Genomic DNA, 72,089 nt, shown 5'->3' on the forward strand with positions numbered 1-72,089 from the left:
GTCTGAGGAAACACATTTTGCAGGAAGGAGCAAAAAGTTACATTTCTATTACCATTTCTTTGTTATCACCATGCCAATGAAAAATTTCTCTGGTAGAAGTGATTTAAACAGCGTTGAACATGGTTTGGACAGTATTTCACCACAACCCGGAGAGCAAAATAGGAACCTGTTTTGTGGCCTTCTTTGTTGGCTGGAGATTCCTTGACAGAGGACATAAGGCACCTGATGGCTGATACTGGGTGTAGAGATGGAGCCTCCACCAGGGAATGGCTGTGATGGGCTGTGAAGGACCAGCAATAGTAAACATGTTGGCTAAATATCACCCTTCTACACCTAGTATCTCTGGGATATGTAAGGAACAGCCCTGCTCAAATGAAGCTGCCCCAAGTGGCCTGCTCCAGGCAGAGTGCAGGGAAAATGAAGGTGGGTAGACGACTAGGTGTGGCCATTCTGAGCATGTGCTCAAGTCTTGGTTTGCACCAACCCCTCACTCCTGTGGAATGGATGGAGACCTTCAGTTGTACCTGTTTTTATGGTATCCTTCCCTGTTTCATCAGAGACATATGTCCAGTCTATGGAAAGGGAGTGAAAAACAGCATATTTACATCCACACTTGTAATCAGTAGCCATTTGATGTCCCCTGATGCAAGGTTTTCACCAACTCTAAATGTTGCAAGCACTCCCAATATACAGCAATAGAAATTTTATCAAACTGCATCAAATGTCTTTGGAACACAAGAATACCCAACTACACTGAAATGTCTGTAATGCTGGCAAAGCCCTCCTGCCAGCAGCATCACTGCCCTTCACCTTGTGTGGTTACACACCTCCTCATGCAGTAAACACCAGGATCTGGTCTATACATAAAGCATTCACAGAGCTGTGCTCCCAGAACAATGAGCACACAGCCCTTCCTTTAAATACTGCTCCCTGACACGGTACAGTACCATGACTGACTCATGGTTGTTGTCATCTCACCATCTGCGATGGCTTAGTTAGATAATGGATACATATGGGTGCAGCTTATGGGAAAAGGGAACACGTCCATAGAAAGGAAATACTACCATCTGTGAAGCTGTCCCCATAAGCTGCCTAATTAGCTGGTAGGGCACTAAGGTTAATCAAGTACACATTTAGCCACTCTTATGAATGAGGTTTGTACAAGTCAGTTCTTAATTTTTAGACAGTGGTGGCATGCAAGGGCCATGGTGATGCACATGCATTTTTCTTTGGACAACAGAACATCTGATTTTTCCCCACTCCACCACAGAGGCCTTACTACTATTACCAGTTCCTACCCATTCAATGCACTATCCATGGAGGAAAACAGCAAGATCTTCCTAACAACCACTTCTGCATATTCTTCCCCACATCTCTTCATTGAAGGTACCTATGGGTACAAACTCAAACACTATTTCCTCTGAAGGCAGTCTTCAGCAGCATGTTCACAATGTTGGAAGGAAGCCTGGACAGACTTCTGTCACTCCCTGATCTTGGTCTCCAGTGCACCCAGAAGCCAAATGAAAAAAAAAAAAAAAAGAAATTTCACTATACAGTGAAATACTATATATGTATACTAGCTTTGGTCTGATCCCCGGCTGTGCTTATTGCTAGGTGTTGATCACTGGGACAGCGGAGCTGACAGATAACCTATCCCATAGCTCACCTCTCTCTCCTGGTCCTTAGTGAGGCCCTGAAAGCTCTTCACAGCAGCCACCAGCAGCAGCTAGCTGGGCTGAGGTGAGATGTCCCCCAGGGAGTGTCTGTGGCCTCTCAGCTGCTGGAGGGCATTGCTGAGATACTTCCTCTCAGATACTCGGTTTGCTGGGTGGTAGAGGGTGAAGAAGCAGGTATTTCCCAAAGGCAGCAAGGGGGGCTGCCAGGGAAGTGCCTGAGAGTGAGGGGCTAGCATGGGACTGCAGCAAGTCACTCCTGGTGCCTGCAGCCATGTGATGGCTGATGATTTGCTGGAGCAGATGGTTTAGGGAAGCCATCACCATTTGACAGGTATTAGACATTAAATGTGTCCTGAAAAAAAAAAAAAAGCAGATTCCATGTTATTCAGGAACACAACTGCCCTGTAACTTCTGTGCACACTTTGTACCCCATAGCACACTTTTCCCCAGAGAATTCCTGGTGTACCATGCAGATTTCACCCCCTCAAAGAGAGCTGCTTGCATCCCCATCTCCAGTAAAAAATGCTTTGCCATCTCTCTCCAGTGCCCCTGCACAGAGTGACGAGCGAGTGCTCAGTCTGTACATGCACACATGTTCACACTCATCCATCATTTCCTCTGCCATAACAGAATCACAGAATGGTGCATGTTGGAAGAAACTTCTAATCAAACAGGGTCATCTACAGCAGGTTGCCCAGGACCATGTCCAGATGACTTTTAATTATTTCCAAGGATGGAGACTGCACCATCTCTCTGGGCAACCTGCCCTAGTGTCTGGTCATCCTCACAATGAAAAAGTACATCCTGAAGTTCAGAGGGAACCTCCCATATTTGTGCCCACTGCCCCTGGCCCTGTCACTGGGCACTACTGGAAGGAGCTCTGCTGTGTCTTCTTTGTGATCTCCCATCACACACTCATAGACATTGAAGAGATCCCTCTGGGCCTTACCCTCTTCAGGCTGAACAGGCCCAGCTCCCTCAGCCATTCCTCATAGCAAAGGTGATCCAGTCCCTCAGTTATCCTAATGACCCTTCCATTGAAGGGTCCACTGAAGAATGGATTCTCTGCAATGTGCTCATGACTGTACCGAGCGAGTGCAGAGCTGGACAAAGTACTCCAGGGATATCCGCACCAGCTCTGAGTGAAGGAGCAGGATCATCTCCCATATGCTGGCAGTACTCCTAATGCAGCCTAGGACATCATTCTCCTTCTTTGCCACAAAGGCACACTGCTGTCTTATGTTCAGCTTGGTGTCCCCCAGGACCCCCAGGTCCTATTCTCTCAGGCTGTTCTCCAGCTGGGCAGTACCTAGCATTTTTCAGTTTTTTTCTCCCCAAGTGCAGGATTTGGCATTTGCCCTTGCTGAATTTCATTAGGTTCCTGTCATCCCATTTCTTAAGGCTGTTGATGTCCCTGTGATGGCAACATGACTCTCTGATATCAGCCTCTCATCCTGGTTTTATATTCTCTGAAAAATTCCTGATTATGCACTCTGCCTCATCATCCAGGTCATTAATGAAGATTGTTGAAGGAGTAAGTGTTGACACCTGGGGTACGCTGCTAGTCACCGGTATCCAGCTAGTTGTGGCACCAATCATCAGCATTTGGGTCTGCCCATTTGAGCAGTTTTCAGTCCAGCTCACTGTCTGCTCACCTAAGCCATACAAATGCCTGTCTTGGAGGATCTTATGTGAGACAGTGTCAAAGGCCTTACTGAAGTCCAAATTGACAGTCTGCACGCTCCCCTCATCCAGCAGGCCAGCTCTTTTACTGTAGGCTATCAGGTTGATCAAGCACGACTTCCTCCTTTGTGAATCCGTGCTGACTGCTTCTGATTATTTTCTCATCATTCATATGCCTGGAAATGTTTTCCTGGATTAGCTGCTACATCTTAACAAAGGTGCAGATGTGGCATGAAGTAATCACGGGTCAGGCAATCAGGACTATTATGACAAAGATTTCATTTCTTCTTTCATATCCACAGCATAGAATGATTTTTTTTAAAGACATATCTGCATTGTTTAAATGAGCTATAGACTTTGATGATATCCATCCCCATATTTGCTTCAAGTTTAATTGGCTTGGGAAGTTCCAATCTTCCAGAGCCTGCAAGGAACACGCATAGCCTTTTGATCAGCTTCCTTAGTTTTCTACTAAATTTTCCTAAACACACAGGAAGGATGTCAGCAAGCTTCACAGAAAGAATTAGTCATTGCAAGTACCCTAATACATGGTCATGATTATGCTTAAAACTGCTTTAAAAGTGTTCCAGCATATCAAAAATTATTAGTTTCTTCTGCAGAGGTAGGTCAAGACAACCTTTTTCCCTTCCTCTTTCTCCACAGACAAGCAACTCAATTAGAGACCCCCTTTAAGAAGTGTTTGCTAAGTTCTCTGGGACAAAGCAAGCTACCCATTATTCACCATTGTGCATAACACACAGTACTTGTGGGTGACTCCCCTGAGTTTATTGCATTTTTTGTGAGCAATTTTTGATAGAAGAAATAAAGTATATTTAATCAGAAGCTTCCCAAAGGGAAAGAGCACATCAGGCAGAGCGATGCAGATAGATAAAGTTCCCAGTGAATTATATTGGCTAATTTATTGCCTGATGCCGTGACTCATACAGCAGCCTGTACCTCTTCCACAGCAATCCTGCTAAGTCCCCGAGGTCACCTCAAGACGGATGCATGACTCACTACCAGGGTTTCTGAATCCCACTCCTGGTGTGATGGCTCAGTGACAAAACACAAGCCCTTCAGGCATCTGTTATTTCTTTTTTGCCCCTTGTTTATTGATCAGATGCTCTCATCAGCAGAGTCCTTCCACATCCGGCCAACTGGCCAGCAAGCAGCGGTCAAGCACAAATGATTGTCTACGAAGAGCAAGACCCAGGGGCTTAAGTGAACAGTCAGAGCCCAAAAATCCTCCCTCAGGTGAACTTCTTGTGCTTGAGGACATGAAGACACACAGCACTGCCTGGGGCTTTGAGAGCAGTCCAGAGGCATGGAAGAGGCATCAGAAGTGGCTACACAGATACCCTAAGAAATATATATATATATATTAGGTAATTATGGTATATGAAGCTGGGTAAATAACAAGCATTTTCAAATAAAGAAAAAAGAAGTCTTTCAGCAGAGGTATATGAGGATCACAGCACATAGTTGCACTTTACAAAGAAATTGTCAAGTATTTCCTTTTGTATATGCTGCCAAGAAAACACAATGTACAAAAAGGCCTGGAGATGGATGTTGCGCATTCAGCATCCACTTTAAGCAAGGAGTACTTGCTGCAGACAGGAAGGACTTTTGTGAAGCAGCTCTTGAGCAGATTTGAAGTGTCTGCCAGTGACCTCAGCAGAATTCCTGACTGTCTCCTCAAGCTAATGGTGTGGCTCAAATATGTGCACAAGTACATTAGTAAAAGCTTGAAACTTGAGTATCCCAATCCACACAGAACTTGCTAGCAAAACAAGTCCCATGTTCCATAACCAAATTATAGATAGGACTTACATGAGCCCATACTCAAAAAGAGTATCAAGTTTTAGCATTGCCACAGAGTTTGGAAGGTGAAAATTAAGAGTCTAATTTTACCTATGATGTTATTATGGGCTTGTGGAGTTCTTGCATGGTATGGCTGAGATCTTATACGTAAAATAGCTGTCAGTTATAATGTATTAATTCAAAACTCCATCTGCCAGATCTTTTAACTTTAGGATAGTTTTTAGTTTTTAACTAAAAAGCATGGCACACACACTTTTCCATAGATTTTGCAGTACTGCCTGATCAGAGAAGATGTTTGCTCTTGCAAAAAAGCAAGAAGACTGAAGCAGACAATCATATCTGCAAAACAGCAGGTTCAGAGAAGGGTTTAAGAAAGAAGCACCAGGAAAAATTACCTGTCATTCTACTGGTACCCTTTTCACCACATCCATCTCGGTCCATCCTTTTCTGATCTCTGTCTTCAAACCTACATAAAAAACCAGAAAGAATGTAGTACATCTAAAGCTGCTTATCCAAATAGCTGTTCTGGTTGCTCCATAGTAATTAAGAAAGGTCAAAGAAAACATACTACTCCAATGACACAACTAGAAAACTGGAAAAAATGGATGAGAGAAGCCCGAGATACTCAGCAACTTTTTTTCATTGTCAATCTCTCTTCCCACACCTGGACGTGGATGGACAGCAAGGTGGGAGCTTTCTTCCTTAGGAGATCAGTTTTCTTATCACCTGAGGAACCAAAATATATATGTCTATGGGATCCACTATGAGATGCATCCCAGAAAATCCTTAGAGAATTAGGTAACGTAGTTGACAAATCACTCTTCACTCTATTTGCAAAGCCATGGCAGTCAGGAGAAATCCCCAGTGAGTGAAAATAGAGAATGAATAGAGTAACTACATCAGTGGGCAAGGGAAGGGTTGTGAATGTCATTTATATTCTGTAAAGCCTTTGACAGTCCCTCACAGCATCCTGCTTTTTACATTGGAGAGAAATGGGTTTGATGAGTGGACTTTTAGATGGATAAGGAATTGGTTGGACCGTCACATCCAGAGGGTAGTGGTCAACAGCTCAGAGTCCCGATGGACATCAGTGACAAGGGATGTCCCTCAGGGGCTGGTTTTGGGATCAATGTTATTTAATATCTCATTAATGACATAGATGAGGGTATTGCATGCACCCTCTGCAAATTTGCAGATGACACCAAGGTAAGTGGGTTGTTTGACACTCCTGAAGGACAGGAAGTCATCCAGAGGGATGTGGGTGAGATGGAGAAGTGGGCCCACAGGAATCTCATGAGGTTCAACAATTCTCTCAGCCTTTCATTGTAGGAAAGATGCTCCATACTTCTAATCATCTTGGTGGCCCTACTCCTTACTCACTCCGACAGATCTTTGTCCTTCCTGTGCTGGGCCCCCAGAGCTGGATGCAGGGTTCCAGGTGGGCTCTCACCAGAGCAGAGCAGAGGGCAGAATCCCCTCCCTCCCCTGCTGCCCACACTGCTTTGGATGCAGCCCAGGACAGTTTGGCTCTCTGGGCTGGGAGCGCCCATGGCTGGGTCATGTCATCTATCAGCAGCCCCCAGTCCTTCTGGGCAGGGCTGCTCTCAATCCATCCCCAGCCTGTGTTGATACTGGGAGTGACCTGATCCAGGTGCAGCACCTTGTTCGTGGTCTTGTTAAACCTCGTGAGATTCCCATGGACTCTCTTCTCAATCTTGTCCAGGTCCCTCTAGATGGCACTCCAACCTACACATGTGTTAGCAGCACCACTCAAACCACTCAGAGCAGGTTGGCTACAAACCTGCCAATGGTTTTCCATCACTGAGGAATACATTAAACCATGCTTGTCCCAGGGCAGATTCCCTACGGGATACCATCTATTACCAAACTTCATGTGAAGATTGAGCTGTTGACCACTATCCTCTGGGTATGACTTTTCAAAGAAGTCCTTATCCACTCAACAGCCCACCAACCAAATCCTTATTTAGACAATTTAGAGAGCTACTGGGTAGCTTTTAACAGGAAAGGTCAATCCAGGGAGGCTGAGAGATCTGTAGTTCTCCAAGTTCTCCTTCCTACCTTTTTTAAAGGTGGGTCCAATATTCCTACTCTTTCAGTCACCTGGGACTTCACCTGACTGCCAGGACTTTTCAAGTACCATGGAGAGAGTGGCTTGTCACCTAATTCCCTTGGGACTCTGGGATGCATCTGTCATGGCTTAACTCCAGCCAACAGCCGAGCCCCAGTGCAGGGCTCACCCCCTCACCACTGGAATTGGAGAGAGAATCAGAAGGGTAAAAGGTAGAAAAGTCACAGGTTGAGATATAGACAGTTCAATAGAGACACTGAAGGCCATGCATGCACACAAATCACAACAAATAATTCATTCACTACTTCCCAAGGGCAGGCAGTTGTTCAGCCATCTCCAGGAGAGCAGGTACTCATCACACCTGACAGAGACCTGGGCAGACAAACACCATCACTCTGAATGTCCCATATTTCCTCCTTCTTCCCCCCACCTTTATGTACTGAGCATGATGTCACATGGTCTGGACTATCCCATTGATCCCTTGGGGTCCCCTGTCCCATCTGTGTCTCCTCCCAGCCTCTCAGGCACCACCAACTTCCTCCCCAGCATGGAAGTACAAACAGCAGAGAAGGCCTTGGCTCTGTGTAAGCCCTGCTCAGCAATAACAAAAAATCTCTGTATTATCAACCCTGTGTTCAGTACAAACCCAAAACACAGCCCCATATCAGACACTGTGAAGAAAATTAAAAATCTCTATCCCAGACAAAAGCAGCACATCATCTCATCAGATCCCATAGACACACATGTTCAGGTTCTTCAGGTCATCACAAACCTGATCTATTACAGTAGAGAGCACTTTTTTCCTTCCGTCTCTATCCTGCTGCCCATCCACTCAAGAGGGGAGAAGAGAGGTTGCCATTGAGAACTGAGGTAAAAAAGTGGTTGAGTACCTAATTTTTGTGTACAGCTCCAGAACAGAAACATACTTCACCTCAAAAGAGTGTTTTTTTCCCCTTTGGTTATGAACAGGACAGAAAATTCAACCATTTGCATTGTTGCTTAGTTGTGTTAAGTGGCACTTGCTGATCTCTTGATTTCTAGCTTGGAAAGACAATTTTAACAATTGTGGCATGCTTTCCTGGAACTGGATGATTGTTTTCCCTTTCTATCCCCTCCTGCTGGAAGCATACAATCTTGTCTTGAAATCACTCACAAAGGTACAAATTGAAGACATTTAGTTCCACCTTTGTCCTGACATTTTCTGTGTTTTTCTGTGCACTAACAGCTTTCTGTTCCACAGTAGATGTTCCCTCTTCCATCTCAGTAAGCCTGTCACTTAAATTTGAAGGGCCTTTTTTAGTCCTGTTAGATATTCTGACATGTACTTCAGCTCTTACAGCAATTTTCCCCTCCACTAATGCCACTAATATTTACATTTCTGTGTCCTTTTTCTATCTCTGAAGGACTGTTGATGAATGTGGCTTTAGGTAATTGCTTTCCCCAGGCATCATAATTTGTTTTTCAACAAAAGAACAATTTCCAATTTTTTGAAAGACTATTCAAATGCACTAGGGAAGGTGAAGGAAGTCAGGGAGCAGGAACAGTGACTTTCATGGCATTAGTTACCAACATACTCATAACTTTATAACTTACACTTTAGAACATTTTAGTTATGTGGGACAGGCTTGCTGAAGGTTAATCACTTCCTTTAATCCAGAATTTAGCTGATGGTTAAAAAAAGTCATTATTCATTCCAACATGAGGACATAAAAACTGTGCATCTGAATAACAGCAGATGGAAAGAAACAGCAAATTTGCACTCTGAAAAATAGGAGCTGAGAACACTACTGTCTCACTTCTCGTACCACTAAATCCTGGACAGTGGCAAAAGTAGAGTTACCTTTTGCTGGCTGCAAGATTTTAGTTTTTTAATCTTTCTGTCAAGAAAGGTATTTCTAACAGAGTCCAAAACATTCCTGTTTCAGCCCAGTCTGCAACAGGTGAGAGGTTAAGTGTGAATTTGACTGGACAATTTTCTGGAGGACAAGTTGAAACAATGATCATGGTCCATTTCAAACTTTTGATGTCTCAAACACATGCCATTGCCATGACTTAGAAACTTTCCCCAGTGTGTACTTCTACTCCCATTTATTCACCCTTCAAATGAAACAGTAAATACTATAGCTTGACACCCCATTTATGAAGTGTCCTGTAAGGCAGGAGTTGTTCCCACTTACAAAATTATATTCTTGTATTTGCTCTCTACAAGGCAAGTTGGAAATCTACAACACAGAGATACTCTGTTGATATTGTACTGTAGGGACAAAACAATAAAAATAAAACCCATGCTTTTCATGACCTGGGAAACATTTGTGTGTTTTCAGAATTGGCTTCTCTGAGCTTTCCAAGTTTGTAGTATGAAGAAAATGAATCATGCTAATGGGAAAACTTAAATAAACTTAAAAAAATATGGTTTCATAATTTTTGTTCAGAGTGTCCTTTCCTGTTACCTTAATTTTCTTGGAAGATTTCTGGTATAATTCCTTTTCATCTCCCAGTATCTCTGCCCCAGGTGAAAGCATTTGGTCTTTTGTATCACTGGCAACCTGCCTGAAGATGCTGCTGCCTTTCCACGTTCCCACCTATTTGAGATCCTTTCCTGTACTCATTCAGCTGGTGGTGCTTACTTCAGATTACCATCACCGAAGTGCATCAAATCACAGGGACAGAACGTCACCATCACAGTCGGCAGGCCATGGATACCAAGGGAACCCCAACATCTGTGTTCATTCTTGAGGAGGGAATAACATCAGGAGAGGCTTTATCCCTAAGGGCCACCTCCAGGATGAAATCCAGCTGCCGCACAGCATCTCCTGAAGCCTTGCTCTCCACTGGCGCCTAACTCGGGAGAAGACTCGGGGCAGGACTGCTGTCTGCCCGGGAGAGGATTTACTTCGCAAGCCCCATCCTCACCGAAGAAGAGGCTTTAAGCGCGGGAGCCCGTGCGGAGGATGCACATGCCGGCTTCCCGAGGAAGGCCGCCCGTCGGGGCTCCGCTCCCCCTCGCCCGAGAGGGAAAGGCTGCCCGCGGTGGTGGCAGCAGTCGGCCAAGCAGCAGTGGCCATCAGGTAGGGGCAACCCCGCCGAGTCCCCGCGCCGGCCCCGCAGCATCCCGCGCCGGGCGCTGCTCGTACTCACGGCTGTGCGGGGCTCCGGTGGGGCCGGGTGAGGACGAGGAAGAGGAAACGGAGAGCGGGCAGGTGAACCCTCGCGGCAGCTGTCTCCCCGGCCGCTGCTGCTGGAAGCCGCCCGGTCAATCTACCTCTGGCCTTTGGCAGGGTCCGAGCCCCCTGCGCCCGCCGCCAGCGCGGGAGGGAGCGGCGGGGCTGCAGGCGGCAGAGCCGCTCCGACCGGCTCCGGGGAGCGAGGGAGCGAGCGAGGGAGGGAGGGAGCGAGGGAGGAGGCAGGAGGCAGGACAGCTCCCGGCCCCGGCCCGCCCTCCGTCTGCGGCTCCACCGAGGGGAAGCCGAGCGGTGCCGGCTGTCGGGGTGCTCCGTGCCTCGCTGCCTGGGAAACTTCGGAAGCTTGCCGGGGGGCGTTCGTCTGCTGCCCCGAAGGGAGCTCCGGTGGAGGGAAGTATCCCCGTGCGCACCCGCTGGATGGCGCGGACCCTGAGACCCGACGACATCAACCCCCGGACGGGGCTGGTGGTGGCTCTGGTCAGCGTCTTTCTGGTATTCGGCTTCATGTTCACCGTGTCTGGCATCAAGGGAGAGACCCTGGGAGACATCCCGCTGCTAGCCATCGGGCCGGCCATCTGCCTGCCGGGCATCGCCGCCATTGCCCTGACCAGAAAGACCGACGGCTGCACCAAATGTCCCGAGAACATGCGTCCGTGCTGTAAGGAAGTCAAGGACCGGGATGTCATGGAGCTGCTAAGGACCCCCTCGGACCTAGAGTCCGGCAAGGGAAGTTGTGACGAGCTGGCCAGGAAAGCTTACCGCAAGGACAGGAGAGGGCTGAGGGGAGAGGACACAGTGTTCATTTGCACCACCAGCAGCACCGGCGATGCCACGGGAGAGTGCAAGAGCCTCACCAAAAAAGTGGAGCAGGAGGAGATGCTGAAATACCTGGAGAGCTGTTACCCAGAGATGCCAGAGAATGTGTTCGTGGGAGATCGCCCCACATACAGTGCCTTGGAGAAGAAGAGCTCTTCTCCCAGCAGGGACAGCACTCCTTGCCCTGACGTTGAAGACAACATTTTTGTGGCTCCTAAAGATAGTGTCATTGTCTGCTCTTACAAGGATAACAGCCCTTATGACAGCTACTGTTGTTACATAAACCCCACTGGAGTCAACTCAGACCAGGAGACCATTGTGTGAAAGATGCATACTTTATATATATGTATGTGTACAGGGACTGCAACTTGATAGGGGATAATATAGCTGACTGCATGGGACAATTCTGATACTATTTCAATTTAAAGTGGTATGTGACTGATACTCCAACCTTTTGTGCCTGAAGTACTCTTTCTGTAAGTAAACGAGCATGTTTAAAGGTTAAAGAATTCAATTTTTAATTTTTGGGAAAAAAAAAGAAATTACATTTTAATTTTATTTTTCTCCCTTTCCCTCCCTTTTGTTTTCCTGCTGCCCATTGTACCCAAGCCTGTAGGCACACTGGCAGAAGGACAGCAGTGGCTGTCAGCTGAAATCAAGAGCTGCATGAAACTCTGGAGCTGTCTGTAAGAAAGAATGTGGTGCTCTATGGGTGAATAAGTTTTTGAAATACTGTCACTTCATTTTGGGAGGGATTGAGAGATGTCAGCATGAACTCCAGTAGCTGGCTGATGTCAGGGAATGTAGAAGTCATTTGTCTCCCTTTGTCCTGGCAGGATTTTATTTTCCTTTGTGTCAAGGAATAGATGTCCTGACCCCATGGGCTCTTCTGAAAGTCTCCTGGGAGCCAGATAGGCTCAGGAGAGTTTTCAAAGACTAACCCATCATCAATAGCATGAACATAGACATGTTAGCTTATTTTTCCACTGGTCTTGAGTTCACTGGAATGTTTCTAACACTTTTGGATTTTACAGGCATACTTGACAAGAAGAATGCAACATGAGCACGACACAGTTCTTGCAGAGACTAGGAGCAGATGTCAGTGAGCTCAGGTCTTTAAAATATATTTCAGTACCTCAAAAATTGCTTCAGGAATAGACTACTGTGAGTTATGTTCAGAGTGGGATCTGACTCTTCTGAAAATGCCATTTTATTGTGCCTTTTCTAAAATGCCAGATATTTCTGTATGGGGATGCATGGTGACAGTCCACTCAGGGGTCTCAAAACCATGCTTTGCTGGGAGAAGGGAACAGAGGACCTGACTGACAGATGGTTTTTTCACAGCTTATGGATACATAGCAAGAAAATGTGAAGTGAGTAATGAAGATTAACCTGCATTCAGAGCCTGCAGTTTACATACTGAAATACAAATCCTGGCTATCCTGTCCAACACTAAGTTGCATGTTCCATGCTGTGCATAAACGTCTGACCTGACCTCTACGGTGTAGGTAACAGAGATGTGGTATAATACAGTGTGCATGCTAAGCAGATACTCTAAGTGTTCAGGTCATAGGGTAAAGCACAGAGTAATTTGCTAGCATCTCACAAAGCCCCAGTTCCTCTAAGTAAACTCCCAGAACGCCAAAAAGTTCCTGTGTGATCAAAGTCTTAATTGCCATTCCTACTTAGCTGGTTTTTGTCAACGTAAGTTGTACTAAAGAAATGTTATTGAGTTACCAGAGTAGGAAATAAGAAAAACAGCCTTTCATTTTTAGCAACCTGAGATGTTGTGTAGAAAATTAAAAGGAATTTTGCACTCAAATGAGGCTTTCCATGCCTATGGAATTGTTTGGAAAGTGAATGTAAATTTTATATATATATATAATTATGTGTGTATTTGTTTGTTGAGAAATTTATGTCAAATCATAACAGACAACCAGTGTCTGAAGATGTTTCCAGAAGAAGGAAACAATTTTTTGACTAGCTTGGTGTCTTTCAGACCAAATAAGATGTTAACCCTTTGGCCAGGCTTTGGTGGGGCATCTGGATACTCTAGGATAAATTCAAAAAACACTAGCTAGTTGAAGCCAGGCAAAAACTCTGAATAGGTGGTTACAGGCAACTCTGCTGCTCAGGCATGCAACAACACTACTGTGGTAATAAATGAACACCTGCACTCTGTGGAGCCCAGGTATTATCCAATGAGCAAAGGAATTCAACAAAAACAGACCCTCTCACTGACATGTTCAGCTTCCACATAAAAGCACTTGTCAGCAGCTTACCTCCTCCTACAGCTTAGTCACTGCAGGACCTTATTCTGCAATGTACGGAACAAGTCTCTAATGGCACCACGAAGTCTTATTTAATGACCTCTGAAGCCAACAGCTAAAAAGCTGCTGATGAACATGTTGACAAATAGGGTCTTTTGCTTTCTGCTTCTAATCAGAGCAGGTGAGGGTCTCACTTTGTGCCCAGGGATGTTGAGCATCCCTGGAGATGAGACCCACCTCGAGAAAACAGGCTACTGGGTCCTGCTTGCTGCCTTTGACAGGGTTGTGAGTAATCGCTTGCCTTGCATAAGAGAGAAAGGCACCAGCCTTCTGGGAACCTAGTTTTGTACAGTTCTGCAAATATATATAGGAAGCAGTCAAGTTTTTCCATTTTGTTTAGGATTAGATGTTCTGTGTCAAAAGTTACATGGGCTTTTTCTTGACAAGACAGCAAACTCTAGTGACAAATGGAATAGTAAATATATAACTTGATATACAGACATGCAGATGTGAGTAATGTGCTTTTGTCCATTCTTAGTGTACAAACAAGAGAATGCTTGTATTCAGGCAAAGTTTAATGGGAGTGAAAACTTCCCACAAGTTATAGAAAGAGGTATAAAAAAATGTGTTTAAAATTTGATATTTGCAGGCAACGTCATTCCTCCATTCATTCAGATAAGATTTCACAATAAAATACAACTTTAAGCAATATTTCTAGGCTAAGATACCATAATCCTTTAAATTTGGTTATTGAATGTGTGAGAATTTGAAATTAGAGAAATAAATTAGTATGGCCTCTAAAACCTCTTTATTTTTCATTTTTTTTTTCATTTTTTTTTTCCTGCTAGTTTAATAGAGAGTGAAATGGAAATTGATTATTTTGGCCATTTAAAAAATATTAATTTGTAAATTTGAAAATTAAATGTGTTTAGATTTTTTGTTTGTTGAGGGGTTAGGTGTTAAGTTTGGGTTTTGTTTGTTTTGTGGTTCTGTTTTTGTTTTTTTTAAATAAAGTGACATTTTCATAGTTCTACCAGTAGAAATCTAACACATATTTGATCACAGACATTATGACAGCATTTTCAAAATTTTTATGCATATAACATGGCCAGATCAGAGAGCACCTGGGACTTTATTTTCATTCAGCTCATGTGGACACTAGAGCTTGTGGTACCAGTGCTGATCTTAGAGCAAGCAGGAATAATCACTTTGCTTTTCAGAGGAAGCTTCTAGTCTGAATTTGGCTTCAGGATACCACAGCTTGGGGTGTGATTCCAAGCTGTGACCAGAGATGAGAGCTTCTTTCTGCTCTTGCTATTTTAAAAAACTCCAGGTCAAAGTCCCACTTCTCTCCTCAGTGCTCTCTTCCAAACAATGCATGAAGCTGTAGGGGAGCTCAGCTTGGGGGATAAATATCTTGGGGGATAAATGTCTTGTAAACCACGTATTGCTTGGTCCTAAATTATGTGTGGCAGGGTGTACAAAGCATTTAATGGAAAACAGTAATTTGGACATTTAGAGAAGTTTCCTAGGATATATAAACTTTATTTTTGGAATAGCATTTATCATAGTGCTACAGTGTAGTTTATCTTCTTTTAAGAGACAATGTGATACGCAGATCAACAAAAGGCAATTTTGTGTCGCTTGTAACAAGTAGCATTTTTACAGTCATAGAAGCTGATCAATGCAAACTCTTTAAAAGAAAGTTTTAATCAGTGTGCATTTTTTCCTCCTGAGTGCAAAACAATAGCTGGTCCTTTTGGCCCAGAATTGAATAAGCAAGAGGTGAGTGTGCTCAGTGCATGTGTCCCTCTGGACTGTATTCTTCATCTGCATTCTGCAGAACTGTTATACTCTTGCAGAGGCAGTTCCTCCCCATCTGATTTAAACTCTGTGCAGTCCTGGCTCCAGTAATTATTTATTATGTTGTTATTTCCAGAGTAACAGCTACTGTGACCCCCTCTTACCATGCCTGCTGCTACATACCAGACTTCTCGTGTTTGGCCAGGGTGGTAGAGTTTGACACTACATCACCCATCCAATCTAAGCTGTTATGTCGAGACATTCAATTATATTGTCAGTTCTTGCAGCACAAGTTTGGGATTTTGCCATGGGTTAGAGGTGGGTGACTGCCAGGCCACTAAGTACTGCCAACCTGATTTTCATGGCTTGTGTAGGGACTAACCTATTTACTTGCAGAGTACTATCAGCACACAAGACCCTGACTCTCAACATGTTGCCAGTAAAGCCATGGCATAGAAAACTTTTGAGTACTGAAAGGTTTCTGTCGATGCTTCTAACATAAATTGTATTCAAACTTGTAGAGGAGTTTCCTGATGTGTAGGCTAGGTGTGTTCTCTTGACACACAGCATGGGGCATCAGCTGCAAAGCAGCTCACACTGAGCCTGTTTCCAGTCTGCAGGTAGTGTGAACATGCAATCCCTACAGGGAGAACTGTCAGCAGGCTTGTTATTTCTCTGGTGGTATGGGCTCTTTTATGTCTGGAAATCACAGAGAGTGTGGATTGAGAAGTCACTTTTCATGCACCCTGGCAAACTTTCATAGGTAAGCATTACCTTGAATTTAGCAGTCCTATCAGTGCTAGAATTCCAGACCCTCTATGTCTTTACCAGACACGGAGATTCATATTTCATTAATTTTTAAATCTTTGTGTATTTTGTGTTTAGAGCAGTTGCATGGATTAGCTTTGTGTCAGATACACAGAAGTGTTTATGCTTAATGTTTTTACTTACAAACTGCACCCTGGATGGGTGTGTGTATATATGCTATACATTTGTCTGCAAGGGCAGGTAACAGAATGCACAATCATAGCGACATAGTAATTTGAGATCTCCCCAGAGGTGTTTTTCCAACACCTTACCCAGCTTTTTTGCCTCAAGTCTATTGCTGCAATTTAAAATTCCTTCTGTTCTTCAGGAGAAAAAACTTCTAAGAACAACTCTGTTGTGGCTCTTTAAGAAAACACAGTTCTTCCAACAGAGTTAAGACATTCCATGTGTGTGTTTCAGTATGCCCCCTGTGAAATCCTGGCAATTGAAATCCGAATTTTTCCAGTGCTTTGCATTCAGCATTTCTCCAAACCATTGGTAAAAGCCCTGAACCTTTAGTAATTCTGAAAGATGCATTTCTAGCATTTTTTTTCAACCTAAATTGAAGGGGAGTGAAAAAGGGTTAAGCACTTTGAATTCTTGGCTCTGTACTCTCACATGTACTAGAGAGAGTAGAACAGAAGAGGTCTTCAAAAAAGCAAAAGAGACAAAAAAGGCATCACACATAGTATTTCATTACTTTGTCAGATTAACTGTGTTGAATTCTGGTCACAGAAGCAGTATGCTTAGTACACTCTTCCGTGTGTGTACTTTATCTTTGGTAGCTTACCCAGATGGCTTCTCAGGTAGGGACAGAGAGAGAGTTTTACTGCCCGAAGACATGATACAAGAGCTACACACAAAAAAAAAAAAATTACCAGGTAGTGGGGATGCAATTTTAGATCTCATCAAAACACTTACTTTTCACACTACCATATTTTAGTATGAAATGCAGTAATAATCAGCAATTGTGCACAGTCATAAACATAAGAATGCTCCTACATTAGCTTCATATTTGGCACTCAGTGGTAGGAAATACTTATTTTGTTGCTGTTGAAATCCAAGGCAAATTTCCCAAAGATGTATCATTAAACATTTAATGTAGAGCTCCAAGGTCAAACTTAGTGCTGTATGAGAACTGTTGAATCCAATCTTTGGAATTTAGTTCCAAAAAGGATTGAATATATGTGTTTAAGACAATGCAATGGAAAGATGGTGTACAAATAAGGAGCTGGGGTTGGTTGTTTCACTGTGTGAACCAGAGGACTGTGGTAACTATGCTGTGGGACATTAAATAACATCATGTAGACTCATGGGTGTTCTTCAGAAGGTTTCAGTCATTAGGGTTCCCACACAAACAAATTCTAAACACCCACTCTGTCACATTTCAAATTATGGTTGTTCCATATCTCTACATCCAAAGTGCATTTAAATTTAAATCAAAATTTACATTAGGTGGAAAGGCAATTTCCCCATATTTTATTTGGAGAGAACATTTTATTGCAAAATATTTTATCTTTGAATTCCAATTTAGAATGTAAAAAAACGTACAATGCAATGTTCTATACTGAAGTGGGGAAGAATTGGGAGAGAAATTAGGAGGACAAAGTGCTCATTAGCTGAAAAGCAGATGGTACTCAGCTGGAGTATGATCAGAACAATCTTGCATAGCCTTGTCTTTTTACAGGTTTGAAAGGGTAGCCCCAGAAAGACACTCTTAAAAAAACCAAAGATTTTTACTTTTGAGGTCAATTCAGATGGAAGGGCTATTAGCAATTTTTACGGGTCTGAGTAGGTGGGAAAGATGTTCTATAAACTGGGAAAATCTCATTATAATCAGTGGTCTTAAAGAGACACTGCATCCTTTGACTGCACAGTCAGGCTCAACACTCATTTTATGCCCCTGCACTGCTTCCAAAGGACACCTGATTTCACTTCACTTTTATTTTAAAAAAAATTATTTATTTCATGGGACTAATTAGCTGTACAAGGAAGCAGCTAACTTTTCTGTTTGCAAAAAAAAAGAACCTTGGAACTGGAGACCCCACACACACTAATAACAAGCTAAGTAAAATATATTTGCTACCTAATCTAGGGGATACAGAATAACTTCTTGGTGGCAAAACAGTCTTTTTCCAATGCCCATGGTTTGAATAAAATTTAGGAAGTTTTACACTTGGAAATACATTAATGAATTTTTGGCTTTACTTGTTGTGATTTTTTAAAATATTGTGATTATTCAGTCTGTTTCTCAATATTCAAGTTGAAACAATATAGTGAAAGTTTATCAATCTAATAAAAGACTTTCATAAGTCAGTTTTTGTGTTGTGTGATTTTTTTTCATGTTCCTGCCTGCATTCTCACTGCCAGGTAGATGGAGCTGCAATAAACAAAAATCAGAATGCACAGTCTTTCCATAAAATTATCACATCATGAATAGAGTCTTAGTATCCTTTGTATTATCATGCATGACTGTAGAAAATGAATGGCCACTGTGTGAAGTGATCTATAAAGTACATATCACCTTCACTTCTTCAGCTCTATTATTGCAATTGCTGTCCCATTTTCTGGCATGGATAAAATCATCAAGAAAAGGAAGAGCATATCACACACTTCTAGTATATAGTGCCATTTTGGAAAACAACGCTTGCTAGATTAGCTGACTAGTTCCAATTCTGGGATGAGAATCTGGGTGGATTTAAAGTATCTCACAGATGAGCAATGTGCTGGTTATCATACTTCAGCTTTACCAGCTGGTAAATGCTTTCCTGCATCTGAAATATGACCGTTGTCATTGACTACATCTGTCAGAATACCTGAGATTAATCTTAAAATACTTGTCAGTTGACTGAGGACACTTCTGTTTGTGTCTGTAATGTGCACTACTGTATCTTCCAAAGTCAGTCATATCATCACAGTCATCAGACAAACTGACATTACTAAGGACTACTGCTTGAAGTTGCAGGAAAGGTATGGCAGATTCAACAGTCTGTAGAAAATTATTCTGGAGATGCTCTGTTCAAGGAGAGGAACAGTAAGTAACAATAAAACTGAGTTAGGCTGACACAGACACTCTTCAGGCTGTACCTCTTTTAGGGAAAACCACCAGGCTCTAAGCCTCCTGAAGTCAACAAGAGTCTCTGCTGTCTTCAGCAGAACTTGAATCCTCCCCAAGGACTTGCCAGTGGTTAGAGCTGTCAATCCAGCAAGGTTGCTGTTGGTCATTCATCACTTATTTCTACTTAGAAGATTTTAAACTCATAAGACACTTTTAAAAAATCTTTTAATTCTATATCCAACATTAAAATAAAGCAGAAGAGTTAAAACTGAAATACTACAGACAAAGCATATGCTTTCACATCCACATTTGATAAGGATATGTACCTTTTTAATAGAATTGTAAACAAATGGAAACTCATTAAGATAATAATGTAAACTATTTAATACATCATGAAGCACTATAACAGAGCAGAGAGTTTCACAATTTTTAGACAGCATTTGGATAAAGGAAATGGTTGTATTAGAGGATATCTCTGGGCTACTGATAACTGAAAGGTTTATTCTGATAAGATTACAAAACCAGTAGTTGAAATGTACCTTCTAATATGAAACTTAAAAAGAGAAAGGAATTTTTAAGGTTAGAAAAAATGTGAAACCAATTAAAAATTTTGATTTTAAAAAATTTGGCTGGACTTTACATTGGGAATCTCATGTGCCAAAGCCAGCTATGTCTGTGACCCTTGCTGCGATTCTTGTTCCATTCAGACTACAGAGAGTTTCACAGACTCCTGAGACATACTTTCGCTCAAAATGTTACACATCTTTTCTGTGCAGTTCAAAAAATTCCATAATTTGGAAGCATTTAACATTCTACCTCTGTTAGACTTCCTTGAAAAATCTACCATTACAGCAGCATTTGCTTCTCACAGAAGCTGAAGAAAGACTAGTGTGACACTCCTATCACTGTCACACAGCACATACTTGGAATTAAAAGCTGTGGCTATGCTAGCTACATAGGAACATGAACAAGCAGCCAGATGCTTGGTTAAATTACACAAATTTATACCAGAAAAATTGTAACTCCATGCATATTTTTGTACTTGTCCCCAGGATGAGGGACACACTGGAGGGTAAGGGAGCAGAATAAGCAGGAGTAAGTGGTCCCATGTCACTTAAAGTCCTTCCTTTTCCTCTCCCAACTAGCTTTATCCAGTCTAGTTCACATTTCAGTGGAAATGGTTTGACTCTTGATATCCTTTGTCTCTCAGTTTCACTTATTCTGTTAGACTGTTTGTTAATTAGCTGAACTGAGATGGGCTAAACTATTCAAAATAGATAAGTCCCGAAAGGTAAATCTTTAAAGAAAGCCAACACCAGCACTGCTCACAGAATCGTGCTCATCTAGAGATTACTCTACTTGTACTGATGGTTCTCTCTTTACAGGAAATGCTGGCTCAGGAATGACCTTTCCTAAACTGTGTCCTGAATTACACGGTGACTCAGAGGGCTGCCTGATTTCACTGACAGATAGCTATCCAGCAATTGTAGGTTCACTACCACTTTAGTGAAAGCAACAACATCAGCTAATGTTAAGAGCTGTTTTTCAGAGAAATCCCAGAGCAGCCAAAGACAAGAGCAGCTGTAGTGAACTTTATCCATTTTAGCAATGGCATACAATGTCTTAAATTTCTCTCCCAAGATTTTCAGGTTTCTGCAGCAAGACGGCAGGTTTCACTAGGAATTGGCTGTATGGAAACACACCAGGCTTTCTTCTTAATTCTTCTTTTTATGCTCCAGACAATGAAAATGAAATGGAAGGAGGAGTACAAATTCTTGTTTCAATTTGTATCAACTATAATTTCTCTGCTTCACCCTCCTCTTTTGATGGATCTTACTTCCTTACACAATACACACCTCATTTTTCCCTTTCAGACCCCAAAACCAACCATGGCCACAGGGTTCATGATACCACTAAACAGCAACACTACACTGTCTCCTTTCCTGTGGGAGCACCTCACAGGCTGGAATGTCCAACCAGCTGATTTTGAAGTCATGGTGGCTGCTAGCTGAAGACTTCCCATCAAAACCAAATCAAGAAGTAACACTGGGAGCTACTTTCTGCTCTGATAGCTGGTGGGACATTTCTATGTATTATTCCTTAGGGCAAGTTTTTGCTTTTTTTGTATTTTCAGTGCCACTGCTGGGAGAAATAACTGTAAATAAAGCCTGAGCTAATACATTCACAAGACCAAAGGGGTACATAATGTCTTTCCTAATTTTCTAATTTAGCAAGATGACCTAACAGACTGAAAGCAGAAGGGATACTGGAGTTAATGAGTGACTAGGAAGCAAGACTTCAGAGAGGATCACTGGGAAGGACACCTGGTATCGGGCTGTATGAAACTTTGTCGGCATCTTGAGGAGTCACAGAAGTGCTGGTGACTGCCTTCTGGGTGACAGAGGCTTTCTTACCTTCAAGCCAGTATGTGACCATGTCTCCTTTCCCCTAAGGAAGAATATTAGTCATGGGGTTATAACACTATCTGTCATTTATGAAATAATTTTCTTACTACAGCTCAAAACAAGTCCCAAAAAGAGAAATACGTGCTTGTCAGCCACTTTACATAGAGGAAAAATGAGGCATAAAACATTTCCTTAACAGATAATGCTAGTAATGTTAACTAATGCTACTTTTGCATTAGTTAACATTTAGTGGGGAAAAAAAAAGAAAAAAAAAAGCCTTCTACAAAAATATTTTTTCTATAAAAAGCTACTAAAACCTTCCTCTGTACCTAAATAAACCCCAATAGCTAACTAACTCTAAAAATTAACAACTTTTTAAACCATTTAAAAGCTAAGTCCACCTCTGTAAATTCTACATTTTAGAAACAAACCCAAAAAACCTCTCTCCTCCTCCCTGCCCTGCCCCTGCCATCGGCCCAAGCCAAAGTCCACCAAGCTCAAAAATCCAGGCCAAGCAGAGAGAGGGGCCCAGCACAACCTAAAATCCATCATTGTAACTCATTCAACCTCTGCCTAAGATACTAACCCTTTCACTGCACAAATAAAACCTACAAACCTCAGTCTTCCCCTCAGTGAAAAAAGAAAATAAAGTAAAAACACATAAAAAAACCCCCACATAAAAACACTAAAATTGATTTTAAAAAAATCAAGTTCTGAATTAAAAAGTTTTAAATTACCCTAGTATTACAACTAAAAATTATTTTAATAAAGCCATAAAAATAAACCATAATACAATTAAATATCCCTTTTAATTCATAAAAAATGTAAAGAAAGAAAATACTCAAACTATAAATATAAATAGAAGCAACGATAATTAAAAAAAAATGTTAAAAAAGTTATCCCATAAAAAACTTAAACAAAAAAAATTAATAAAAGCTCTTTATCCCAGAAAGAAAAAACCCCTCTATTTTCAAAAAAATAATCACAAAAATAAAAGAAAAAACCTTTACTTTTTAAACAACTCATCCTTAAAATAATACCCCATAAATTAACATAAACCATAAACTCAGCTGTGTGAAGGCTGTAAAAATAAAAAAAAACTTCACAATTGCATTTTTTTTCCCAAACAACTACTGTTTATAAAAATAAAGACAAAAAACCTATTTCTTATTAAAAAATCAAGCAAAAAAATTCTAAAAATTTTATTCTAATTATTTTTATCTTTTAATTCTATTAATAAAATTTTCTTCATACCTTTTAAATTTAAACCTATTTTTCCCTCCTCCTAATCCATATCTCACAACAAAAAATAAATAAATACACTAATAATTTTAACCAACACTAAACCTACCACATTATTTAATACATTAACAAAAATTTCAACAAACCTAAACCACTACACAGTAGTATCAGTTAAAACATTTCTTTGAAGTCCCATCCAAAACTGGGTCCACAAGTATGTTAATTCTCTTGTGGAACTTATGTGATGATTTGTCATGTCTCTGAAAGACCTTCCTTTATTTCAAGCAGTTGTAACAGTGAATGTGCCATGCAGGACTTCCAAGCTTGACTAAGTCCTTCATCTCTGACTTACCAGGTTGGTCTCATGAACAAGAGCATGGAACTGGTCCTGGCTTAAAATGTGAACATGGTCTCTTCAAGTACTGGAATTAGTCTAACAAAAGCACTGTGAGGTACAGAGGACTAGAATGTATAGGGAACTGCATGGGTTAAAATTCAGGGACTCCAGAGTACTTTCACACTCTCCTCTCTGAAAAGCTGAGTGTAAATGTTGCATACACACCTTGACTTGTAAATTCCCACGGCATACTAACAGATACTCTCCAATCTGCTCCAACAGCTGGTATGCACTTGAACTGCACTGTATTTTAAGAGCTGGAAAGAAATAGAAATATCATATTAGCACAAATTATACATCTAAGACAGATCCATCTCCCAGAGTGTGTCAAAAATTTCAGGACTCATTAATGAACTTCCCCTTGGGCTTCTTTTTCAAGTCTTTGCTTTCATTCCTTGTTGTTTGTTCTTCAGAACGTTTGCATATAAGCTCCAGTATCCTGGCCTGTTTGTAAGAGCATCTCAGGACAAATATGGGGCTGTCAACCAACACTACTCTTCACATTCTGCATCTAATAATATTTTTGTACTCTTCAGAGCTGTCTATCTTTGCTACTGATAAGCATCCTTTTCATCTGATGAAGAAAACTATACACAGTTCTACCTCCTGGTCAATAAAGAACCAGTGCTTTCTTTGCACATTCAGTTTTCAGTGAAGTCCAAACATTAAGGAAACAGCCATCCGTGCTCTGACTCCAAACCTTTAAATTAAAATATATGGAAGAGATTATATTAACATAATTCCACAATTATTTTAACAATGTGATTTTTCCTTAGTTTAAATTTTATCTCCATGTAAACCATGTAAACCTCACCTATCTTGCCTTTTGAAAATGATGGAGGAAGGACCAAGAAGGAGGACAGATAGAAGAAATTCTACTTTTGCTGTAAAGCAAAATTTTGCCAAAATTTTTAAAAATTTCAAAAAATTTTTGTAACATTCTGTGACACAGAGCCAATCATAATGCTTCTTTGTTCAAAAAAAATACCAGATGATAGTAGAATTGGCTAAGATTGTCTGACTGATTTTACCTATATCAGAAAATGACAGTTCTATAATGCCCACTTTTATTTGTTTACATGTTTTTAGAGTCTCGGAACATTGCCTGTAGATCAGGAGATATATGTTCCAACATATATATATGAGATACATATCTCAGAAATATTCTTTGCAGTAGATACATTATATTTCAGTTTGTCATCTTGCTTGAAAACAAGACACTAGCACTCAGATACCAGGTAATAGCATTTTTAATGCACGTTGCTAGTAATTAATCTATTTTAAACCAATCATCTTAGGGTTAAAACTTGGTAATGTAATTTGAGGTCCTCACTATGTGGCCAGAAAAAGAGGGAGAGAAAACAGAGGCTTGAAAGATAAATGTTCTCTTTATTTCTAGATCTATAGTGTTGATGCACCATCTAAGAAAGAAACTGGCATACAGAACAAAAGATAACCTATGAAAGATGGAAGCAGATTTTGAAGGTATTAGCTTTAAAGGAGTTCAGATAAGATGACACAAGAAATATGAAAGGAGTTATCTGAGAGACTGGCAGAAAAGAAATGAAGTTATATGTGTTCCACCCAGGTCAGTGTTTGCTTTGGAAAAATAAAAATGGTGAGAAGGAATGGATGCTAGTTATTCTCAAATCCTTTCAAAACTTTCAAATCCATAATTTAGGACCATTCCCCTGCCTTTCTGCCTTGTTTTTGGTGGATCATAATAGATATTCAAGGCATCAGTTTTTACCATTAAATTAAACTTGAAGAATCTTGTATGTGCCTAGTTCATTTACAATGCATTGCGATGTGAGCCATAAAATGACTCAGCTTTGTTTCAAGAATGAAAGGAGACATGAGGGTTCTGTGACATTGGATAACTCTATTTCTTTTTCTTTCAGTTTTTGTAGATCAGCTAAAATATTTCAGAATCTGAGATTCAAATGTTCATATTGGCTAAAAACAAAGCTTGCTAAGTAAACTTGGAGCTCTGTTATCTCTTAGGAAGAAGCAGTGAGAATACCTCCACAGAAACTCTGTTTAGACTCTTTTCTAGTGGACACATACATATTACATATGTAATACGTATACATACATATTACATACATACATATTACATTACATACATATTACAATAAATAATAAATAAACAATATTCAAAAATATACACAATCTTCTACAACACAGACGCAGCTCCCATGGTGTCCTACTGTTTATTGTGTTCTCCATTACAGAAAGTTATCAGAAATAAAAGAGGAGTAATGAAAATATTTTTACCATAAATCCAACTGGGTGCCAGGAACAAATAGAAACAGTGAACATAACCACTTGCCTCTCATTTTGTTTTATTTCTACCTTTTTTTACTGTAGAGAACTTCAAAGCCACAAAAATCTCTTTCTGAGACTTGAGAAATAAGGGGATCTAGTTACAAAAACAGTTTTAGAGAATACCACTCAAATAATTTGTCCCTAGGTAGACTGGACACAGAAATCAAGAACCTCTTTACAGGATTCAGAATCATTTGAATAGGTCAGGACTCAAAACTCAGCCTAACATTTTTTAAGAACTAATTCAGGGATGATTAAAACCCCACCTGCAGTTTGTTCCTTATTACCTTCACTGGTAGATTCCATCCTGGAAGCTGTGTTCACAGTATCTCCAAATAAACAGTACCGTGGCATTTTCGTTCCAACAACTCCAGCTACAACTGCCCCTGTCAAGAAATAGAAAACAAGACATTTTGTGTTTATAAATTACATAATCAGTCATACAGCCTTGTGGTTGCTTCCCACACTATCTTAAATCTAATTTGTTAACCAAATAAAGCCTGAGTGTCAGTATTATCTTTACATGGGTTACAAATCTGTCTTAAAAGTGATTTAAAACAAAAAAGACAATGTATGCTGATTAGTTGGAAGATGCTGGGCTGCACAGGACATATGCAACTCTGTCTGTCTATCAAGAAGGAATTGCAATCATACATCAAATTAAATCAAGGAGCTAGGAGTCTGACAGTGAAGGCTAGATCAGAGTGTCAAAAAACAACTCACTGTTTTGAGAAGAGAACAGCTGATAAGGAAAAACAACAGATACAGAATGGCAGTTCTAACTCACATCAGCAAAGGCACAGGGGTTTGGTATGTTTCCAATGTTGTATTCAAAACTGAGGTACCAATATCCCATGTATCCAATAAATTATTCTGTTGGGATGACCTCTATATTGTGTTCCACTGCATATAAAAAAATTAACTTTTTTTTTAAAATGGAGAGGAAATGGCCACTACAGATCTTTTTGTAAGGCCAGAGGAAGAATCTTTTGCAGCTTTCTCAACATACCTGAATGTATTCCTGCTCTTATCTTTAGGAGAGTATTGGGCTTGTGTGGAATCTTAAAAATCTTGCAGACATCCAGAAGATCTAAAGCCATGCTTGCGATCTCACCAGCATGAAGGATCCCATTCTCCTTGGGTACTCCTGACACCACCATATCTTAACACAACAACGCAACTGTGTTAACCTTTGGCATTACACAGAGATTTACTAAAGTACACTGCCTACAATAAAAAAATACATTAAAAGATAAAAAAAAAAAAAAAGAAAGAAAGAAGCCCTGTGTTCCTTCATATCCTAAGGCGCAGTTGTGCCTGCTGAGCAAAGAAAGTCAGAAACAAATGAAGGATAGGGCAGTGGTTCATGTGTGGAATTACCTTAGGTATGAAAAATTTTGTATTTTGACCTTATTTTTATATAAGATTTATTCCCTCCAATCCTTTCTTTGCTCATACTCCCCTCCACTGAGAATGCTTAAAGTGGGACAGGCAGTGCAAATGCACCTTTTTCATTGGGCAGATATTATAAAAAAGGGCAATGACTCCTACTAGACATTGTCCTATGCTTCCTGCACTATGCTTTAAAAACTGATGACAGGTTCTTGGGGTCCCAGAGTGCTGAGCTGGGCAGCCATGACTGTGAGAATGATAAACTCCCAGTAAAACCTGAATTTATGTGGGATTTGCTGCTCTAGTTTGGCCCCTGTAAATCTATGGCACGTGATGGGATTCATCCCATAGTGATCAAAGAACTGGTGAAATCATTGTAAGATCTCTGAAAATACTTTTTAAATGGTCATGGAAATCTGGAGAGGTCCTAGTCTACTGGAAGCTGGCAAATGTCCAAACTTTCAAGAAAGGGAAGAGGGACTGCAAACTACAGGCCTGTCACTTCAATGCCCAGCAGAATTCTGGAGAAGTTTTTTCTGGGAGGTAATGAAAAATATCTGAAAGACAACAGAGTCATTGGTCACAGCCAGAATGGCTTCATAAGCGGAAAGCCCTGATTGTCAAATCTGATTTCCTTTTATGACAGGATAACCCACCCAGGTGATGAAGGGAAGCCAGCTGATGTAATCTTTTTGGATTACAGTAAAGCTTTTTGATACTGCTTCTCCCAAGATCCTTCTGGACAAACTGTCTGGCGTGCAATTGGATAAACACATCACAGGATGGGTGAGCAGCTGGGGGTCAGGCACAAAAGGTTACTGTGAATGGAGTGACATCAGACTGGTGATGTGTCACAAGGGGAGTTCCATGGGGCTCCATCCTCAGCCCTGTGCTCTTCAACACCTTCATAAATGGCTTGGACACAGAATTGGAAGGGATACTGAGTCTGCCAGTGCTACTAAATTGCCTCACAAGCATAAAGGCCCCGCTAAGAGACCCTGAGAAATTAGAGGACTGGGAAATCACCAAATTTTATGTGTTAATGTGTTTATGTGTTAGATTCTGCGCCTGGGATCGGGCAACCCTGGATGTGCAGACAGACTAGGAAAGGAGAGTCTGGAAAACAGAAATTAGTGCAGAAAAGGGGCCTGGGGATCCTGGTTGACGTTGACCCTGAGCCAGCAGTGCCCTGGCAGCCAGGAGGGCCCCGGTGTCCTGGGGTGCATCAGGCCCAGCATCACAGCTGGGCAAGGGAGGGGATTGTCCTGCTCTGCTCTGAGCTGGGGCAGCCTCACCTCGAGTGCTGGGGACAGGTCTGGGTGCCACAATGTAAGAAAGACATTGAGCTGTTCAGGAGTGTTCAAAGGATAACCACAGGGAGGGAGAGTGAAGGGCTTTGAGGAGAAACCATGTGAGGAGTGGCTGAGGTCACTTGGTCTGTTCAGCCTGGAGGAGACTGAGGGGAGACCTCACTGCAGTGACAGCTTACTTGGGAGGGGAACAGGAGGGACATCACTGATCTCTGCTCTGTGGTGACAGTCACAGGACCTGAGGGGATGCCCTGAAACTGCGTCAGGAGGGATGTTTAGGCCGGATATCAAGAGAAGGTTCTTCACCCAGAGGGTGGCTGGGCACTGGAACAGGGTCCCCAGGGAAGTGATCTCAGCACGAAGCCTGACAGAGCTCAAGAAGTGTTTGGACAGCAATGTCAGGTACACAGTGTGACTCTTTAGGATGGTGCTGTGCAGGGCCAGGAGTTGGACTCTATGATCCTTGATCATATGACATCCCTTCCAACTCAGAATATTCTATGATTCTTTGATTCTGTTTCTGTGTAGGATAAGCAACCTATGTTTTAGGGATCTATGGATTGCATTTCTTTCAGGAATTTTATGATGTGTTCAGTAATTCCATGGAGAAAAAAGAGCGGTTTTTTTTTCCCCATATCTCTTACAGGTATTCTGTCTGTCTCATCCAAAAGTCCTGTTAGATTTCTATAGGTTTTATGGAACTCCATTTTAATCATAGTCTATCCCCAGCAGATTGCCACAGTAGCAAATATAGAGGCATTTTCCTATAAAACTCAAAAAGAGGCAGTCAAGCCCCTACAGTGATAAGAAGATTGTTATGGTCTTTGCAGAAAAGATAGATTATAAAGCTTAGGGTATAGCATCTATGATCTCATATAGAAGGTAATTTTTTTACTTGTGTTCCTGTCATACAGAATACAACTGGGATTAACCTGCTGCCAAGACTTAAAACCAGACCTCACTAATCACAGGAACCAAAAAAACAGCAGCAGTATTTTACTCAATTATTTTGTCCCATTCATATCATCATTATTATATGTTGCATTATCAGTCCTACAAATGACTAAAGGTATGCAGGAAAATGTTCCTAAAGTTTGCTAGGGCTCTGGTAGGACTCATCTCCTGATTGTTTTATTTGGTCTCCCCAATGGTAAGAAGTTTTCCAAACCTCCTTCAGCTCATCTTGTCACCAGAGAGTCTCTATCTTAATATCCAGGCCCCATCTTTGTCCACAGCTCAAGGAACTTACAGGCATCTCCTATTGTCTCCACCTTATAGACATCATAGTTATCTATGATTTCATCAAAAGTGGTATAAAGTTTGTTCAAGAGATCTACCACTTGGTACGGCGTGCTACTGCTGGAGAGCTCAGTGAAGCCAACAATGTCACTGTTAAAACAACAGAAAGAATGTAATCAGCCACTGTCCTAATCATTGCTGATTAGTAATTTTAAATACACAGTAAAAATTTCTCAATGCAATTACATCAACATTTTATTTTCAATAATTATTTCACTAAAATTCTTACTGGATAGTTTTGTCTTCATTTATTTATATTTACAAAAGACTCCATTAAAAAGAATGGACTGACGCAAGTCTTTTTGCTTATCAATGCAGTAAAGCAATTTACAGGTAGACTTTAATCTGGAACAGACTAAGCAGTCTTCAATTTTGGGTTATGTATAAATGAAAAAAAGAGAACTTGATATCTGTTCATTTATGACAAGTGAAGGCATGCCATTTATATGTTGCTTCCTGTACACATAAAAAGAATTAAAATTGTAAATCCATGTGGACTTTAAGGATAGATAAATTTACTTTACACAGGCTAAATGGTGGATTCTTTACTTAGACCTATCTTATGAAACATGCATTCATGCATGTGTAACACATGTAAAGTGATGTGCTGCTGTTTGTTAGAGCTCCAGAGTAATGTAATTTTTTATTTAAGTAATAATAATGATAAATAGGGAGGTGTGAGAATTTTGAAAGACCTTTTTTTACAGAGCCACCTGTTACAATAAATTGCAGTTTAGATATAAATTCTGTACTCAGTTAGGAGCTTCACCTCCACTAGAAGCCTAGAAGTTTCTTCTGTAGGAGTTAGTTCTAGTCCTATCTTTCATTTTTATTTACCTGAAGAAGATGGTGGCACTTGAGTAACTTTGAGCTTGTGCACGTTTTCCCTGCCTGAGATCATCTGCTACTTGTTTTGGTAGCATACCTGTTGTAGAAAGTAGAGCATTGTAATTTTTTTTTACATGGATAAAAGAATACACTAAACATAACATGTTGTTTTAAAGGCACAAAAAATGTTCATAAATGCAAAATGTTATGAAAATGAGAAACACTTTTGCATTAAAATCTGCTCTGCTGTAATGTGAGAATTCACAAATAAATCTCACTGGCAACACATCCAGATTTTTCACATGGCCCATAATTTTTAGGCCAAACAAACCAGTACCTACACATTCCAAGAAAGAGTAAGGTTAGATTCTAATAGTGTGATCTGGGATTTTACTAATTTCTTCTTTGTCAACTGTTTGCTAGTGTCTTCTACCTGTGTTAGGTTTGTTTACTGTCTCTTCCCTGTTACTTTTTTTTTTAATCATCTTTGTTCCCCCTATCTTGCACTTTCACATCCCTTTGTTTTTTCCTCTCTTACCATCTCTTTATGCCTTTTTATCTTACAAAATTCTGGAACATACACTGCCATCAAAAGTAACTAGCTACAATTCCACAACATTTATAACTATGTAAAAGGCCTGCCACAGTGATGCAAAGTCACTGTGGATTTTGGGCCAAAAGCTCTCAGATGAGTGTACTGATTTCTAAAGGGGAAATACAGAAAGTAGCTAAATATCTTTCCAGATTTGCAAGAAAAAAGTATATTCATTCTTTGCTAGCTAAATGTTACCCATTAAATAATCACCTATCAAAAGGTTATTGTTTGTAGTTACACAGCTGAAATAATTTTTTTATTGAGAAGAATGTTCAGTATTTTTTTCTTTGTAACTTACTATACAACAGACGATCAGTCTTCTGTTTTTCATGCATTAAATCCTGAGTTCTCTCAGAAACGAGTATCTCCAGATGTTTGTTGTATTTCTCCATCTAAATAACAGAGAATTTTCCAAAATTGTTCAAAAATTCATTTTTTAACTGAAACAGATACCTAGTTGGATAGGATTTAAGTATTTGAATGATTCTACTTTGAAAACATTCAGAAATAAAAAAGGGGACAGGTCTAAGAAGCTTGACACTTTTTTACAAAATCCAAAGATCAGATTTCTCCTTAAGTAAATTTATGCATCTAGACTCAAGGTTGTTGCTTACAGACAAGACAGCAGGAGGCAATTTCAGCTTTTCAAATTTCATGCAAACTTTAGGGGTCAAATGCAATGTAGAGAGCAACCTGCAGACAAAATCTTAACAAAACAAAAGGTATCTAAATCTCAATCTTTTATCAAAAGGTCACAATGCTCTTTCATAAACTATCTTGCTATGCTAGTCTATGCTTTGTTTTTTGCATCCCTCCTCTGTGTGAGGAAATAGTCTGTGGAGGCAGGAATCTTCTTTCTCAGCTGATGGGCTTGAGATACTCTGCTCAAAATGATTAATAAACATGCTATTTGTAGCAAGCAGGGATTCTATATCCCTGGTAGTATAAGACTACTGAGTCACAGGAAAGGAGGAATATAGTTTCCAACCAACATTTGACAGACAAAAAAAAATAAATTGTTCAACCCTGAAGAAGTTGAGAAAGTTAAAAAACTGAATGAAGAGAAAAGCTGGGTTTCAAGCAGAACTACAGCTACAGTCAACCCAGCAGAACTGAACCAGTAACTGTGGATTTTTTCACCAAACAAAGGCAATAAGAGAAAAAAGAAAAACAACCCTAAGGATAGAGGTAGAAGTTATTGAAAGTGAGCAGATTGGATTGGATTAAAAATCTAAATTTACCAGAGTCATCATCATGTCAACAGGGCTAACAGGATTCATTTTGTACAGTGTTTTCTTGACTTGCTCAAATGTAGGCCTTTGAGATGGATTACTTTTTCTGCACCTTTCAATTAACTGCAGAAGGGAAAGAAAGTGAGAAAAGCAAACAGCCATTTATTATTCCAAGCACAAGCAGTATCTTAAGTTAATGCTTCTGTTTCCTTGGTGCCAACTGGCTGTGTGGAGCTCTATATGCAGCTGGTGGAAAGCATTAGAGCTGTACTGAATCTTCTGGAGTTGTACAGGTTCTTGCTGAATGAAAGATGCCAGTTCATGAAAATGTTGCTGTGGGAAATCATGAGTAAGATATACACATTCCTTCTGCTGAACACTGCTTAAGCTCTTGTCTTGTGCTGTTATGCTGTTGGAGTCACATACTGTTTTCAGAGGACTAGTCTGTATACAAATTTCACAAAGGATTAAGAGCTGAAGAACCCCTTAAGAATGTTATAATCTTTTAATCTTTCTGATTAAAAGCCTGTGCTGCTAAGGAGAAGTATTTTTACATTTATGTTGCTACAAACCAGCAAAGGTGAATTATATAGCACTTAAACTGAAATGAGGATGACCTCATCTTGTTCTGATTTAATTAAACTAGGAGGGGGTGTACTTTATTGAGGCTACTGAAGGGAAAGACTTGTTGCATAAGAAACAAACCAAACTCATAGTTTGCCTAAGACAGACTTCATTATGTGAAAGCCCTCTGTCAGTGAGCTAGATATTACTAACATAAAATATGTATGGAATTCAACACTTTATAATAAAATGAAATTGCACAAAAATCAATGATTGGATATTAAAAACATAATCTATTACACTGGCAGCTGGAGGGGACAACTGAATCCTTCACTGTCACAATGACAGGTTTTTTTATTATGGATTTTAAATATTATCATTTTGTCTTGTTTGAGGTATACTTCTTGATTTCTGGATTATTTATAGTTATCAAAGGTAATATTGCCATACAACTTCTAAGACGTGTTGTAAATTCACTTCAATAAATGATTTTTATACACAGTATTGTATTTTACTCACCTCTACATAATCTGTGGGACATGGGCAAGAATTCTCAGCTTTTCCTGAAATTAATTCTGCCAAAGGTGGGCACCAAGAACATTCACCTGAATGCACATCATCTTTCTAGAGAAAAGATGTTTCAAAACTATATTGAAACAAGTGTTATGGTTCTCATGCCAGCCACTGAAAATATATTACTATTATCATCATCATTTTTATAACATCTTCCCTATCACTTCTAAGTCAGCTTTTTTTTTACATAAGAGCACAAGGGAGAAGAAAGGATAAAAAAAAACAACTATAACCCAGTCTAAAATGGGTCAACTTGTCTAAAAGCTTTTTCATGGCTCACAGGCTTTAATCTCAATGTTTATATGACATAACTTTTGAAACAAACGAATACCTGGCAAGATATTGGGAAACTTTTAAGAGACCACAGGTACTATATTAGTCTATTCTCACAAACTGTGAGAACTGGAAAAATGGTAGTTTCAAGTCTTCATTGTTACAATTCTTGTTAAGCAAATTATTTCAGAGAGAACATGGTTATACATCCAGACCATCTGCTTTCAATTTCAAGGTGCATTCTTTTTGTGTTTGCTATTTAGCAGTGATCAAAAGACACATGCAAAACAGACATTTTCATTATGGAGAGCAGCTAATTTGTTTTTCTAGGTTATTCTTATCACTAAGATTCCACTAAAGGGCCTGTAAATTACAGGAAAAGGAAGAAGCAGAAGAAAAAGGAAGATATTAATACATACATTCTCCCTGCATCCACCTAGCCATTATGCCTCACAAAACTAATCAAAAGGCAGTTTTGGAGCTACATTATTTTTATCATACGCTCTTCTCCAAAGCTCTGAAGTTTCAGTTCCATGGGAACTGAACTGGCATAAGCTCAAAAAGTAACTCAAAGGTGCAGTAGCTCAAATTATGGTTTGTATCATCAGCAGAAACAGAAACAAAGTTGCCATATTCTACAGATAGCTCATATTTACTTACTGCCAGAGGGTCGCTTCTTGTGGCAATTTCTAGTAAAATGATGGCATAACTGCAGAATAAAAATGAAGAAAAATCTTAATGCAATAACAGTTAATTGAGTCAGTGATTTCTTCTTATGATTTCTTATTCTTCCCCATTCTATTACTGAAAGCCCAGTATCTCAAAAAGAGTGACAGCAATAGTACTGCTACTTCTTACTATGTGTTTTCAGAGGTCTGTTACTGAATGTTTCATAGCATTTCCCTCTCATGGTTGTAAGTACCAGAGATGTTTGAGTTTGAGGGAGGGTAAAGCAGTTTTTACTGTAAGAATTAATGGAATCTAAGGTGATATGTGCAGGTTTATGTATGTGATTCCTACCAATTAAACACAGAGTTCTGATTTTTGCTCCAATCAAGGGTCAGGAGTAGGTTCATCAGAATCACCAGTAGGAAGAGTAGCTTTTTTCGGCCACTGAAAAGATCACTGTTCTAGAAAATCTCCATAAAGTCTGTGTGTCCAGAGGAGATATATTTTTCTGCTTGTTTCTTCTGAATTATATTTTCATGGTCATTATCTTCCTCAGTTGAACTAAGGTCAAATACATTCATCAAGGATGAAGAACGGAAAAAGACAGTAAAAATAGAGAATTTAGTTTTTTCTGAACTCATTGGATATATTTCAGAGCAGAGGTCTCTTAGAAGCAAGCCAACAGGCTGGATAAAGATGCCTCTTTATATAGCGGAACTGTGCAATAATTTACCCATAAAATAAGTTTACTTTTTTGGAGAATACTGATTTTCAATCTATTGTGTTGCTGATGGTTGCACTGCTTTGTAAGACATTCTGTTGATAAGAGGATATGTTTATCTATCTTTCAGCCTACTTGTGGACCACCACTGGAAAATAAAATAATGTACATAAAGCATGATGAATAATTTTGAAATTAATCTAAAGAGATTTTTGTATTAATTTTGTAGTGATTTGGTAGAAGAAAGCAGAATCTATCCTGGTGAGGCAGTAAAGCTGAAACAGATTTTCAAGCATAATAATTAGATGATAGTAAGTCTGATAAAGCAGTATTGGTTTAATTCATCTTCAGCTGCATTGCCCAATAAAATTCACTATCCATTGTGGATAGTGAAATTCATATGATGATTACAAATCATGAAGAACCAGTGTTGGAGAAACTGTGACTTGAAACAGCCTCTTTAGCTCAAAACAGGAGCTACATTCATGCTCCTGCTCTCATTTCCATTTTAGCTTTCCCATCTGACCAACACTTTGCCTAGAGAACTTTAAAAGCAAGTGATTCATCTGTAAGAGCACACTAAATTACAAGTCCCACTCCTGCAGTTTCTACTCATTTTTTATTTGGGCCTCACTTTCAGGAATATTAATGGAATTTTTGCACGGATAAAAACTGAGGATTACAAGATTGAATCAATGCTGCCTGGCCAGTGAGGCCAAATACATGTATCAGGAAGGCTTACCTCCTGCTTATATCATCAATCACAAAATTTGTTAAAATGCAAATTCTGAAAGAACAGCCCAGATAAGAAGACAACCCTTTCAATCATACAGGGCACTTCTCTATCTTCCCTGCCTGATTGTTCTCCCTTTTTTGGTGTTATCTCTCACTGCTTTTACCTTTTCTTTAACCAATAAATTAATACCTGCAGTGCCACAAAAGAAGATGTGGATGTCGTGGTTTAAAACCAATAACTAAGAAAATTACGTATTTCTTGCTGTGAGATATGGATTAGAATAAGGGCAAAACAGGCATAAAACTTAAAAGGAATAAAGAAAGTTTATTGACAAACAACAAGAATAAGAACAACAGAATAAACTTCTAGAAAAACCTTTTCATCTCTTATCTATTTACTATTCTCTCGTTCACATGACAACAGAGACAAAAACTTTGGAACTTTGGTGGTTAAAACAGTCCCAATTCTTGCTACAGTCTTTTCACTTGTCTTTGTAGAGAAACAGAAGTTTCTTCCTGTTAATTTATGGAGTTTCTCACACGAAAACTATTTTTTGTTATAGTTTTCCATTGCCCTGATATCAGCTGCCCAGAGCTGCTGTTATCAGAGCCCACCCCTCCCAGACAACAGTTTTCAAGGCTTTTTTGCCTTTCAAGGCTTTAAATCTCCCAGCACTTCACTATACTATAAACTCAAGTTTACACTTTGAATACTTTATTCCTCCCTGCATACTTATCATGAATTAGAGGAGTTTTTTCCAGGACTTCATTGTCCATCTCCATAGTTTAACAGAAAGACATTTCAGCTAAATTAAAGCATCTTCTTAATTCTCTACCTTTCTTGAAGTTTCTTTTCTTTCTTGTCACTGGTAGTTTATAAAGTCTCTTTTCATGCTGATCATTCTCCTTTTCTCTCCTTGGATAAAAAAGTTAATCCGCAAGTCTCATCTGGGTAATGAAAGAGTTAAAATCTTGCCCAGGCTGTTGTAGGTAGTTCTGTGGCCTCGGCTGGTGCAGGAACTGGAGCCATCTGTGATGGAGAGTTCCTCATGGCTGCTCTGGAGAGTGTAGTCGCCGCCCCAGCCCGCTGCAGGCCCAGAGTCTCTCTCCTTCTTCACTCGGCAGTTTCTGGTGAATTCCATCACGGCAAAACCTGCAGCCAAGCCAGGAACCGGCCCGGCCCGGACAGGGCTCGGGACAAGCCCCCCGCAGGCCCCATCTCCCAGCCGGGAGATGCAGCAGGCCCAGCCCGGCCCCCACCCGGTCGCATGGCCGGGCAGAGAGCGAGAGGCCGGACTTCTGCTACCTTCCACCGCCAGGAAACAAAGAGAACTCAGAGAGCTCTGGTTTTACACTTTAAGGTAGGGTTCACAAGTTGATCCCACTTTTCAATGGCCTAAACTGCTGTCAATTCTTGGAAATGACTGATAATTGGTCAGGAGGAAGAACCCCCATCAGCCATCAGCACTTCTAACTTCCCCTCTTTCCTCAGCTTTGCTTTAAAGGTAAAGCTACTCCATGACAGTGGATTTTGCAGACATGTGGGTGGGACAGCAAGATAAATCCAGGAAACATTCACTGAATCTGTCAAAAGTTCATTGACATATATGATATGAGAAGCAAATCAGATCTTAGGACTATTAAAAGGGGAACCCTTGGCAGGAAATGCCTTGAGGAGGCAAAGTTGCCTGCAAAGTGAAATAATGATATCTATCCAGAACAGGAGCAAAGTGAGAACAAGTCAAAGAAACATTTTCTGGGATGCATTTTGGCTGCAGGGCAATGGTAAACTGGAATGCATAAGACAATCCTAAAATTATTGTTTAGTTGGAGCAGAGCTCTTTCAAAGACTACTTCATGTTGAAAAAGTACAGAGCGACATGGACAAATGACAGTAGACAGAAATACCAACACAATCCAAAATTCCTTAGCTGAGCAATTTTGGAACAAATTCTAAAGGCATATTTAAGCCTATAGGCAGATATACTACTGAGACTTCAAATTCTTGTTCAGTTAATCTGATAGAATAGATAAAAGTTAATGATATTCAAGTATATTTTATATGCAGACATTTGTTTACAATTGTGCTCCCACTTATCTGAAAAGTGGCTGGATAGAAGCAATCCACCACTAGTAGGGAAAGCCACTGGAAAATGATCTTCTATAAATGCTTTCAAAAGGAAAGGAATGAAATTATTTGCTAGTGCATCCCTTTTTATCCCTACTCTTTATATTTACTCTGTAAACCAAATATTGTCACCATGTAAATGCCCCCAAATAATTGTATTGACATTGAGTTATAGAATTATAGGATACATATGTGCATTATGACATTCCAGAACATCGATGCTATTAACTTTTAAAGTAATGCCGTTGTTGAAAATAATCTACTTTTCATAACAACAGCAACAAGGATAATTAGATAGCAGCAGATCTTTATGCCTTTTCATCTTACCAGTCAGGTGACTCCTTATAAATCATTTGGCCAACTCTGCTTTTAAATAATGTCAGTGAATTCAGTATTTGGTTATGTAACTTGAAAGAGAAGATCCTGTGATATCTATGCTGTTCTATATTCCAGATTCCAGCTCTATATTCCAATCCTTTTAAAAATACAATCAAATAGATACCTGGAGTGACAACAGAATTACAGCAAGCCTAACTGCAGTTAAAGAATACTCAAGATTACTAAAAGCCAGATCAGGAAAACTTAGTTACCTGTAGACATCTGCCATAGAGCTGGGTTCAAAATCTGAAAGAGTACGTATTTCAGGAGCTGTGTAAATCTGTATCAAAGGCTGCTGGGATGAACTTGATCCATCACGAGTATCTTCTTTTCTGTAGGACTGCAAGCCATAATCTAAAATGGAAGAAAACAGGAAAGAAACTATTCAGTGGGTACTTCCCTGAAAAATGTGCAGTAGCAGACAGTAACACAGCTAGTCTAAAGAATTTCATTTTCCCTATTCTAAATACACATCTTAGAAATAGTGGTGTTTGGGTGGTCTTGCCCCCATAAACTATTGAAAATGTAGCATCTTAAAAACAAAATATTTGGGCAAGAATGAATTAGAATAGGGAAACTGAACTATGTGATCCTGTGCAATCAGAATTATTTTACAATTTTATCAAATTATTTTCAGATAACAGTCTCAACTCAGTGCAAGAGTTAGCATGTAAATACAGGTTTCTTTTCTACTCTGTCCCTTGATCCTTATCTCTGGTGGCAGGTTGCTCAACTAATTACTAGTTAGACAGACTAACAACTGAAAATCAGATGGTGGGCGTTACTTGAACACCACTAGCATCAGAACAAAGGCAGCATAGATGTGAAACATCTTTCCATCTATACTTCTAGCCTAATATAGAAGGAATTCTTAGCATATGACTCAGAATCAGGAAGGAATAAAAAACAACTGAGTTCTGTTTTCTTTCTTACGTAAACAGTACTCTTCTGATTGTATGCAAAGGCTGGATGCAGACATCTGGTTTTATCTGGAGTGACCTCTAATTAAGATGTTCCTAGGGACTGAATCTTTATGTAGAGAACATTTTTTATAATAGCTCCCGCATTTGTTATTTATGATGTTTGTTTGACATTATTGCTTCCAGATAAACCATGAAGATTTGAAAACACTACTGTTTGACACAGAACAGAATCAAAACAGAATTTTTTAATGAATTCACAGATATCCTATTTAATTGAAAGAAGCTGTGCTAAGGTGAGGTAGTTGATTTTATTCAACTACATCTAATTTTTATGTTTTTTCTCCAGAACAGGCTCCAAGCAGAGTTTTAAAGGCAAAAGGATACTGAAGGAGTTGAAGAAGCAAGCCTGGCCCTGTGTAGGAGCCTTAGTCATAGTACCACCAAAAAACAAATCTGCTGCTGCTGTTGCTTTTAGAATGGGCTATGGGTTAGAGAGTATTGTGACTACTCTGGGCAAAAAGTAGAAGAGATGATCGCTGCCACAATTCCCTTTGGCAGCTGCAAACTAAACTAGACTCGCCAGTGGATTTTCTGTTCCCAAAGGCTGTCTTCCTGTACCAAGAGCAGACCTGACCTGTAGCTCCATCTCTGGGAGAATACAATTCAACGCTGCGAACAAGAATTAAAAACTCTGAGTTGAGTCTGCTTTTCTCCATTAAACTATCTTGTGCTTACCAATCAGTCAGCGTTATTACTACATCTTTTTACACCATTGTCCATGCCTCAGGTTTCTCTCTATCAAAACAGAGAATGAGGTAGAGTTTCTGCTCAGATGTTGATAGACTGAATAATTTGTGGGATCTGAAATGTGCATCTTTGACAAGTACTAAATGACTTGACTTGATAATGCAACATGAAACTTGCTTCAGCACAAGGCATTGCTAGTGAAGTCTGGTACAGTCAGCAATTCCATATGAAATGTCAACATGAAACCACTTGGGAAGAGTGTAAAATTTATAATAAGGGGTTTAGCTGGGCAGATTTGAAAATCTTTTCTAGCTTTGCCTTTACCTGCAATTTTACAAACCCAGCGGTCATCTATCACACAGTTATTAGACTTCAACCGTCCATGATATATTTTGTGATGGTGGAGATAGGCCATTCCTTGAGCAATATCAGCAGCAAAAGAAAACCTGAAAGTCAAAAATCAGTGAGCTAGTACTTCCACTTTCATTCAAGAATGGCTCCAAAGCCTACTGAAGTTTACAGAAACTATAGGTTTTTTTTTCAATTTGTGTCCCCATATTCATTTTTCCAAAACACTTAAGGTGACTGTTTGAAAACCCTTATCTCCCTGGGCTCACAGGCCAAGACAGTAAAGTTTCTTCTAGAAATTGTCAGTACTTTTTTATCCTTGGGAGTGCTTTCACATGTTTACAAGTGAAACAATTTTCTTATCTTTTTTGCTTTATTTGGAAGGTTTCCTTCCTGAAAAGCATTTTTCTTTGCTGAAGGCAAGCATACAGCAAAAACAGAAAGGACATGTCAAGAAGATCGATCTCAAAAAACAGTATCACTGCCTTTGTGAAAGTTTCATGGACAATGAGAGCTCATTTCTTGTATTGGTAAGAATAATAAGCCGCTTGCAGGTATGCTAACAATTTCACCAGTATGACTTCACAAACAAAGATGCAGTGGATTTTAGTTAACTAGGGATACCTAACCTATTTGGGAGCAAAGTTCTATGGGAAGAAAGGGTTTTCAAATAGTTTTGCAGTATAACTAGAGAAAGAGCTGAAAAGTAATTGGCTTAGCATTTCAAGCACTAAACATATGATTTCTCAAAACACCCAAAAAACAAGTTGGACTGAGTATGCACATTGAAATTTCCTCCCTCCCTCCCTCCCTCCTTGCCTCCTCTCTACAAGCCTGTCTAGACAAGAACTTCTAAAATTAACATTTAGTCTTAAATGGCATACAGCACAGTCTATGTCATTTAGCTTTTCAAAAGCTGGATTTTTTTACCTGAAACCCCAGTTCAAAGGAATATCTTCACTGAGGAGCACATCACTCAGGCTGCCTTTGGGGCAGTACTCTGTGACAATAGCAACATTTGGAACTTCTACACAACCGCCAATGAATTTGCAGAGATTGGGATGGTCAAGTTCCCTATGAAAGTCAACAAAAATCACAGCACAACAGTAATTTTCACATATGTCCCTCCTGATTTTTTAACACAACTGGAAAACTAAGTGCCTTGTTTCACAATGTAGAGAAAAAGTAAAACAGACATAATTTTGATCTTTGCTCCCTTTCAAGCAAAGTTTGAAAGAAAAAGAAATATGAATTTACAGTTACATTTGGAAAGATTTTAAGCCCTAAAAAATTAGTGTACAAATGGAACAACATACAGTTCTTAGATTTCACTTCTTACCTCACTTGCTTTACCTCTTTACGTATGGTTTTAGACAGTGTGAATGCCTTCTTCCTTATTTTCTTTATGGCCACTGTTCTACCATCACTGAAACAGAATGAAATGCTTTTTACAGTTTTAGGGCAACTTCAGAATCCAGCAATACTACAAAAATGGGCTGCATATATTTTGTAATGGGGAACATCTTCGTATCTCTAGAGATGAGACAGAGAATTTAAGCATGTTGATATGTGGTTGTAAATCTGAATCTAAGACAAGGGACAGGACCCTGTTTCATTTGATAAAGGAACATTAGTGATTATATTCAATCAATCCCGATCTGTGGACAACATTTGGAATGTGAGTGTTAGAGTCAGTTGGGGCAATTTGATTATGGAGTAACAGCAAAGAAAATGTCAGAGCTAGAGAAACCCATAAAACCACCTCCTAGCTATCCATTACTTCTTGCTACTATTCTGCAGATCCTTCACTGTCATTTAACATATTTTTGTTCTCATGGGGCTGAGCATTCTCAGCAAAGAAGTAGCTGAATTTGATAGAGAGTAAGGCAATTTTCCTTTTCAGAGTAAAGGAATTCAGTGGAGATACCTGCAGGAATTTTAGTGATGTCCACCATATAAATAGAGAGCATGGGGTGTCTAGCATAGCAGTTGTAGGTGCTTCACCAATGAGACTGAATGCCCCATTCTTACATTTTTCACCACTGATAAATGTTTTTGACTTTGAGTCATCCAAGGAAGGTGGTGATGACAATGATGATGAAAATGTCACCATTGAGAAAGAGTTCAGAAAAAAATGATCAATGCTGAACACAGTATTTCATCAATGAAGTGGCTGTGATTTTCCACAAGCTATGCTGAAGGCACTTTCTCTCTCAGCCAATGATCCCAAGTAAGCTTCTTTATCCTGCAAAGCATAGATCCTTCCCTGTGTATTCAAATGATAAGTACAGCTTCCAGCTTTGCACGTGTTCTGCTTCTAGCTCTTAATTTTATCACTTCTATGGGAAAAGTTGCTTTTTGCATGGCAGGATATAACATTTGTCCTTATAGTTACATGATATGCACCTTTATAATTTGATTCAGAGGTGATACGCTCTGAACCTTGAGTTGTGTCGGCTGGTTAAAGGACAAGATTTCTAATGTGCTACTGTAGAGGATGCCCTTCAATGGAGCAAACCTAGTTCGCTCTGCCTGCAAATTTTAGAAAAAAGGGTTTTATAAAAGTCTTGGTTTGAGAAACATTTGAACAGCAAGGGCCATTCATAAACACATGCAGGACATCTTACGTACCTACAATCTTTTAACAAGACTCTAAGAGAAAAGGAGAAATGACAACCAAACCAGAAGCCTGGCATGTAAAATACTCCACAGCCAGTATATGGTACAGAAGTCAGATGATGACCTTAACATACCAGATTTGGCCTAGTAAGATAAATTCAAGCTTTTTTGCTGCCTATCAACGTAAAGTGGCAAGAACCAGAAATCAAAGTGAAACTAAAACAGTAGATACTGCAATAAATGAGTAGCATATTGACTTACTATCTCCCCGTCTGGGTGAAATATTTCCTTCTGGACATGTTGGCAGCTGTTGTGCAGGAGCTCAGAGCAGTAACACAACTGATGTTGGAGTCACTGAGTGTTGGGGGAGCACTCATCATGCTTCCTGTTGCTGTCTGTATAACGCAATCTAAATGGGATGTGGGATGAGAAAAGGCACACAATGGTCCTTATTTATGCACAGGTGGAGACTCCAAAGGCAAACAAATATAGAGAATTCTCAAAAACTTTGCATTTCATCTGCTCTTGTTAAGAGAGAAAGCTGTGTGACTGCTGCATAAAAAGTAAAAAAAGTTTCAAAGATGATTCATTGCCAGAGATACTTCTCACTAATCCTCAGGATTTTATGCGATTTTCATTTCTGTGCTCTTGAGATGATTAGCCCTTTCTGCTAGGGCTTCCTAGAAGCTGAGGACAGAACCCAGGGAAGGAGAGTAAACCCTGTGCCATACTTTAACAAGTCTATTTGGAGCTCCTAGAAGACTGTAAAGTACAGGAATGTGGGAAGTGATTCTGACACCAGAGAGAAGTCAGAGGAGAGCAACAATACAGTAAGAGGAAAAAAAATCCCACTGATTTTCAATGTACATTTTTTAATATCAGTTGACCAGCTCACAGTAAGAAAATGGACAAATTCAAAACAAATTTAATGAACTACATGTCATGTCATAATCTCCAGTTAAAATCCAGATTTATCCAATTAGTATCAGAACTGCTGAGACCTCTCAACTCTCCCTGTTAGAAATATCTTGCTGAGGGAGTTCAACATCTCACCTTGAATCAGGACTGCCATGTTCCCACACCATAGTATTATCCATATGCAGTTCAAAATTGCATTGACATTTGAAGCTTTCAACAGCATTCTTTCCAGAAATACATTACAGATCCCTGAGATAGCTTTGAGACTTAGACTGCATATATATCTATATCTCTAAATATGGTGCAATACACCAAAAAACAAAGTTACTTTAAAAAAATAAGGCTAATTTTTCATACTGAGTGCTACATACCCTGCGTAGAGCACTGCAGATGTGTTTTCATTTAGGTATCTGTGCATTTCAGGCTACTGTGGGTAGCTCTGAATAATTCTGTACAGAGAAGACATACTGTCTGTGACCTTATAATGTTATCAATCCTCATTAAGTTGTTAATCATCACTTTTAGAGCAATAGTCTTAAACAGTATTGATGCTTTGCAGGCTCTTTTTCCAAGAAAGTTACATCTTTCATCTTGGAGTTTTCAAAGTAATTTTAATCTGTTATTTTTTTATCATGTTTCTAATTTCCCTCAGTCTCTTTCCATTGCTACCCCTCACATGTGATGATTATGGCATTTTCTAATTTACTATCAGCTGAAAATTTTGCACGTTAGTTTTTGCTGTATTTTAAAAACATTTTTCTCCATTTCTGTTCTCACAAATCTGGATTGAAATTAATTTTGGTTCCTGAAATCAAAATAATTTCTAAGCCAAAATCTCTTATTTACAACAACAAGGATATCTTATCAAAAGACATTAATGTTCAAGTCTAAGGCTGAAAGTATCTCTACTATATATTATCACAAGAACATCTCAACACTGGACACCCAAAGCAGACATCTGCCTAGTAATTTCTCCTAGAAATTCTTCTGTCCTAGAGACAGAAAATGAGAGTGTGTACAATCAGCATAGCAGACTTCCATAGATTTACACATTCTGAGGATCTAGGTATTGTTTTCCTTCTGAATGCTAAATCAAGGAACAGCAAAGTAAATAATTTAGATATATCTTAAGTACAGCACAATAGATCAATAGATCATATAATAACTTAACTTTTTTAATTAGAACAAATTAAATCATATTTTATAACCAGAAGATAAAATAGGAAAAAACCCTCAAAACCTCTGGCCAAAATTTATCACTTTTTGTAACGAGTCTGTGACACTCAGCATATACTGAGAGAAATTAAGACAATGATAGATCTCTCTATATATTTGTGCAATTCCAGGGCAACTTAGTGAGATCAATTATATAGAAAGGTCTATCCACTGACGCAATTTGTTTCATCCAACTTCAGATCTTACCTGTTTATTTTGGGTTAGGCTTGCCTTTTCAATTAACAAATCAACATAAATAAAAAGAAGGAAACTATTTAAAATAAGTTTGTGATCTAAAATTTGATAAACAAAAATATGAGTGAGCAGCTCACAGAGGTTACAGGGATGAAATACTGGATATGTCTTTCAAAAATGGCTTCAGTTTTTGCAAGACCCTTAAAATATGAGCAGTTGGGATTATTTCTCAAAATTAATAAGGAAACTGATTACAGTATCAAAATTACAAGTTACTAACCTTGTTTGATGCAACTGAAGTCTATAATCCAGCTTTCATCCCAAAGCATCTTTTGTTTCTGATATTGAAACCACTGCAAAAGTAAAAAAAATGCAATCCTAATGTAACCCTCTTGTCTTTGAAGGCATTGAATCAGAGATTATTTTTATAAAATATGAAAATGTAGAAGTATCCAAATTAAATCTGCAGTGTAAACATCCAGGATATGTTTTACAGTAACATTAGAACCAGAAGTATTAATATCAGGCTTAGAAGAAAACAGCATCTAATAAATGTATTAAAAACTGTACAGGCTATATTCCAGAACTAATTACATGTCATATTTTGCATTGTCTACAAACTCTCCATCATCATCAACATTCGTCAACATTTATATATTTACATTTCAGCCTGGAGATCAGATGAGGAGTTTAAATAACCTCATCTCATGGAAATGCCCCGTGTTATGTAAGTACATGACAAGAACACACTTCATCCCAATCCCAAGATAATAAGCAGAGTAACTTATATCTTGGAATAGAATTAGCCCATGACCTACAAATTAGGCATATTATGTCAAATACTCTATCATAAAGAATATTAGGTAGGGATTCTGTGACTACTCTGTAAAGAAGGCATTGAGCTAATAGCTGATTTTTAGTAGAGCTGACATACAAAGCTAACATTTACAAAGTGTAAATACATGTTTTCAAATGAGCAACAGATTAAATTATACAGTTGTTATGACTGCAGTAAATGCCAAAATGTGAAATCAAAGCAGCATTTTACCATCATTATACCATTTTCTAAAGTGAGAAATTTAATATTAGGTATGATGCACTCATTGAAAGAGGTAACAAAAGCCCAGATAATGGACAAGGAACAGGTTATAGAGATTGTGTTGATACATTGGTTGAAATTATGACAAATATAGAGCCCACTGAATCAAAATTAAGTCATCCCACTTATTTCAAAGGACTTCTGAGGAAAGAAACCTACATTTTATCTTGCAAAGGTGTGACTGTATAATGACATGTTAGCAAGAAGTGAATACTAGGCTTGCTTCTTTTGGCACTGATAGTGGAATCCTTTCCATTGCTTGAAGCATTATAGAAGGCATTAGTTTCCCTGATGGTTCCTTTTACATTATATCAATTCCTGAACTAGATAAAATAATCTTTCCTATCTTCTTACAGTAAAACCAATAAAACTTAAAAACCCCATGATGCTGCTATTGAAGAAAGCAGGAACATGTCTACATGAAATGAAAGAAGGGAAAAAACCAAACTACTCCCAACCTCCAGAAAAACAGCAGAAATAATAGATTAATTTTTCTACAAGACCTTTAAATAAACATATGCAAGGCCAAGAATCTCCATTGCTTTTTCTAAAAAAAAAAACTATCTGAACTTATCTGTCCAAATGCATATTTCTATCAGATCATGTGGTTTTACTGGACAGTTGCTATAAACTCATTGTCACAACTTCCTTTTGGATTATGAATGTTCAAATAGCTTTCAACAGTGCTTCTGTTCCAAACTCACAGTCACACAGCAAGGCACAGAAAGACAGACAAATATAATGGGATTCAGGCCTCCCTTAGAACCTCAATTTGTGGACCATCAGCTTTTTCCTACTCATTCCCTCTCTATGCAGCTGCCTTCCTCAGATCCTCACTGCAACTGCAGCGTAAGATGGAAAGAGAAGGGATCCCTGAGGACACAAGAGCCTATAGTTTTATGGGATTTTATATAGGCCAAGATCTAAATAAATTACCCATTATGAACACAGTCAATACAATGACTCTACAACTACCATATTCACCTGCTAAACCTCTATTTTGAAACTCACAAATGCATTTTTTTCAAGATGCAGACATATAAGGAATGTAGATCCTCTTTCCCAGAAGCACTCTTAAGGAATAAGTCATAATATCATTCTCTCTTTATACAGGCATTTTCATTCAAAGACACCCAAAACTACTTCTCCAGTATTGATATACTCCTCTCTCCTCATTCGCTTTTTGGTTTTTCCTTCGTAAGTTGGCTATAATAATTAATAACTATTATGAAAAATTAATCACTTTGAATTAAACCAAGCTGGTTGTTACACTAAAAGAATGAACCTATTAAAAAAATCAACTAGCCAAAACAGAAAAAAAAATTATCCTCTCCCCATGATTCTTTTGAGAATATCGCAACTTGAATGCTTTGCTTTTAAAGTTCTATTTGGACTCTGAGATTTAATGGCCTCTTGCGAACCTAATCCCTTAATGAATTTACCTAATTTTTTTTGAAATCTTTTAGAATTCTGGCCTTCATAAAGTTTTGAAATGGTTTATTTCATAACAGAGTTATATTGCGAGTGAAAAGTACTCTTACTTTGTTGGCATTCCCTACACCTCACGTTGTGGAAAATCTTTCTTTTCTTTACCATAATCTACCCATCCCCATGTTACATTCCACCTCAATCTTCTCTCTTACAGGACGAAAATTCCTAATATAATGTGACTTCCCTCATAAGGAAGCTTTGAAAGTTGTTTCCCTTCTTTCTGCTTTTTTCCATGAACACCGGTGCTGGAGGCAGAAGAAAATATAACCCTCTACTAAGAGAGAGCTACACTCTGTCTAATAAAATCATGGAAGAGAAAAGAAATAAAAGAGTAGAGAACAGGTACTTACCATGACTGTCAAAATGAAACCAGTGGAGACTAAACATATTGGTAAGGCAATTGCAATCCTAACATCAACAGAAAGAGGGCATTCCCCACAGTCTGCTGGACAGATAGAGCAGTCTTCTTCTTCCTCACAAAAGCCATCTCCACAGACTGATTAGAAAACAAAACATGTATAAGAAAATTTTAAGGCAGTTTCATCCATCCACAAAATTGCATTCAGATTTAATCATGTGGTTCTTGACCTGTGAAACCCCAGAGTCCCAGAGAGAATAAATTTTGAAGAATTCAGAGATGCCATCCCAGCAACTTAAAGAACATGAATTTCTGAAGTAATACAGGTTTTCTTTGATCAGGTTAAATGTTAATTACATCTAAGCTTTTGATATGTTTTGTGTATAAATCACTTCATCACTATTGTGTTTCTCATTATCCATATTTTTTTTTTTTTTCTGAAACTCAAAGTTCTTCAAGGCTGGCATTTTCTTTTGCATTCTTTGTATTTAATTCAGCACTTGTGATCCCCAGAAGCCAGGGACATTTCCTCAGAAGCAATAGAAGACACAAGGGACTGCAGAAAGAAATCTTGCAACACACATTTCAAGTATTTTCTTTACTCCAAGGTCTTATATAAATCATCAGCAATATTAGATGTAATTTAAAACAAAAGTCTTAAATAACAAAAGTCCTTCTCCCATGTCTTGAATGGTCTTTCAATTTTACCTCTGTGACTAAACTAATATCACACTGTACTTCAGACTTGAGAAGTGAGCTGAAGGTATTATTCTGTCATTATGTAATTTTTCTTTAATAAAAAAAACCTAAAAAAAAAAATTCCACTGCTCAGTAATAATTCTCTTTCAGCCTCATTAATTCCAGTATAATACGAAGATAATAACAGAAGTCGCTTTCTGCCTCAGGGGTAGAGCTGCATTTTTAAAATTTCATCTCAAATATATTGTAAATTTCCTGGAAAATTCAGCTGCAGTTGTTTTGAAATGAGTAGAAAATTCTATAGATAAATACTTCTATTCACACTGAAGTTGTTTCTTTGTGTTTTTTTTTTCTTTTTTTCCCGTAACATTAGGAAATATATTCTCACACTTCCAGAAGAGTAGCTAACAAGAGTATTGTGATGCTACTTTTGTTTTATTCAATAACTTTCTTCAGGTTGTGTATTTAATTTATTAAACAAGTCCACTTTTAAAATTTTACATCACTAAGAGAATTGCTACAGTTTTTTGTGCTTTTCTCCTATACTCTTATACTCAAGAGAATTAAAGACTGATGCCCTTGGGAGCAATTTTCAATGTGAACATGGGAATCAATATGGATTTCTACCTTTCCAATATGTTTAAGACTAGTCTGCTTCCCTTCAGAGGAAAAGTGTCCAGATCCTCAGAACACTAGCTGGAAGAATATTCTCACATTCTCATGAACTGCAGACAAGCCTTGTAGTACCTAAAGCCATTGGTCATGGTACTTGACTTTACTTATTTGACAAGAGTGGCCTTCTATTGTTCTAGATTAATACAACTGTTAGAAGCTCAAACACTTTTTCAGACTTCAGTGTTATGTGAAGAAGAATTTCAGGAAGACATTTGTGTATTTTTAAAGGTGGACTGGGGTAGGAGTTGTTTTTGCTCTTGTTAACTATGCACAAATGAAGAAAGCACTGAGATTTGCAGTCAATAAGCAATTAACTCACATTTTCATTTTACATCATACCTACTGCAGGAAGGACTGTGGTTTTTGCTTCCAGAGCAGCTTGGATTCTCCCAACTCTGATGTGTGCAATGAGAGAAGTCACACCCACATGAACTAGAACAACCTGCAAAACAAGTGAACAAACCAGAAAGCATCAAAACTTCACTTGCATACACTAGGCTTTTATAACAAGAACTGACCTACTGTGGTATCCTTCAGAAGAATTTGTGCATTTTTTTCAAATCATATCAGGAGAGAGAGCTCTTGTGAGAAAGACTGGTCTGATTCCCTTCCTGGTGTGTCTTCTTCTCACCAGTTAGGGCTATAAGCCCTGTGCATCCTGCCATGTAGGCTTTCCTGCTATTTCTTTAGGTAGAAGCTCCCTAATGGTCATATGAACCTGCATCAAAGTCCAGTCAGGAGTGAAATGTATTGTTAATGTGGACCTCAAATGGACAGTTTATGCTATTCATTTTTCTCCCATCCCCACTCCTTCCATTACCACCTAAGGTGTAAGGGTGATACGTCCAAATCAAGTCAGTTGGGAATGGATAGTACTCAGCTATATGCATAACTTAGATAATAATACATGCACATAAATGAAATGAGAAACATGTTAATGAACTGCATTAAATTACCAGCAAGTAAGCTCCAAAAAGAGCAAATCAGCAAATCCTATATGCAATAAATAGACTTTACCTTGGCAGTCCAGTTTCTTTGGCTCATTTTGCCAGCAGTAGACAAAGTGTGAGTAAATATCTGACCATCATCTGGGATCCATGGACCGCATATTCCTCCTTTAGCCTTTAGTAGACATATTGGTCATGTCAGTATACCAGAACACAATGAAAGTCCTAGCTCTTCCTCTTTTACTTTCTCCAAATGATTTATGCTCTCTAACAGTAAATAAAGTTCTATTTCATAACCAAAGCTATCAAATTGCCAATGCGCAAGCAACACTGTTCTGTGACAAAATAACAGAGAAGTAATTGTTCCTGTATTCAGTTAAGTTCTCACATACATTGTTATTTCTTAAAGCATGAGCCTCTGTATTGTATTCATAGAATGAGTGATCTTATGAAGCTGGTTCACTTTTTTGGATTTGCTGTGCTAGAACCAGAACCAGAATCATATTCTACTTTTAAGATTTTTCTCAACTGTACTTCAGTTGTAGTTGTTGACTACAACAGCTGCTGTATCAAGTGGTTGATACAGCAGGTTTTCTTCTCTTTTCTTTAAATGAGGAAGGGAGGCACTGCATCAGGGCCTGTTTGCAGAGCATTTCTCAATAAACCTCCTACAACAGCAAACACAGAGGATTAATTTTTGCTGCCCAAAGATATTATAGCTTTTTGTTTACCTAAAAGGATTAAGCCTATCTTCTAACTCCACATAATTCTTCAGACAGTTCTTTCAAAGGAGAGTAAGTAATAGACCAAGTCAAAAGAAATGGAGCAAATCAACCAAAATAAAATGTTTTCGAACACATGATGCTGAAAAAACCCAAAAAAAAGAATGAAAACCCAAACTCCTCTCAAACAATGGAAAAAATTTACTTTGAAGTGTATGTGCAATATTATGCAGTGATGTTCAACTGTATGTCAGTCAAAAGCTCAGTTCCTTTAAGCAGAAACTCTAACATTTAGAGTATTATGAAGAAATCAAATGATGCATGCTGGTGAACATGCTTTTGCCACTTCCACAACATAATTTCAAGCAGAACTAATCATGAAAATAGAAATAATAAGAGGTCACCACAGCAGGGGGATGTGAAAGTTTTTTAATATGCTCCTAGACAAAAAATTTTGATGTAATGGTGCCATCAGGGATTCCTCTTTTAAACCAAAGCCCTGGTGCCAGCTAAGGCCTTCAGGGAATTATTAATAAACAAGCCCTTAAGAACAGATTGCCAAGAAGCAAGTTAGAGCTGTTGTGAAGTCATTAGACCTTCACACAGAAGGGTATATGGAATGGCTGCAAGATGAGTGGTAGGCTTCCTGTTACACCACCTTTGGTCACCAAGAATGTGAAAGTAGAAAAACTGGGCAGCTGCATGAAAGTTCTTATGCAGGGTAAGGCTTGCCTCACAGACACCAAAAAAAATTGTTCCAAACAGTATTTTTAGAATGAGAACTTTAAGGAGTCATTCAAAGAGGGACAGGCCAAGCAGACAGGCAAGAATGGATCTTGCTTTCACTGCATGAACAAAGTTTGTTATCCTGTATTTGGATTCCCTTTTTTTGCTCTGACACAATGAAGAAAAATCATTCCATCTCAGGACATGGGTATATAGGCTCCAGTTCAAGTTCAAGTCCCAGCTGGTGATACTCACTCCCCTCAACTCCAGTAATCCAAGCAAATTATTCAGTCTCTCTATAAAACAGAGAGCCTGGAATACCTCCAACTAACAATTTTCCCTGCTTGTTTTAGAATGCAGTGACCTATTTTGCTTTCTCTGTTGGCTGCCAAGTGGTCCAAGTCAGGTAAACTCAGATGGATGAAAGTGGTCCCACTAATGAGAGATTCTGAATACTGCCTTCCAAGCACAGCATCCAGTGCAAAAAAAAAAAAATATCTAAAACTGACAGACGTTGCCACCATGATTCTAGTGAACCACAATTTGTGAACATATAATGAACTATATAAATTTGGTCTAATTGGAATCACAGAAATACTTTATGAACTTGAACCAGCGTATTACAATGATGCCTCGTCCAGTAGCAAGAACAGAGCACATGATGCTGTGCCATCACACTAACCATGAAGGCCAAAGGACAGGAGTGAATATTGGCATGGTGGATACAGCAGTTATCCCCATTTGCATCTTTCCATCTGGCAGGACATTCATGCTCCTCACAGAATTCCTTTGCAGCAGTAGCATTGCTAACCAAGCAGGAGAGAGAGAAAAACTTTAACATCCATTCCTCATTCACAAAAATTGCAACAAACACATGAGAGCTTGTTCTTTATCCTGCACAGAGAAATTATCAGCAAAAACATTTGGGGTGAAGTAAACACTGTTTAACTGTTTCTTCTTTTCATTTGTCTTTTGGTTCAAATGCTCTTGGAGCACTGAAGATTGTTGTCAACTGGACCTCTGCCTAGTGCCACGCACTAGACACTTCTAGGAGATACTGTGCTGCAAGCAGGGACCAACCTCCACTTCTCTTTCCAGCCTGACTTCATGACCAGATGGGATTACTTGGCACTACTTCATCTGGCACAGATAAAGACACTGTTATTCTACTTCCACTCTCAGATACACATGTCCCTGGCTACTTCCTGTCTCAATGTTTTCAGTCATAAACCTTCATCGATGCATGCAATTCATACAGACCATTTAGCTCCAGTCTTTGCTCCACAATCTAAATTGCCAAGGAAAATAAGTAAAATGGATGATAACATCAGATATAATTCTCCAATCCACAAATTTAGAGTCGACTTTTTGAACAGACTGTTCTGCAAAACAACTTTTGAAAACTTATTCCTGAAAGATGAATGTATTCATCTCGAAATGTGTGATGCAACACTGTTTCCTCAGTTACACTTTCAGGGTAATTTAGGCAATTTTATTTGATTTATTATCACTCTAATAAATTTGGCTGTAAGATAAAATTGTTTTCTGCAAACATGATTTACTCAGATACAGCCAGAATCAATTGCAGTTCAGCTGAAATGTTATGTACTTGTGTTGGATCTTTATAAAACAATTCCAGAACACAGGATTTATATTTTGGCTTGTTCTTAATGAAAGAAGAATTAGCCAATAATGAGTGGGTCTAAGACAGTAGGCTTTGGTTTTTTATGAGAAAACTGTGTTTATTATGACAAATAAACAAAACCACAAAGGAATAGGTTAACATAGATTGTACTCATGGCAAGATTTATAAGGGCATAGACATATCTGAAATATGAGATAAGGAAACATGTCAATCTCCAAAACATCTAAACAGATAAAATATTAAAATTTATTAGCCTTTGAGTTCATGCTGAAAATTAAGAAAAATACTTAATTAAGTTGGTATCTAATTCCATCATGTACTTTTCTTTAGGGCTCCTTTTCAAAATTTATATGGTATTACATATTTTTCATTCAATATCTTCACCATGGCTTCACCCAATTACACTGATGCCCACACACTGACTTGCCAGCCTCAGGTATATTTGGGTCAGCCACTCTAATCTTTAGTATCAAACAGATAACCTTCTAGTCAAAATGAGGTGCAAATTTTATTCCTTTGAAAAACTGCAGCATAGATTTATCTCTCTTTAAAAATATCTGCCATTTGTCTCCATGTTCAAGGTATGTATAAGTATACAAAAAGCAGACTTCTCCAAATTCTTTAATGATTTGAGTGAGTGGGTCTCCCAGGGAAGACTAGCAAAATCAGATTCATGCCAAGCAGTGGAAAAACCTGCCTCGTGGTTAAGTTCCCAGAATTATTAGTAGCCATAAATTTTAGAAAAATGTGATAAACAGATTTTAAATATTTTTTAAACATACTACATAGATGACAAAAAAAAATCTAATTTTTGTGGTTGCAAATTGATTATGGAGCATCTTTCAATATGAAATAAAATAACTCTGGATAACAGCTTTTATAATTTGAACGATTCTCAGGCAGAGAAAAATGTTCTGTAAACATCTCTTACACAACAGCATGGAAAGTGGGGCTCCTCTGTCCTAGCTGTTCCTAGATAGGGATGGAGAATGGCTACTTACAGACAAAAGTGTGAAATCAGAGTGTATTACCCTGGATTTACAGATCCAGGTCTGTAGATCTGGACTTGCACCCCTACATACTCTCTAAATGCTGATGTCCATAGTCACCAACAGAGCATGTGAGCTGACATATAAGCTTTTGGAGTGATTTTAATCTCACAGAAATCAAGAATGTTTGCCCACTGAATTAAATGGATTCAGGGCTGGACTACCTCTTTTTCACATCCATATTTTGTACTTTAATCATACTTATGATTGAAGTATAGGATATAGAGAGCCTGTGACTCATGCTTAAACTTCAGCTATAAATTGTATAGACAATTGTATAAATGTGCAGAGAAGGCAAGAAGCGATGTTCAGAATTGCACTGTGATAGTAGTGCTGTTCCTTGTCTCTGACCTAGCAGGCAAACATGTCATGATGGCTGGTCTGAGAGCAAAGGGAAAAATAGCAGGGCAAAGAGGGCTATAAGAGATCTCAAAAGATGGAAAGAATAATGAAGAGCCCCAGAGTGGCTGTTCCAATTATATCACTGAATATGTACACAAAAAATTCTCATATACTCATGATCATGACAGGATTTATATAAAAAGTAATACCTGTGGGAAAGGATTCCATTTTGCACTGCATATTGATAAAAACTGTCTGAAGCAAAGACTGCATAGGTCACGTTGAAGGATTCCCCACTCACAGCCTTTTCTGGAGGCCTTTGCACCCATGTCATCTCCAGTCCTAGAAACAATGCAGTCATGGGTCAGAATATTTGCTATACTTTTTTACTTAACAGATACATACAAATGTAAAAGTTTCTCTATAGTAATTTTCATCTATTCATAGGATCATAGAGGGGTTTGGGTTGGAAGGCACATTAAAGATCATCTAGTTCTTCCTCCACTGCCATGGGTTGGGATACCTTCCAATAGACCAGATGCCCCAAAGCACCATCAAACCTGGCCTTGAACATTTTCAGGGATAGGGCATCCTCAGCTTTTCCAGGCAGCCTGTCCCAGTGCATCACAACCCTCTGAGTAACCCTCTGAGTATTCTTCAATATACTTTTTATGAGCTAAAAAGAGTCATGTATTTTAGTGGCTGTACTGGTAAACACAAATGCACATTAATTGAAGAATTCTGACACTCTGAAAAGAGCAAACAGTTGGAGAAATGCAATGAAAAATCTGCTCATCTTACGTAAACTAACTTTGTTTCCAGGATATGGCATTGCTGTCTATTCTGGCATATTTGCTTTCCTCTTTTGATCTGGCAGTTTTGCTCTTAATTCTCAGCTGCTTTCACTGAGACACACCTTGTTATGGAAGAGGAACAGATAACTCTACCACACCCAAAATTCAGCCAAAACCCTTAAACTCTTGAAACATAAATTATATATATATATTAATAGTTACATATTTAAGAGTGCATTCTCATGTGATAGAACCATATGGCTTCTAGAACAGAGGACAGTGAAAAGAGTGCTATCAGACATCTCTCATGTTCCATTTTCACAATTTAAACTGGGAAAGATGAATTATCCCCATCATATCTCTTGTCCCTGGGATTCCATATTACCTCCTCTGGGCCTGAGAATGAAGTGAGACAAAAGTTGGAAGAAGTTTAAATCTATACACTTAACCCCCTCAAAATCTTCCCACTGCACTCACCTACCTTTTTGTCTATTGTTGGATGAAGGTTTTAATTTTCACCACATCAAATTACTTACGTAATACAACTCAGTTTGTGTAACTCAGTTTATCAGGAAGTATTAAACTCCTTCTGCAGAGGACTGGTAAACCTGCCTTACAAGAGATCTCACAAAAATACAAGACTTTTTGTTGTTGTTCAGTTATGACCTCTTCTGTTACTCATAGCTGTTTTAACAAGTATGTTCCTCGCTTGCACAGTACTGAAACCACTATTTTCCCCCTAATTTACTATCAGATTTAGTTAGGCAAATTGTAAAATAACCTCTTTATTTCCAATCTCCCTTGAAAAGCAAAAATTTGTTTTAATTGCCAACATTAAGTGAAAAACTATAATACAAAGATTTTTTAAAAAATGCTAGTGTGATTTCTACTAAAAGGTAAGAGAGCTGAGCTTCAAAGAATACATGAGAATGAAGACAAAAGGTCAGCACAAATTTCAGTAAAATTACTTTCTACTTCCTTATAAAGGTGTCACAAAGGTAAACTAAACTCTTCTTTTCAATGAAAGTTACTCCCACATATAAAATCTTTGAAGATCTTTTGTTAATTTCACAGCAATGAGGCTTCAGTATATGCGTTTTGCTTTGTTTCTAGCAATGCCCAGAAAATGGCAAAGAAAGCCTACAAAGAAAGGCAGGATAGAGCTTGAAGTTCATTCTAAAACTGACTGTAATGGGTATGCATTAATTAAGCAACCTAATCACATTATTTTCCCTTGTACTTAGTAAAAATAGCTTTAAGCAAGGCATCTGTAGTGATAAATAGCTGTTTAAATGTTAAACCAATAGTAAATTCATACAGGGATAAAAGTCTTAGTTGAAATTATCTAGAAAGTCTTTGAACTTCATTGTTCCAACAGAATTAATTGGAGAATGTTTAACTATAACATTGAGCTAGGAGTGTGACACAGCAGTATATTTCCTGGACTGTTTTATTAGAATCACCATCTGAAGTGTTCTTGGTTTTTTTTCCTAAAAACTCTATTGAACACTTGTCTCCAGTCTTACCTTTTTCAACACAAACAAAGTGTTCCTTTACATCAGCTATTTATTTGTTACAGAGTCACAATATCACAGAAGTGTTGAATTTGGAAGGCACCTACAGAAATCATTCGGTCCAAGCCTGTGTTGCTCAAGGCAGGGTCATCTCAAGGATGTTTCTCTAGCCTTTGTCTAGTCAGGTTTTGAAAATCCCGAAGAAGGGAGAAGCCAAAACCTTTCTGGGACTGTTCTACTGCTTTATAACCACTAGAGTACAAGAAACTTGTACTGAGTTTTCCACATATCAGTTGCTCCTTAATTACTTTATCATCTCAAAAATTATCAACATAAAAAGTTATTATCTTTTTTGTTGTTATCTCATCATGTAAATTAAGTTTTTATACTGGCAGAAGTAAGTGGTTAAAGGTCTGAGGGTCTTATAGGTACTCGTGGAACAGTTTTGAGAAAAATAGAAAAGCATGATAGGTAGAATCAGTGATTTTGCTTACTGGTTTACTGATTAAGCACAGTACACCTCTGTTTGGATTATGTTCCATTTGGTTTTCTAATGAGAAGGAAAATGTTTTCAGTTTCTCTCTGGGCAAATGCATACAGCTGTTGTAATTACTTTTTCTATTGAAACAAAGGTATACTGGACAAATAATTGTTCTGAAGTACCTTTTAGTTGTTTTCTTTCACTTATTTCTCTGATTTCACTAATTTAGTTGCATTTCACCATGGATAATATCCATCACGAGTAAACTGTTATTATGAATACTTCAATTTTGGGCTTTCAGTCATTTCCCAAGTAAGAAACCATCTTTCTTTTTGACTCACTCACCTCCGCAGTCCAGCATGTTGTACTCATCTGGCTTTTCCAGGGGCCAACAGTCATAGTCTTTGTTATCTAAATCATGCCACCCCTCCACTAATATCACCTGCCAGAAAAAAAAAAAAGAATAAAGTCAGTAAAAGGCAGCATGAGAAGAGGGAAAGGATGAGTTCTATCTTCTAGGTTTATAATCCTTCTAGAGAAATTGAACAAAATGCAGAAACATAGGCTGGCATGTTTTGACCTCTCCAACTTCCAGATGAAAAAAAAAAAAAAAAGAAAGATAATTCTATACAAATACAACCAGTATGTTATTTTGATCTGTCCAAAAACTGGCATGAAACAGATAGGGGACTTAACTAACCTTTCCCTTCCAAAATGGTTCTTTACAAAGAGCAGGTGGTTCTAGGACCATATGCAGAGAGACAGTTTATTTAGAGGTTTTTTTGTTTGCTTTTAAAATGGCACTCCCCCCACTCCAAACGGCTCCGTTTCTTTTAATCTTTTATACCTAAAATCTTTTAACCAGTAATTTTTTGTTATACTTTTAATAACACAATATAAATTTTAACGATATAAATGTTAATATACACATTGACACATAAAATAAAGATTGCATATGCCTGTTGTAGGTAGAATACAGCATGACAATAGCACACAGATTGAACTGCAAAAGTAATATACACTATATATGTATATATATTACATTATAGCAGATCATATTAGCCATGTACTAAAAAATACACTTTAGGGTGTATATGAACAGATCAGAATACTCTATGATAAAGTACTCTGGGCTTATTCTCTTTTCTAGAAAAATGTAATAGTTTCTACTCATACAATCTGCTTTGTTTTTCTATATATTATTAAAGCATAATCATCTACTGTATCATGCAATTGCTTATCACAACACAACGTGAATAGAACAAGATAGAATGATACAACTGATTTTTCCAAGATACTGATATTGATACTGATTTTTCCACTGCTTTTGGTTTCTACATTACTAAAATAAAAATCAACAACTTCCCAATGCAAATAGCTGTTTCACTGTAATAAGCCATATACAGTTCTTTCTGTATGCACAGATCAGAGGAATATGTTCTGATAAGCAGATCTAGGTAGACCTACCAAAAAACTGAGGAGGCTTCGGAGCTCTACAGCTGGTGATTTGACAGCTCCCATGCTCCCTAACATGCACCCAGCTCACCAAGTGTTAGGGCTGCTTCTGATGTTGCTGTTGCTTCTGAATTAGATGCCCTTGCCTAAGAAGGGGGTTGCTAGGCAAGCTGATCCTGGCAACTCCAGCTGCTGCAGCTGTTCTGCCTCCTCTTTCCCTCTTCTTCCACTTCATGGTGCAGGGTGGAAATACCCCTCTGCACCTCTGCTGAAACCCTTTGAAAAGTCCCCACTTGCTGTAGGGGCAGACCCACCCTCCGGAAATTTGTTCCCTTACTTACTGCTTGAAACTAGAAGAACAACTGGGGGGATTTTCTTGTAGTGCCTTGTCAAACGTGAGCAGCATCCGACCCTTAGGCGGATGAATTGATGCTGTGGAAATAAACACAGAGACACACCTGAGCCCAAAGATGGAAAAGTGTATAAACACCAAGAAAAGCAAAGGCTACCAATATAAGATGTATGGTAAGGCTGAACAGCTGACCAGCTTCCTGAGCTTCCTTCCAACCTGAATTGTATGAGACATCGTGATTTCAATTTCTCAGTCCCTGAAGGTGTAGGACAACTTCTATCCAAGTGTCCTTCTACATATATAGGTGAAATTGGTTTCTGTGTAGCCACGCTGGTACAATAGACATAGATGTGTCCATTAATATCTGTTTCCTGAAGCCCTGCCAATACAAGTTTTTAGTTGTGATTCAGCTCTCCTGAATATTTCTCTGTGCTGCCTCTTGAGTTCTGTCTCTCAGCCCAATCTGATATTAAGAATCTTAGTCAAACTGCTTGAACTTTACTATATCTTGCATCAAAATGGCATGAAAAAACTGCAATGTGTGCCAAAATAATATTGACAAAGCTGTAAATTAATGAAAATATCTGTTTGGCTTCATTGATTAAAGATCTATTTGTATAAACGAATATGTTTTAGGTACGAATATGTTTTAGGTTAAAATTGTATGTTTGTTATGAGATGCTAAACCTCACATGTGTTTTGTCTTCCTGTGCTTCACCATGACGTTTTCACCCAAATGATAGGTTTCACTTTGTGGAACTCCTTTAGAGAATTTCAGTATGCCACTTTTTTTTGACTCCCCCTTTTTTTTTTTTTTTTCTGGTATAATTTTCTACTTGAAATAGCCCACTTATATTAACATCTTGGAGAGGTTTTATTTGCCCTGTGTTTTAGGATATCTTTGCTTGATAAGGAATTTGGTGACAAGGAAGTTAAGGATTATAACTTGTTAGATACTTCAGAGGCCAAAAGACTGTCAGACAGATCCTGTTTTCTTTAATTGGACTGACAAATATTCAGATGACATTGATATCATTATTCAAGGACGTTAAATATCATACATTATATTTACAGCTACTTGTCTATCACCTCATTCATAATTCCTGGAGAATGGCCACATGTACTTGGGAATCTTGGATTAAAGATGGACAGACAGGAATGGCTAACAGTTGCCTGATTTAAAAATCTATCCCAGTTACTTTACCTGATTTAACAATGTATCTCAGTTACTTGAGATGCACATTACCATCTCTGAATTTAAGTGGAGAAGCACTGGAAATTTTAAAAAGAAAACCAGTGCAATATAAATATAAATAATAAACCTTGGTAAAAAGAAAGAATTGACAACTCAGTGTTATAAATATAAATATAAATATAAATATAAATATAAATATAAATATAAATATAAATATAAATATAAATATAAATATAAATATAAATATAAATATAAATANAATATAAATATAAATATAAATATAAATATAAATATAAATATAAATATAAATATAAATATAAATATAAATATAAATATTCTTCAGCTCTATCCACAACTCTTTGTATATAAAAGAAATCAGAAATATATTTTAATAAAATTAAGTACTCAATAGTATTTGCTTTACATTTGCTCCTTTTACTGTTTGTAAGTTATAAGCAGTTACATCATTTGCATTAATATCTTAACATTCCATCATACCATGGATGAGTTTGTTGTCGCAGCCAGACCCAGTCTAGCATAAAGTGAATTTTATGTACTGCTGCTTGACTTGCTTAGTGCAATAACACTGAGTTCTTTGGCTTCTTCTCTTCAAAGGATCTCTTAATCTGAAAAAAAAAAACCCAGCAGATTTCTACTGATTGATATTAAAGTATCAAATCACTTTATGTTTACAGATGTATTTCTATTATGTTGGCTGTACTCAGTCCCTTAAGCTACATTATTTCCATTTCAGTAATTAATCCAATAATGACTTCTACTATAAAGGAAACAGAGGGAAAATAAAGATATTTCAAAAAATTATTTCTAAAGAAAACTTTAGATATTGTTAAAAACATGCATTCCTATTAATATTTTAATATAAATAAAAATTCATATATTTATTTATATGAAAAATATTAATATTTTTCATATAAATAAAAATTTGTTAACATTTGTAGCAAATAATCATGGTGACAATATCACTGAACAAAAGCTGCTACCTATGCTCTTTCTAGTATTTCAGAATACCTATTTCCAGCACTAACCTAAAACAAAAATTAGTGTGATGTAATCTTCAGATATCCTTGAAAATATTTGTTTATTCTGACATTCAAATTTTCCAGATGATTCCTGTCTTGGAAGCAAGATGAGGATACTGAATAAAAACAAAAACACCAAAAAAAGTCCAAAAATTCCAAAGAAACACCAAAACCAAACAATCCCCAAAAAGCAACAAACCCAAAAAACACCAATCCCAAAACACAAAAATGAACACCCAAAAAACTCAAAAAAACACCCCTCAAAAGCTACTACCAGGGCTTATTTGACATTTTTAAATGATGGCATTCCAAAGACACCATTTATCAGATTCATGAGGACTGCACTGTGGTTTGTGAAATCAGTAGCTAAAGCTTTAGTTCTTAGCATATACAACTCCACTTATGCAGAATATGTTCATCCTGTGCATGGGTTGGCGTCCTGTTCAATGCCACACCGCTCCAAGCTCCTAGCATCTACAGGGATATAAGATTATCCATGCCATTCTCATGTTATACAGTGAGAGCTCCGAAATGACTTTGAAGGAGACGGAGTCCGAGTGCCCTCCTTGCTGGCACGGCTTGCTCTGCCCGCGGCGTTAGCGGGGCACGGGCAGAGCACTCTGACGCTGCTCTCTAGTGGTTTCCCTGCAGCACGGCGGCAGACAGCTTCCCACCCGTCCGGTCTCCTTCAAGGACACCTTCCTCTGGGCGCACCCACACTACGCGGTCTGCTGCAAGAAAAGTCCTCTCTTGATGCTCAAACTGTGGCAAATGGAGTACAGAACACAGTGCAGCAGAGAACCTGTCCGATTTCAGGCTGTCACCAGGGAGTCCAGAGGCAGCGGATGGATGGTGGCCTTCTACCCCTTCCCAAGAGCAGAGTGATGCACTGCGCAGCCACAAGAAATTGCCAGGGCTCTGGCATGTGGTGACAGTACCACAGCACAAGTGACACCTTCACTGGGTCGCCCCAAACATTTGTTTATGCATTTTCAGCCTGCAGAGAAAGGGTTTTGCTGACCTACATAATGCAGCCCTGCAAAGGGTGTTGACTTTTGTCTTGCAAAACCACATTGAAGAAAACTATTACACGTGTCAAAGAAGTCTTTCAGCATGGGCTTCTTGTTCTCTCCTCATGGTGCTGGTATTCCAAGATTTCTGCTCCTTAGTAAATGAACTGGACAACTGGATCAAAAGCCTGATCTGATGATGATTATTGTTATTATTATGCACTACCTTAAAAAGATTTAGTGTTTTTTCCTCCCGTCCTTTGGTTTTTTTCTGTCATTTTTGTTGCAAACACTTATTCAAGTAATGCATATCTGAGATCATATGGTTCAGTGAGATTTACACTTTATCTGAGCTTGGATTAACAGGTTTAAAAAATAACACCTGATTTTCTCCAGAATTACTGATAGTTTAACAAAAAGACTAAACACTGTAATAAGTTCCATAGTAGCTTCAGAGATACTGAATGCCCTCAGTCTGCTGGGAGATCTGAACAGGTAATAAAGTATGGGTCTGAAGAAATGTTGGAAAGCAGTAAACAAGATCCTGAGCCTTGCACACACACCATCACTTAACTTTGTAAGATCTCTTCTTTTCTCTCATACATTTTTCCAAATATTGAATATTTGAGAGAATTTCTAAGAAAGAGGTCTCAAGCTAAAAAAAAATGGTAATCATACATTAAAAAAAGATGTGATGATATACTGATTTTCAAGGATCTGAAAGGTTAATTTTAGGTGATTAATCTTTGATGACAGTTTACTTACTGCAGAAGTGCAGTTACACAAAGGAACAGAGCAAAGAGACAGTATGAAAGCAAAACACATAAAAAGGCAACTACAGCCAGTGAAAACTACAGCAAAGAAACTGCTTATTCTGATGACCACCCACAATGTTGTATGTACCTCATAAACTCAGAGAAACCTCAAAAAAGCAAGTGGTATTAATTAGTGAAGGTGGCAGGTAGTTTTCCCTGTACTCTCGGATTACTAGGAATACTGAACAAATGTATGCTTTTATAGATGCATTCCTCAGGTTCACTCTAGTTCATGAGACATCACAGGAAGGCTTGTTCTGTTGCTGCACTTTGGGTTTGATCTATGCCACTAAACAAGCCTAAATATTTAATTTATTTCAAAAATGTTAGAAAATACATCAAAACTTGAAATGAAAAGTATCTTGTATAGTTCCTCCAGGTTATATAAAGACTGTCACCTAGGATATGTCACAGACTTGAAGAAGAAACATTTTTCCTTAAGAACAATACTATTCTCTGTTTAGCGGATTGACCAGTAAATGAGCTATTGTGGGAATAAAAATAAATAAAAAAAGCAACATTCTAAAATTTTCATAATGCAAAATAACACATAATTTTTCTTATTAAAAGAAAAGACAGAACAATGATAATCTAGAATTCTGCAAGGAAAATACAGATAGAAAATTAATAGGTAACAGTGATTATTTCATTAACTGAAAATATTGGTGATGTTAGTTATTTGGTGTATAAAAAGCCTGGATAAGAAAAAATAAACTCTCAGTTCTCAGAAAGCCACCAAGAATTTTATTTTCAAAGTAATCCATGTTAAACTTTAGAAAATCCTAGCCTAAGTACATAATATAGACTTCTGCATAAGGGATTTTCCTGAACAAATCTTTGTGTTTCTGTTACTGTAACATAGCATACCAATGTTGTAGTTGTTCAAAGGGCATTCAGCAAGTCTGAGAATGTGAGAATGAATTTCAATTTGTCAGGATGACTGCCTGGGAAGCTTTAGAAGAGTGGGTCCCTGCTCAGCACAGAATAATTTTGAGTTTTTCAGCGAGCAGAACATTATTGATGTTCTCAAATTCCACCCATCTTTCAATCCTCCTACACAGGCAGAAATGCTACACATGTCTGCAGTGCTTAAGAACAGAAACCTTGTCTGCTCTTAAGATTTACTGGAGGACCTGGGTAATAGTGACAGACAGCAGCTGAGGGACAATTCTGTTCTTATCATGATCCTAAGATACACTGGTCATTTCACTGGTGGTAGCAGCATTCAACAGAAATCTGCATTTTCCCTGAATGAGTTTTTCCTGTCTTCTTACCTCACTTCTCACCGTACTAGTCATTCCTGTTTCCAGAATTCTTCAATGATTTTCCAAAGCTCATATTTTATGTACAATTAGCACTGCACATCTGTGGACATTGCACATAGCCCTTCTCTCCCCAGTAAAGACACCCGCATAAGCCACAATTGCTTCCACGTTTCCAGGATGTCACACAATCAGGAGTTCCTAAGAGACACTGAGAGATCACTGAGATGGAGTGTCTCTTAACTGAAGGAACATTTAGCCTACTGATCATCTCTTTGGACCAACCCAAAAAAGAAAAAGAGATCCAGACTCTTTCCTTTCCTCAAGTCATGATCATTTCTGCATATGTCAGGCTATAGAGATGTTTGTCTAACCTGTTTTTAATAACATTCAGAAATGGAGCCTCTATCCCTTCCTTTGTGGTGTAATCCAAGGCTTCACTACCATTCGTTGATAAAGGGTTTCTCTATAAACCCACCAGCTTTTATCTCGCTATAATTTCACTTCAATACTTAACCCAGCTATACAAAGAACAGTTACATTGTTCTGTATCCTTTTTAGGTGCCTGAAGTCTCCACAGCTCTGGTTTCTGCTAGTTACTATGTATCAAGACATCTTCTACCAATGTATTGTCACAGTTCTTCACTGGGAAAAAGGACCATCCCAGCTTCTGTAACACAATACATACAAATACATAAAATACATACAATTAAAACAGATTAAAAAATAAATAAAGGCAGAAGAGATATTACAGCTGTAGAATTAACTTTGTCCTCAGGTTATTGTGTGCAAATAAGTGATTGCAAATGCAGCCTATGATCACTACCATGATCAAGCTCATTCTGTAATTAAAATAAACGTCAGTTACAGAGAGAAGTAAAAATCAGTCTTTCTTTAACATCACAGTCTTTCTGCTGATGGAGACTTTGTCTCAATGAGCTTTTTTAATCTGTGCCTCAAATGGAGTAAACTTTGTAAATTCCCAGTTTGGCATAATGTCATTTTGTAGAATCAAATGACTGACTAATTGTCAGAAGTAGTCTAGTGGGAGAAGAAGAAGATTTTTGTATGCCACTGAACCTGAAAAGATTTCTCTGCTATTCAGGACTCTCTGGTTCTTAGGGTACATTACTTTTGCTGCTCAAGTCAGACATGTCTTTCTTCCATCAGAAAACACTGGGCAGCCAGGAATTTTCTCACTCAGGGATCAATCTACCATTTGCACTGTAGCTTTGACACAAGAAATAGTGGCTAAAATGGTGATTGAAAATAAGAGATAGAAGAGAAAACTGGTTTGATTTGAAACCCAAATACCTGATGTGACATACCAATTGGGAATAAAATAAGGTATCCTTTGTAGCCACATGCTAAATCACCCATGTGATTTAGGGCTCAGCTTCATTTTAACTGAAATCCCTGGCACATGTCTTTGCTTTTCCCAATTATGTGACAGTTCCAGAATGGAAAACTTGAGAATAAATGTGAGAAATAGGGAAAAAAGGAGAAATGTGGGCATATGAAGTCATATTTATAAAGAGGAATTTTATTTTCCATTATTTCAGTTTTATATTGTCTATTGGCTAATTGCTTGTTCTCCCGGTTTTTTATATCCCTCTCCCTTCCCTTCAGAGAGTAGATTCCAAAGTGGAATCCTTAATTATTTCTAGCGTAGTCTGGTTGGCAAGGAGCATAATGTGTCAGGTGGTTCCACCATAAAGTATTTCAGTTTTCTACTATGTCAAATACTAGTTAGGAGTTGAGCTGTAAATCCTCGTCTTATACATTTCTTCCAGACCCCTCACTTCCTTTATAATTTAGTTCTTACAAAATAATTCCCTGGTTTTTAAAATTCCAAAAAGGGATTCTTAAAGATGTAAATAGCAACCAGAGGCCTGATGCCACTAAATCTCCACAAGGGTATCTGAAAAAATAGTTCTGAAAAAATATCTCATTTTTATGTGTTATGTGTGAAGCAATTAATAAAAAGGAAACACAGTCCTGACATTGGCTATAAGCAGCTATGCTCCCTGAGCATGCCCCTCTCTCCTGGAAGCTACCCACCTAGTCTCAGGGCCAACGCGGACAATGCAGCTCTCCAGCCATGAAACCACATGTAGGAGTGTGTGGCCTGAGAAGCCCTTGCAGGGACTCCTCGCCTTTCTCCAGGATCTGATTTTAGGCTGGACTCCTACACTTGTTTTCTGCCAGAGCTATATTGCACCTATGCCCACACATGGCCAGGAATTCTGTTGATCTGAATCCTGACTCTGACCACATGGATTTGACTTCCTGGCTTGACCTTGGATTTATCTCACCACCATATATTCATCTGCCAACCTCAACTTTTGGCTGGAGACTATCTACAGACCTGTCAAGTCTGCCCTCCTCTGGCACTGCAGATCTGGCTGTCTTTGGGGTGCCAGCCTGCCTTGCTGCCTGGATCTCCCTCCATTGTGGAGCACCCTGTCCTTACTCAATGACAAGGATACCTCAATTATAATGCTGGAGGAAAAAAATTTAGAAGTATTAAAAATAAACAAATAAAAATAATGTCCAGGAGTAAGTATGGAATGGAATAAAATACTACCCAGAAAGGAAAAGGTAAATGTTTCGCTCAAAACCTCTCAGAGATATCCCTCTTACAGTACCTTTTGCCAAATTATTTCTAATTGCAAATATGGATTTTTGTAAAGGACTTTTTACAAACACGAAAATATTTTCATTTCCTTCTGTTTCAGTAGAAAATTATCAAGACAGGACAAAATTCTATGCGTCATTAACCTGAAACACAGATGTTATTCTATCTTTGCATTATCAGTGGTTTCAGTAGTATTTTAAAATGAACAGTATTATAACTGATTTAGTTTCATATCCAGGTTCACATCACACCCCTGCTTCAAAGTATCTGCATCAAACTGGCTGTAGTTTTAGATATTTTTATAAAATATATATTGGCACTTTAATTTTTTACCACTGATAAGTTTTTGTTAATGCTTGACCATGGCCAAGTGTTGTATTGGATCATAATATCACTCTTTCACTAGTCATTAAAATGATGAGGCATATCTTCTCCTCATGCCCCAGGTGCTTATTCCATTAAGAGGAGATGACCTTTAACTTACATATATTTTGATCTCAGTACTTCAGTGGGAAGGAAAAACCTACCTTATTAGTCTTTTTATCCCATGGAAGCTGCATAAACTGCTCCATACTTCATGGAAAAGTTTAGACATGCAAGTAACACGTTTGGAAGAACAATGCACAAAATTCTTAGCCCTCCAAGTGTGAAGTAGGATAAATCTCCTACCATTGTCAAATAGGGAATTAAAGAACCAGGCTACCTGCAGACAGGGTAGGTAAACTAGATATAGGGAATAATAGGGAAAACCAGGAAAGAAACTACTCTTCTTTGAACTCCTGAAGTTTTGCTTCCTGGGGGTCATGAGACTTGGGGTGCATGGGAATCTGCATGTCCAGGGTAATCCTGTACTTCTGTGCTAGTGAAAACAGGATGCCATTTTAAATGGTGACCTGTGAGAAACTCATTAGGAAAACTGTCATAGGATATCTTAGGCTCTTCTTTTACCTTTTCATTTGAGTACAAGGATGCTTTTCACCTCTGGCTTGGCTATTTCTGATACTTGCTAGGGCAAGTTTCAAGGCAATCTCTGCACTTCATGAAGGTCTAATGAAAATACTATTTTTATCACATGAGCAAGTCAGTCCAGTTCTCTTGTCTCCCTCAGGGTCAAATTCTCCCCTGAATGTGCTCTGATTATGTAAGAGATTTAAACTGGAATTCCATTGGGAAGCTGTGGCTAGCATAAAGATGAAGAGAAAATTATTTTTATGGCTTTGGGTAAACGGAAGATCATTTTCCTAAGTAAATAAGTGTTTATTTTTGTTTCCTCTGAAGTATCAGTGGCTTAATGAAAGTCCAATACGTAAGTTTCATTCTCAAACCACCTTGCACCTTGTGCTACTTCTGTGCCATCTTGCAGCCAAATCTGAAACACTTAGAGTCTAGGAAATAGCTACATCTCTGTTTATTATGACTGGGATCATAATGACTAGGATCAAAATCTGGTCTTTTTAGTCCCACAGTGAGTATTCTCTTATCTCTTAATGAAGCCTGAGATTATCTTCAGTTTTAACCATGGAATTTACATGACACAGCAGCAGCAGCATCATTCTACTCCATTACTCTATGTCCACAGCAAGTAGTCACTGGGCCAGACCTTAACCTTCTCAAGAAGCAACACTTCTCATCCTAATTCTCTCTGTCTAGGACACACTTTTGTTTCAAGAAGCAGTCAAGATATATAAGAAATATAACAATACACTCACACTATATATGGAGGATTGCAATGTAGGTTTGTAACTGTGTGCAGAAACCTGAGTTATACAGCTTTTATAAGTCTCCCCAGCAAACATTTTGAGGAATAAATGTTACAGCCTGGGAAGAAGAAAGAGGGAAAGAAAATTTATTTTAGAGTTGTCTACACTTGGATGACCAGAAGTTCCACAGGTTATATGCATTCTAGAATTTAAATAGCAGAAACATTTGTGGTTAAAGGAGTAAAGAGTATCCAAGGCAGCAAGTAAAGTAAGGAGTAGCAGTAGGATCACAGAGCTGTTAGGTAAAAGGTTTACCTGGCATTTCACAGTAAAAAAGTCCTTGTACTTCTGTGTTGAACAAATGTGTTTCACTAGATTTTTGGGCTGAAAATTACCTTGATGTAGACACACTCCTCGTGGTCTGCTTTGCTGTCTCCTTTTTTCTGAATGGTAATCCTGTTTGTGACATGAAACTAGCTGAGAGACAATAGAATTTCTGAATGCTGCTGGCACAACAGAGAGTGCAAAATGGCCTTTCGATTTCTTAAGTGCTGGGAGTGGCAATGAGAATTTACGGATGGCATTTGACAGGCAAGCAAGGAAGAATGTAGAGGGGCAGAATTCACTGTTCCCGCAGTAAAAGGTGTCAATCGTCTGTCTGGTCTGCTTTAGTTGGGAAGGTCCAAAGGACCTTAAAGGAAAAATGAATCTTCATTGTTAGGAATGGATGGGGGAGTGGAAGTCATAATTATGAGATATATATTTATATACACACATATTTACATTTCATTAGAGGTATGAAATGAAAAATTACAGGAGCCAAGCATGTCTGGACTTACCTTTGTGATGCCATTAAGCACATCATCTCTGTCTTAACTGAGAATGGTCACCAATATTTGTTACTGCTGCCTTCTGTAATGAATGCAGTCTCTCATTTTCTTTAGGGTGTGCTCAAAGAATTGTCTTGTCTGAGAACCTCAAGAAATAGCAAAAAATACACATGTTGATACAACGGAAGTCTCAGCTGTCACACGAACTGCCAGAATTCAAGAAAGCTGTATTATTTGTGTTTTAGGCAATGCAAAAGAGTTGATACGTAGAGAAAAATCAAAACTGTGAACGAAGATGAAAATTATAATGCATGACTAATCATAGTGGGAAACTCTGGTAATGCAAAATTTTTACAGACATAATTTCATCATTTTTCTGTAATGATTTTTTGAGAGTCAAAAAATTTTGATTTAGCCAGGGTAAATTTTACCATTCTTAACAGTCTGTTTTGTAGTGTTTTCATTGGCCAAGATGTTGCTCTTCTATTAATACTTTTACTTAATTAAGAGTACATTTATTTAACTTCTTTAGTCCTAGCATGGCAGGAATCCCAAACATAATTCTGTACATGTGACATTCATTCACTGTTGCTGTAGAATTTCCATTCTGCCTTGATGGTAAATCATTTTTACCTTGCTAAAGGTAAAAATACTCCTGGTTAGAGTCATACAAAAGAAATATCACCAAAAAGGTGAATTCTCCAGAAACAATTTTTTCATTTTGGTACAGTATTTCACCCTGGTACTCAATACACAGTATTGAGTGAAAGAAAATTGATATCAAGAACAAACTATAAGAAAAAAAAATAGTATTATAATAGATTAATAGGATTCAGACAGAATGTTGAAACATCTCAATTTGCATATCCTTCTACTGGGCCCATGTTGGCTCACAAGCCTTTAGCTAGTGCTGGCTTCAGAACTGTTACCTGAATTTCTTCTTTCCTAGACTACATCAGGCATTCAGCACAAAAAAATATTTCAAGTATCTACCTTCAGAATTGTTTTCTACTCCATGAAATAATCAGTTTTGTCTGAGTTGTCCCAGATGCAACACTATATACGACTATAAATATTTAATGACTTTCTAAATTCTGTTTTTATTAGTAGTTCCACTTTATTACTCTGCTAAATTATGAGCGAAACATAGCCTATGACAATTGCCAGGATTAATTATATTTTCTTCTCAGCATTTTTTCACTCTCTTTCAAAATGTGATTTACTTCTACAATTTACTTGCCAATATTTTTCCAACTCAAAATCCTTTTCTTTAAAAAAAGTAATACATTTTTAAAACACCTCCATTTTTGGCTCAGGTCTCATGAATTTCACTCACATCTTCTTCTTAAACTGTTTCATTTAGCTGGGAAAAAAAGAGCAAGAAAAAGAGAGACTTAACCCGCTTAATAGATTGTCAGCAGCACCTACTCTAAGTGTTATTTTCTGCAGAAATTAGGAAAATGAGTTCTAGGAGATGGGGTGGGTGGAAGGGAAATGTGTGTCTGACTTTCTTTTTAATGAAAAGTGAATTTACAGTGGATCTAGTAAGTGCTGGGGTACATCAAAAAATGAGGGCAATTTCAGTAACTACATGAGGCAGGAAGGTGGTAACCCTTTATTATTTGCTTTGAAGTTCTAGGGCATCAGAGTAAAAACAAACAGATTAAACCCTTTGTCCCAGAGGAAGAAAAAAGCAGAACAAATAGCTCAGACTCATTACATTTAATTACAGAAGACAACAGTACTTGGAAAGGCTAGTAATTTGGCCGATACTGAAACACTGTATGGCATGTTACACCCCGCTATAAGCACAGTTCAACGATAGTAGTACAGTTCTACTAAATCCCTCCTGAAACAGTGCCAAGGAGGCAGTTTACTGCACTCACCAGACATTTAACATAAACTTACTAATGATGCTTACTTAAATTAGGACTTTTAAATGCCTGATGCTGATTTACCACAAGTAGACCTCAACACTTTTGCAAAGGAAGCTACGCTTTATCTGCATATA

The 72,089-nt window shown here is 38.4% G+C and overlaps 2 protein-coding genes and 1 long non-coding RNA gene across 3 annotated transcripts; 1 reads left to right on the forward strand and 2 right to left on the reverse strand.

Annotated features, from left to right (window-relative positions):
* Window positions 1–2,447: 2,447 nt before the first annotated feature.
* LOC117243738 lies at window positions 2,448–10,631 on the reverse strand. The gene is made up of 3 exons (XR_004495593.1): window positions 10,408–10,631; window positions 5,576–5,646; window positions 2,448–4,718 (listed from the first exon to the last, which is right to left on the reverse strand). It is a non-coding gene; the product is annotated as an uncharacterized LOC117243738 (long non-coding RNA).
* A 91-nt stretch (window positions 10,632–10,722) lies between these two features.
* TMEM215 (transmembrane protein 215) lies at window positions 10,723–14,413 on the forward strand. Its single transcript, XM_033511402.1, has one exon. The coding sequence runs from the start codon at window positions 10,869–10,871 to the stop codon at window positions 11,589–11,591; it is 723 nt and encodes a 240-aa protein (XP_033367293.1). The 5' UTR covers window positions 10,723–10,868; the 3' UTR covers window positions 11,592–14,413.
* Window positions 14,414–19,449: 5,036 nt separating this feature from the next.
* On the reverse strand, window positions 19,450–59,662 carry LOC107215797 (atrial natriuretic peptide receptor 1-like). Its single transcript, XM_033511398.1, has 23 exons — window positions 59,578–59,662; window positions 58,127–58,223; window positions 55,202–55,334; window positions 52,639–52,762; window positions 50,579–50,683; window positions 49,901–50,003; window positions 48,180–48,325; window positions 45,520–45,592; window positions 43,173–43,320; window positions 41,632–41,718; window positions 41,223–41,366; window positions 40,269–40,390; window positions 38,487–38,628; window positions 34,304–34,352; window positions 33,317–33,421; window positions 32,243–32,356; window positions 31,300–31,393; window positions 30,416–30,503; window positions 29,529–29,668; window positions 26,587–26,739; window positions 25,865–25,963; window positions 23,415–23,506; window positions 19,450–21,653 (listed from the first exon to the last, which is right to left on the reverse strand). The coding sequence occupies exons 2-23, from the start codon at window positions 58,140–58,142 to the stop codon at window positions 21,504–21,506; spliced, it is 2,427 nt and encodes an 808-aa protein (XP_033367289.1). The 5' UTR covers window positions 58,143–58,223; window positions 59,578–59,662; the 3' UTR covers window positions 19,450–21,503.
* Window positions 59,663–72,089: the final 12,427 nt, after the last annotated feature.

This window comes from Parus major, chromosome Z, assembly GCF_001522545.3.
Source record: "Parus major isolate Abel chromosome Z, Parus_major1.1, whole genome shotgun sequence".
NCBI classification, from domain to species: Eukaryota; Metazoa; Chordata; class Aves; order Passeriformes; family Paridae; genus Parus; species Parus major.

Bases quoted from the DNA above. Each gene is read 5' to 3' on its own strand.
- TMEM215 (XM_033511402.1), top strand. From the start codon at position 10,869: ATGGCGCGGACCCTGAGACCCGACGACATCAACCCCCGGACGGGGCTG.
- LOC107215797 (XM_033511398.1), bottom strand. The intron at 34,353-38,486 runs GTAACTAAGTTT...TTTATTCTGCAG, and splicing joins TCTATGGCAGATGTCTACAG to TTATGCCATCATTTTACTAG. The intron at 23,507-25,864 runs GTAATAAGGAAC...ATTTCTTTCCAG, and splicing joins GATGGAATCTACCAGTGAAG to CTCTTAAAATACAGTGCAGT.